General features: G+C 38.0%; 1 protein-coding gene across 1 annotated transcript; it reads right to left on the bottom strand.

Annotated features, from left to right (window-relative positions):
- Positions 1-26757: 26757 nt before the first annotated feature.
- Positions 26758-69976, bottom strand: LOC139745367 (E3 ubiquitin-protein ligase MIB2-like). The gene is made up of 21 exons (XM_071655761.1): positions 69837-69976; positions 60199-60432; positions 57945-58116; positions 56597-56703; positions 56173-56364; positions 50122-50231; positions 49285-49392; positions 48214-48318; positions 40891-41044; positions 38287-38453; positions 37441-37589; positions 36600-36756; positions 35960-36114; positions 33962-34088; positions 32634-32843; positions 32090-32268; positions 31351-31478; positions 30667-30856; positions 29640-29754; positions 28983-29102; positions 26758-27168 (listed from the first exon to the last, which is right to left on the bottom strand). The coding sequence occupies exons 2-21, from the start codon at positions 60425-60427 to the stop codon at positions 26758-26760; spliced, it is 3285 nt and encodes a 1094-aa protein (XP_071511862.1). The 5' UTR covers positions 60428-60432; positions 69837-69976.
- Between the last annotated feature and the right edge of the window lie 2113 nt (positions 69977-72089).

Genomic DNA, 72089 nt, shown 5'->3' with positions numbered 1-72089 from the left:
GGACTTCCAAATGTTAAATTTTGGAGACAGAATTCCGTTGAAACTTTTGCATTTTTATGTATAAATGTGTTCGCTTATTCTCGCCTGATATCATTGATGATTATTTTTCTTTTCATGCCAGAAAACATTCTTTCAATAATAGAAATAAACAATGTTATATTTTACCATTTCATCGTCTGAAAATAGTCAGTCCAACTCAATAAAGTACAAAAGGACTAAACTGTGGAATTTGTTAATCACGAAACTGAAAATCGTGAACACATGGAATATTCTTATGACTGAATATAAGCAGCTTATTCTTGTGAAAAAGAAACGGAGAACGGATGGAAGATAAGACCAGGCGATTTAATGGCAGCAAATAAGAAAAGCGGGGTATGCCTATGTGATTTAGAAAAAAAAAAACTATCGAGCTATGATCGAGCTATCTTTGGTTTCCGGAGTAGAATATCTGATCAAAACAAAGATAAAACGGTTCTCTCTTCATCTCTTTTTCAGTATATGGATATATTTTTATGCGTAGCTATGCATGCCTCTCGTCATAATTTCTTGCAAATAAACAAAAAGTTTGAATACACTTACTTTGACGAAATATCAGTACAATGTATAAATAATCCAGAAAAATAACGTGAACAGAGATTCAGCAAGCGTTATGACTCGAATGACAAATAAAGTGTCAAAACTGTTTGAAATGGAGGAAACAGCTAAAATAGAAAGGTTGTAGTTTACAGTTCCTCATAAAAACAAAGTTATGCAAGCAAAACAAATGAAGGATATCACAAACGATTACGTCACCAGACTATTATTCAAACTCAAAATCTATGTGCACAACTATGTAACAAAAACAACCGGAAAGCTCGTAAAGGATATCACAAACGATTACACAACTATGTGTAGCCTTCAGTAACTTTGTGTGCACATTAAATTTGGAATAAAATCGGAAACCTTGTCGTATTGGCAAAACAGCTGCTGATAAATGCCAACTAGACAAACTTTAGATTATTAATTTGTTATACGTTTGAAGATTTAGACCCATTTTATTGTAACTGATGACCAACATATAAACTGAAACTCGAAGTCATGGCAAGCAAACCACTCGATGGATATCACAAACAATTTTAGCACGTCTCAATTAATATTCAAACTATTCAAAGTCAATGTGCGCAACTTTGAACAAAACAAAAAAAACGGAAAGGTGGTGAAGGGCATCACACAAAATATTACACCATGCCTCAACCAATGTTCAAACTATTTAAAATCTGTGCACAACTTTCGAACAAAAACAACCGGAAAGTTCATGATAGATATCACAGACAACTATGTCCTAACTTTGGAACAAAAACCGGAAAGCTTGTTTGACCTTGTATTGGCAAAACAATTGATGAATGCAACCTGGATAACATGCGTTTTCAACCACAGCTCTAAAAAGGTGCAAGTTGCAAAGGTGCCTGGAAAGAACACGGTGTCCCAAAGTGTGAAACACAATGGGAGACACAGTGTGAACATGTTGTGAACACAGTTCATGTGAAATATCTGTGAAATGTGAAATCATTGTGAACACATTGTGAAACGTTAACCAGTGTGAAACAGAACATGCATGTGAACATTCAGTGAAAAACACAGCATAAGTGTGATATCATCCCCACTCTGTTAAATTCGAGCATTTTTACGTAACCGACTATGTGAACACATTTTTGACATGCTGTGCGACAATGCATTTATCTCCAGTAGGGAGTTAAAATAATTCCACATTCCTCTCATCGTAAGCACTAGTTACTTTGAATGCATTCCTGAATAATCTCTTTTATTGATGACCTGAAAAGATTCATCCATAGTACTGCCTCACATTAATGACACACAAAAAATGCAGGTGTAAAAGCCTGTTTGCACGTCTAATCATTATCTTAACATTACTGCACATTGGATTAAAGAAACACAACATTAATCTTGAGAAGAACTTTGAAAAGTGCAAACTTATTATGATTTTTTTTTTTTTTTTTGGCTGTTGATATTACTACAGCTAATTTCTATCAACTGAGACATGTTATAAGTTATATGAGGCACAGTGGATTCCTTTGATACAACTTGACTACTGCAATCAATGGTGTGTTCTTTGAAAGTTTGCAAGATCATGTAAATGAGTTGAGGTTTGCGGTAACACCTTACATAACATAGTCGTGATATTGAAAGGACTAGTTGTAATTGCATAGCTGCTGACGCGAATTGAAATGCGAGCATTCATGTTTTATTACTGTACAATTATGGACTTTCCAAACATTCGACAGCGATTATATCTCAAAATGACTATTGCATGGGTTACCACTATATTGCACTGGACCCATCAATTGTAAAACCATAGGTATCTAGACTTTGTAATGAATACAGGTATATGTGAATATAGGTTTATTTGTATATTTGTCAAATGAGAAATACATCAATAATGTGCCAAATGAAACTAAACTTGGAATTTGTCAACACTGACAAATTAGGTGGTCCGATCTATTCGGAAATCAATAATTTGAGTCCTGATCCCAATAGGCATGACCATACCGGTTTCATTTGTGTTGAGGGGACATTGGCCGTGTGATGTTTGGATTCTCATTTAGAAAAGGGAGTCAGACATGCCATCTTTGGTACCTAACTCCGCATTCACTAACGAAAATACAGAATGAAATATATTTGACCTTAGACCTCACTTTGCACACCCAAGATGGCATCTAAGCAATAAGTGGTTATTTTGCGAAATGATTCTCGTAACATGGTCTTTGCGTGTGGAAAATATGGGAAAGATAAGACGTGTAATCACCAAGATACAAGATAAAACATTTATGACCTGTGACTTAATTTATATACCCAAGATGGTGTCTGATCAAGTAGTTGTTATTTTATGAAATAATGTACGTGACATGAACTAAACATGTGCAAAATATGGGGGTGATAGGAGCTGTCTTTCTTGAGTTATTGCAAAGAAAGTTGCAGAAAGAAAGAAATATCTCAATACATCGTAGATAAGCTTTAATTTCAACCAAGTTTTTCGACGTGATCCCGACGTCGTACGAAAAAATGGAGGGTTTACATTAACGATAGCCCAAAGTCTCAGCTACAATTTAACAAAATCTGGGAGAAATTCACCGAAGCATAAGTGAGCCAGTGCTCGATAAAGATAGTCATGTCAATTTTCATTTCGAGAAAAACTGCACTCCCATAGAGATAACACGTAAACTGGTCAACTTTGACAAGATTACTTTCAATCCATTTTTACGAGGTGATGCCGTCATTCAATCAAAAATTGTTAAAGACCATTTAATAAGCTACAACATACTGAAATCTGGGTGAAAATCGACAAAGGATAAGTGAGATACGCTCGAGTGAACTTAAATTTAATGACGTAATTTTGAAAATTTACTTTTTTATTTTATCAAGAAATTTGTTATCTTTTAATCATTTTTCAGCATTGCCAACCCATGAAATGACATGTACAACTCATGAGCTTTCAGAATATGTAGAGAAAATGGGAGGTCACTGACCATCCTGATGAGTAAAATCGGATTTAAAATTGGCGGTTTTTTGGCATAGTTGCACTGTACATTGCCATTGACGCGCGCGCATAATTTCAACTTTGACGGGCCCGTATAACGTCATATTGAGTCGGATTGACTTAAAACTTGGTAGAAATATTCCTTGACATTTCAGAAATTCGATCCATGTGGAAAAACGGAGAATTGCTGTTGCATATGAGTTGTACGTGCGTATATGCGCGCGCACATACGCGTCCGTCCAATTTTTCCAATTTTTCAAAAAATGCTCCAAATGGTCTGAAAAGTGTGCAAAAAAATTTGAACTCGATTTGAGAATACAAATATTTCAATGCGCGCGTACGCGCACGTTTCAAGGGTAGAGATAAAATTTGAGAATGTGAGTAGAAAGAGCTTGACTTGCACTATATGAGACGTAAATTTCATTGAAAAAATCTTATTCCATTCCATTAATGAGATATGAATAAAATTGTGTTTTCATATAATGACGTCATAGTGACGTCACGGTCAACTAATCACAATGATTCTATTAGATCTGTCGTCTTTGGGACATGATACATATATGGTATAAGTTTGAAAGTGATAGGCGACGGACTTTTTGAGTTAACGTCTGCACAACTTTTGAGTAGAAATAAAGAAAGAAATAAAGAAGAACAAAGAATCCGTACAGATACAGAAGGTGATCCGAGAGGATACTCAAAGTACCTAAACAGCCTGAATGCGACTTCCCAAAATGAAGCGGAGTTTAAACTGCCTATACAACGTAGGTAAAATCTTGAAGTATATATTGACGTCAACAATTAAATGAAGTACTATCAATCTAAGATGTGAACTCAAAGATGGATTTTTTTTACTTAATATTTCTTTTAATTCATTATGTCTTAATTCGATAGATAAATGAAGAAAGAACGAAACCCCAATTATAAAAATTTTGTCAGCATAACAACCCAAACTTATACTTTCCGTTTCATCCGCCCAAAAGAGGCAGTCTCTATCTTCTTTGTTACCTGTGTTGCTAGCCGAGTCATTTTCTACGTGGACTATCTCAGAGGTAGAAGCTGTCTGTTTTTTTTTTTCGGTGGTGCCTTTGTCCCTCCCCCTGCCTCCTCCAGATAGCCGTAGCTCCTTTTCTCCCTCTGGTTCCTTTTTTTTTCTGTATCAACATACTTTCGTCACTTTTATTAGGTGATCCATGAACGCTCACGGCACCTTCGTTCTGTTTTTGTAGGAAATCTTTATCCCTTGTTTCTTTTTTCTGAACAAATGTTATGCATTGTTTATTTGTTGAAGCTATGGTTCTTAACTCTTACAACTTACAGCGATTATGTCCCATAATCTCAGAATGCTACAACTATTTCTTCTTTGTGATCGCTCAACCGTCACGTCATTATGACGTCATTTTCCAAAATGTAATTATTGTTTCTATCTTCATTTCTAGATGTTATTTTGCAGTGGAATTAACATGAACATATTTCATGTAGTGTATATGTACATAACATTGTTGCCAGGACGCGCATGTACGTGAGCGTCAAAACTTTAGATATGTTTCAGTGCAGTCAGATGATAATAATATTTAGTTTTTCATTTACATGTATTCATTTATCCATTTCCAGCAGATACCTATAGATATTCTGCAGAAGATGAATGTACAAAATTATATTACTATGTGTACAAAAGGAAATGAAATCGGAAATGCTGGAAATGGAGAGGGATGGTAAAAAAAGAATTAAAAGTCCCACCACACCTAGGAAATCGCATGATTCATATACCGTTATCGAATACCTAAAAACCGGAATTACGAAACAAACTAAGGCTTTGAAACATAACTATTATTTGAAACCAACAAAAAAAAAACCCTAGACATATCCTTACAGAGAGAGGGAGAGAGAGGGAGAGAGAGCGAAAGAGAAACAATTACATGGTATGAATATAAAATGGAAGAGACTAAAAAACAGGACGAGAATTAACGGATGGTTGGAGCCAAGTAGCAACTGCTTGATATTCAAAAGATTAACAGTTTGATGTTACGTGGTTTTTTTTGCAACAATTAAAAAATCAGCGAAATTTTACGATTTTATCATGTTAATATGTTGAAAGTTAACTTTGGTGATGAGACACTGATTAATGCAACATGCACCATTACTAAATGATAAGTTGAAAATTAAGATTTCCACAATATACTCATTTACATTCTTTGAAATAACATTTTCAATACCATCTTGTTTTGTAGTAGTACTTCTTTATTTTTTTTTAAATTCATAATGCCATCTCTTAGCTTAAATACTTCAATTCCACAGATAATTTTTCTCATCTGTCACTCAGCGGAAGCAAAGTGTGTTGCTTTCGGCCACCAATCGAACTGTATCGGATCGCAGTCTTATTAATCCGATTATTGTTGGTCGACTTTTAGGTCAGTTTCAAATAATGTCACGAGTGGTCCTCATCGGACTATCTTGCCTCATCGGATCGCGCCTGACATGTTTGACCCTGACATAATAGTCGTCCAACACTAGTCAGATTTATCAGATTGCGATCCGATACACTGCGGTGGGTAGCCGAAAGCAAAAACTTTGCTTCCGACAAGTGACCAATGCGGGGAAAAACAAAAATCTCTGTGGAATGGCTATATTATTACAGCTAATAACCGGGTTAAAAGGAAATATAATTTTATTAGAATCGGATGATTAAATCAATCCGTGATATTTCTTTTGAGAAGGAGAAGTATTTTTGTCGAGATCTTGTCAAATCATTGAAAAATAATGAATCGCCTATTAATACAGAGTCTGTTATTTCTACATCAAATTTATCTTTTGTTATACGGGATTTATCATTATCTTTACTAATGACACTGTTTATCATTTTCCAATTCATATTCACGCCATGTTTACTAAGAAATATATGATCCGCGTAAAACTTTTCTTTTCCATGAGAAAGTATTCTAGTGAGATGATTTTTACACTATGATATTATAGCATGTTTATGATGGGATTGTTATGTACCTTTACTCAAGTCGGCTAGATATAACTTTGTTTTTCTATTTATTGATCAATGCAAGGGATTTTGTTACCTAGGGAAGTCTAGGATTGTTTTTTTTTTGTAAAATCAGAGCTAAACTTCAAACCACATTAACTTATCTATCTAAATGGGAATTCAAAATTGTCAATATATAAAAAAAACTCAAAATGTAAATCAAACGAGAAATCAGTACTGTGAGTATTAGTAGTGAGCTTACCATGGTCGCTTCATTCCCCTTCCGGAGATGATATTGCACATTGCCCATCTTAATCAGACTGATTCCGATCCAACTTTTTACCTTGTGTACAGCGAAAGAGACACAACAGCAAACTGACAAGCCCGCGATCAAAGTTGTGATATTTATTAGTTTCCACCCACCATGCCCACTGCTACAAAAGCATATTCAACGTACTTCCGCCTTTACTGCAGAGGGAACGACATTAAACAGACGGGTCACGGACGGGGCGCGGCGCTGCTAGCTTGGGCAAACTTATATTACCCCCAAAGAGCTGTATGGTATTTTCAAGGGGACACATTGAAAAAGAGTCCATATCACAGGATGAAAACCGATCAAAATATAGAAAGAGAAGTAAAGGAGGTTATAACACGTAACATAACAAAATTAGAAGGGAAGATGATTGAATAACGCAAAGAAAAATAATGATTGACAGAGAGAGAATAGTTCCAAGGATTCGAAAGACGGAAGTGGAGGTGAAAGAAAATATGGAAAAACAGAACCATATCAAGGGGGAAAGGTGGGGAAATATGACAGGATAGAATACAAATAAAGAAAGACCGAGAGACATAAATAAAAAGATTAAAATTAACAATGGCATAATGTACTCTATAAAGACGTTCCGTTTATCTCACTTTGCTCTTACATCTGGTAACAAAATAAAAATCTTCTCAATAAGATTAACTTATGGGTATTTATCTGGCATTTTGAATAATTCTGTAAAAAAAAGGTATCACTGATGACTCTAAACACTCCGAAAAGAAATTCTTAAATCTCCCAACTAGCCCCATCGAACTGAAATCAGAATCAAAATGAGATAAGAATGACGAAGAAATGATGGACGGGTCAAAATTAACAGCAAGGAAAGAAAAAGGAAACATCCATTACAGTTTGTACGATATACTCGCACTAAGATAAATACAGTGAAGGGTTTTTGTTTACAATGATTTATTGTTAGACATTAAAACTCTTATTCAATAGAGAAAAATAGAAAGAATTCCATTTAAACAGTTTATAGCCCAAGGGCAAGAGAGACATTACGGTAATTTACTGTTGGTGATTTTGCAAAACTTAAATTTACCAAATTGCACTCGTACATCGACTGAACTGCATGTATAAAAATGTTGCGTTCAATGGCAAAAGAAATATTGCAATTGCCACAAAATTATAGTGACTCGAAATGCACTAAGACACTATGTTGAAAACAAACATACGAAAAAAAAAACAGAATGGTAAAAGATTTAAAAAGATAAGAATGGGGGAAAATAAAGATTACGAATAGATTTAAGGAACCTTCTGTTGTTATCTAGTTTTTGTCTCGCCCACCGGAGGTGAAGGCGAGACTAAGGGATCCAAATGGCGTCCGTCCGTCGTCCGTCCGTCGTCCGTCACAAATGTTAAAGTTTACCTGCAAGACTCTCTTATGATGCATAATTTGGCAACTGTTACAGCAATGGCAGCCACACTTGGGTGATAGAAGCACTAGGGGTATCTTCATGTTATGGTGTTGTCAAAGGTCATGTGATGATGTCAAAGGTCATTTGAGGTCATATATTAAAGAGTATGTGCAATACTCTCTTTTCTTTGTTAAAGTTTACCTGCAAGACTCTCTTTTGACAAATAACTTCACATAAGTTGCTTGGATTACAACCTAACTTGGGTCATAGATGCACTGGGGGTACCTTCATGTTATGGTGCCGTTGGAGGTCACAGGATAAGGTCAAAGGTCATTTGAGGTCATACGTTATTTTAAAGCTTACTTGCAAGACCCCCTTATCACACGTAACTCAGCACATGTTGCTACAATTGCAATCAAACTTGGGTGATGGTAAATGTCTCTTGGGAAGTTGAAGGTAACCACAAGGTCAAAGGTTACAGACAGGGTCAACGAACTTTTAGGGCCCAATGTTAAGTTTTTAGGGCGCATTTCGTTTATGGCTCATAACTTTTGATCCCTTTGTCCGTTTGTGACCAAACTTGGATGGAAGATGTCCCTTGGGGAGGTGAAGGTCGTTACAAGGTCACAGACAGGGGTCAACAAACTTTTAGGGCCCAATGTTATGTTTTTAGGGCACGTTTTGATTGTGGCTCATAACTTTTGATCCCTATGTCCGTTTGTGACCAAACTTGGACGGTAGATGTCCCTTGGGGAGTTAAAGGTCATCAGAAGGTCAAAGGTCACAGAAAGGGGTCAACAAGTTTTTAGGGCCCAATGTTAAGTTTTTATGGCGCGTTTCGATTATGGCTCATTACTTCTGATCCCTTTGTCTGTTTGAGACCAAACTTGGATGGTAAATGTCCCTTAGGGTGTTGAAGGTCACCACAAGGTCAAAGGTCATAAGAAGGTCAATTAACTTCTGGGAGGTTTAAAAAATATTAATTCCTTGTACGCGAATGGGCGAGACACAATTTGGCGATTGCCTTGGTTTTTTTTTTTGTCTTTTTTGAAGGGGGTTCTTGTAATGGGGAATCAATTACACCAACATGTTAAGACAAGGTGCAAGTGATGTATGACATGCAAATGGTGTAATGATATCATGACAAAATGGATGTTACTTTCCATAGCCGAAAGGCTATGCAGTACCAATTTGGGATATTTCCCCGTTTCCATTCCCACGCCGGACTTTTGCGTTGAATGTTGATTAGAATGACTGTATTCACACAAAAAATGGAGGTTTTTAGGGGTAACTGGCTCTGTCTGTATTATGTTTATTCGTCTGTCTCATGTTCACAACAATCTTGTGAAGGGAAAACCGAATATCCTTTTGAGTAGTTAAAGAATGATTTGTGTTTTGATAGATGATTTCCCCTCTATTTTTCTTCCTTGAAGGGAGTTAGATAAAATATAGTATCATGATGTTTGAATATTAGTGTAAGGTCTGATCTTCCATTTAGTTGGGACAGTTCAGTAGGCCTACATAGCTCACGTTCTATACCCACTTACATGTATCAGACCTTTATTACTGATCTGCATATTTATATGCGCACAACTCCTGTGCACTTTATGCCAACGTGACGTACTTTTCTGCACAGCCGTTCTTCACACGTTCCGGGCAAACATGGACACTGACATCCTTCCTTACACTTGCAGCCATGCCTACATCAGACACACACACACACACACACACACACACACACACACACACAATCATGCTCATGCGAAGTCCTTGTGGAGCCGAGATTTGTAAAAACACCACCAAGTGTAAAAACGTCTCGCCGGGAACTAACGTTCAAATTTGTCGGGAGCTGTAAAAATTACGTACTTCACCGGTGTTACGTATATACCGATAGTGTTATAGATGAACTCGATGTCTAACTAAACTACTTACTCATGATCAGGGCACTCTTAAATCCGCATAATCAAACACGAAGTATAAGTAGTTAATGTCTTCAAAGTACCAACTTAGCTCCACCTTTTTTCAGTTCGAAAGAAGAAGATGAAAAATTCCAGTGTTTTGGGACTCGGAGGCTTCAATTATACCCAACCCCTTCGGCGGTGTGGGAAGATGAGTCTCATTAAAAAAAAAAAAAGGTATATATATATATATATATATATATATATAAAGATGTCATAATTATGTCAAGTTTGGTGAAAATTCGTCATGGATTTTTCCAGAAGATGCAGAAAATGCGCAAAAATTCCCCTCTGCTCTCCGATCAGGGCATCCACATTTTAGTCGTGTAGATAATAGCCAAGATGACCAGCCCACAAGCCTGGCAGATAGAACTTCAGTTTTTGAGGCACAAGGTTCCTAGGATGCCCCATCTCAGTCACTTTGGAAGAAGTGGCACTAGTGATTAAGAAACCTAAAATTTTAAAAGCATGTGGAAAAGATTTCATAAGAAATGAGTTTTTTAAAGAATTGTCCCATAGAGATGCTTCACGTGTTTGTAAAGTGTTTTTTTTTTTAATGTGGTACTGGACAGTGGTATTGTACCAACTGAATGGTGCATGGGGATTATCATTCCTATTTTTCAGAATAAGGGTATAGACACAAATCCTGATAATCATAGAGGAATCCCCCTTTTCAGTTGTCTGGGAAAACTTTTTACTTCCATTTGAATAATCGAATCTCAGAGTTTTTCGAAGCTGCTAATAATTTTGTAAGGTGAAGAACAGGCTGGCTTTTGTTTTAATTATTCTACAATTGATAATATTTTTTCAAGACTATAATTGATGTTTATCTGCAAAATAAAAAAGTGTATATACTGTGCATTTATTGGTTATAAGAAAGCATTTGATCTATTGATAGATCATGGTACAAAATGTTGAAGATGGAACTTAGGGGTAAACTGTTTACTGTTATAAAGAACATTTATGAGAGTGCTAAATCATGTATGGCGGTCAGGAGGGAGTTGCCAGAGTTTTGGGGGGTTTTTTTACTTGTAACACTGGTGTACGACAGGGCGAAAACTTATCCCCACTTTTATTTACCATTTATCTAAATGATTTTCAAGAATAAATTAGAAAATCATATGGTGGTCCGAAATATTAGGAAAGTCAGATTTCTATCCACCTGGATTCCGATAATGTCAAAAAGCTTTAAATATTTCTGGTTTACTTTATGCAGATGATACAATAATTTTAGCAGAAACTCCGGAAGAGTTGCAAAAAGCTCTTGATGTTGTGGATAATTTTCTCAGACACTGCACTTGACTGTTAATGGTAACAAGACTAAAATTTTCTCCCGTGGGAAGATTAGAAGAATTCCTGAATTTGTTTATGGTGGTGATCCACTTGAGGTTGTAAATGACTTCTTGTATACCTTAGAATAAAATTTCATTATAATGGTAGTTTTAAAAAGGCAATTTCTAAACAAGTCGCACAAGTTAGAAAAGCTCTTTGTAGCATGTTGGTCGAGGCTAAAAAGTTACAGGTCTCTGTGGACACACAGTGCCATTATTTTATTTGATCATCTTGTTTTACCTGTTTTACTCTGTAGTCTGAAGCTTGGGGTTATGAGAGCATAGACCAAATTGAAGTTTTCCATAGAAAATTCTTAAGAAAAATACTGCTTGTGAACAAATGTACTCCTGATTGTATGGTGTATATGGTGAAACTGGGCGTGGGGTAATTTTGAACCATATTAAATGTCGAATGATTGGATTCTGGTTATGATTAGTTAAGGGAAAAGATACCAACCATTCATGTATACAATTTTCAAATTTCTTTTGCATTTACAAGGAGACATACACTCACCGTCAAAATCACAATGGTTATTACTCATTGCAAATTCTTTTGATTATGCAGGGCTAGGGAATATGTGGTTAGCACAAGGGGGTGGATACAGTGCTACATGAATGTCTCACACTTCAAAAAGTTAGACTTTTTGATATGTTTACTCCAGAGCGGAGAGCAGCCACATGGTAAAATAGAATAGAACTTTTTGAATGTTTTGAGGATAATTTTATGTTGTAGAAGTATCTACTGGTCATGTGTAAGAAAGTCGTCTTTGTTCCTTAACTTATTGATGTATATTTGATGGAAATTGCGTCCTATTCATTGTTTGTAAGGGAATCGGCCTTGATAGGCTTCATACGGCCTTTACTGATCCCTCACGTGCTATGTTGTATACTTTTTTCTCTTCTGTTTTATTGTGAACGTGATGTTTTCTTTCTAGCTTGTGAAATAAATTTGAATTTGTATTTTAATTTGAATTATTAGGTGATACGCTATCAGCGTATCACCTATTGTGATTGTCAAAATCTCTCTTTATTTTTTTTTATTCTTCTTTCTTTCTGGACAATTTTGTGTCGTCAATATCTCAAGAATGACATTACGAAATAACATGACATTTTCAGTCAACATGTCTCATGACAAAATCTAGCCACAATAAGGTTTTCATGACAGTAACATATCTATGACGTCATCTAGGCGCCATTTTGTGATTTTCGGACCTTGTCACATGATCGATCATAACTTCATAACTAGATGTCATTTCTGTATCATTTTCGGTGGACATGAAGTTCAGGTCACGCTCTATCTTACTTTTTAACGCTAGTTACACAGGTCATCATTACGCGCGCGTAAGCGCGCGTCAAAATTTTAAAAGGCTCAAAACGACTTCCCAATGGGAAATCTCGAAGTTTCAGACAATTTTAAGCGTTTCAAACATTTTCTCGCGTGCGCGTCCGTCCGCGCAATTTCGCGCGCAGAGCACGTAAGCAACATGAAAATGCAATTTTTTTGACTGATTTGGATTCCTGATACTTTGAGTAACAATATCCATTGATTTCCGATCGATTTCGACCTATAACAAAGGAATGCACTGGCGTCAAAGTTGAAATTCCACGTGCGCGTCTTTCTGCAAATATAGTGAAAAAACATGTCTTTGTTTATTTCGCCATAGCTCTTTAAATCGTCCGTTGACCCTATATTTCTATTGCATATTACAAAAGTATATGAATTGTAAATAACATTCCTGGTATCAATATTGCCAGGAAAACGCGATGACATCATCATATCGTCATTTTAGATAAAAAAAGTGGAATTGTTTTTTTTGAGGTACTGTTTCTGACATTCATTTGCTCGTATCTCTGTTGTTTAAGCTCAATATTATCCCAAATTCAGATATGTTGCAGTTTGAACATTTGCCTTTTAAGTCCATGTGATGGTTTTGAAATATGATGACGTCATCACACTAGAAATTGTGATTAAAGGTAAAGACTCAAAATCAGAAAAGTTTACGTGTTATGTCTATGGGAGGTGATTTTTTTTAAAACCATGCATTGACTTGACAACGTTTAAGCACCTTTACCTCATCTGATTTTGCTCCATTTCCTCTGAAACATAAATATGTTGTAGCTGAGACAATAAGCTTTAGTAATCATGCATTTTATGTTTTCAAATCTCCTCATCAGGTTGACAATTTTGCAATTTAAAATTGAAAATGAGAATGCAATCTGTACGGAACGATTCCCAATTTTTCTTTGCAATTGTATATTGATCGAATCCACGCTGCCACTTGTGAGAAGTTGAATAGCGCCATCACAAGTCGACACTGTCACAATAGTATTTAGATTTAAGTTTCGCACTCGATCTTCAGGACAGCCATGTGGCATAATCGGTTAGCGCGCTGGTTGTTCATAACGCCATACCGGAAGGCGAGAGGTTCGACTCCCGCAGGACTTTTATCCGTTCTTTCTTTTTTTCTCTTTTTTTTCGGCAGTTCAGCTTTACTCCGATGTCATTTATCGTATTATTTTATCAAGTGTACGTAACCCGTGAACACGGCTGCTCTATTTCCCTTGCTTTGTATTGGAGTTTGGAGATTGGGTTTGCTTCATTAATTTTGTCACACTTAATGTTGTAAATTGCCCCTTGTTACAGTGTCCCGCTTGCCACCATTCGTTTTCTCTTTTCTTTTCTCTTCATTTGTTCTTGTTATACTGTAGCAGGATATTTAGGAACGTGTACGTGTACATAACTAACAGGAATGGGAACTGAATTAATTAACTCTAGTCCAGGTGCATGGCGTCTCGCTTATCTCTTTGGAATTCCAGGTTATTGTTTGACGGAGTTAAAGACAGGCAGGGAAGGAAGTGACTTGATATTGCTTCATAATGAGGAATTTCGGTCAACACCTTTCCAAGTGTAGTGATTATGACGGGGTTCTCTGTCGTTTATTTTCGTTATGGCTGTTTCACTAGTTAGCCATAGGTGATATATGTTGCTGGCATCTGGGAGAATAGAACAGATCAGTACCAAACTGGAATAGCCCTATAAGCAATGTGGTAAGCGTTCAATTTTTTGCATCATCTTCTTCTTTAAAGTCAATCACTACTGATCGAAATACGCAATATAATATGACACGTTCCACTGGTAGTTTAGGAAAAGGGAGTTAATGCATGATGCAATGATAAATGTGCTACCATTGATTTTAGAGACGTCATTGTGGTGTGGTACTGGTGATGGTAAGGGAACCATAGATTGCTTTTAAAGTAATGAGACAATCATTGGACCTTTGCATCAAGACCGTATTCCCATCTAGAATATAATGCATGTTCGTGCGGCGTTTTTTTTTTTTTTTTAATCCTGACGTGGACATTTTCTTTTTCTTGTTTTTAATTTAAGAATGTTATATCTAAATTTGTTTCTTTCCCCTAACATTCGTTTTTTGTTGAATATAAAGTTAGACGTTCCGTGATCGAGTAGAAGAGCAGCGATTTAGTTACAGTTTCAATGCATCTTGTTTACCATCTTCTCTGACATTAAATTGATGGTTTTTATATTTGACATTGTCTGTCTATTTGCCAGTTTATGCTCATAAACCACTGCTATAACAACTAATACATTTGCTTCACCTGTCACACGCAATGACATGGATTGCAGTTGTGCATGCAGTTTTCCTTTTGCCACCTCTCGTTTTTCTCTCCCCTTTTCCCTCACTTTGGTTTTGTTATACTGCAGATGGGAATGATTACAATAGCATAACCCAACTTGAAGTAGGAATGAGAACTGAATAAATTAACTCTAGGCCAGGTGTATATAGCGTCTCGCTCATCTCTTTGAAATTTCAGGTTGTCATTGTTCGACCAACGGAGTTGAAGACAGGCTTTATGTTGCTATAGAGGTATCTCGCGCCACATGAATGGAATGCATACGCTGTTTAGTATTAGTAATAAACTTTTTCATGCCCATCCCTGCCAATAGAAGTGTGTTTGACGGGGTTTTGTGTCATTCTGCCTACGAGAAAGCAAAGTTTTATTTTCGCCATGGCTGTTTCTCTATGCGTAGCCGTGGGTGATGGGTGTTGTTGGCATCTGGGCAGTAAAGAACCGTGTATCATGCTATAATACCCCCCCCCCCTTAGGCTCTAAGCGTTCAATACGGTGATATATCTTTCTTCTTTATTATATCAATCACTGCTGATGGAATTACAGAATTATGTTATGACACGTTTCACTCAAAGCTTAAAAAACAAAGTTTATGCACGATACAAGTAATGGTGCATGAGTCCTATAGGCCATTGATTTTAGATGAGAAATTATGATATGCCTATAGTAGTGGTGTCATTGATTAGGAATTAATGACACGATTAAGCACTCCTTCCACTTCTAACTGTCCCCTTTGAATGTGTGTCGATCACGTGAGATCGTCATAAATTATCATTCACGTATAAGCTTACGTTCAAAGTGTACTCTTAGTTGGAGGAGACCTATAGTTACATGGTTAAAGGTGATGTCTCTTTCGCTAGAGCCGTACGTTTGGCCCGTTTTTCTTTTGCCCTTTTCTCTTTAATTGAGGTATCACTTTCGTCCAGGATAAATCACATTCTCATGTAAACAGACTCACTTGCTCTATATCCCCTGTTTTGTATCGGAGGCTTCATTGGTTCTACTGCTGGTAAATCTCACAGGCTTGTATATAGCTGTAAGAGCTCTCTGAACTGATCATTGTGATAGCAAGATTAGAGGGAGTCATATTGGTTATGTAAATAATGGTCAAAGGTCATGTTTTAAAAGGCCACTGTTAAAGCCAGGATGGTTATAAACACTTAATTGTCATGTTTTATTTGTACGTGCCGAGGATCACTTGGACCCCGTTTACAGTGCGAGGCTCGGCCGCGTTCGGTGTAAACGCGCAAAAGGCCAAATGCGGGGCCAAAATTGGCCTCGCATTAGGCCACGCTCTGTAGGTGGTCTCGGCCGCGGCCGAGCCGCGGTCGCGCCCGGCCTTTTTCTCAGTGTAAGCGCAAACTGGGCTAAATGCGCGGCCAATTTTAGTCTGGCTTCCAAACCCTCGCCTGTACTATTTCGCTATTCAGGATATTAACCACTTCAACGTCGAAAACTAGTATAGTTTAAGGTGGTTTTGTCCTGCAAAGGATTTTCTCCTTCGACAAAGGCCTTTGCCCGAACGGCGACTTCGTCGCCACGGAATTCAGTTGGCAAAGGATCTGAAAACCAGACAATACCAAATTGCGTTTGTTTAAAAGGGTAGAGCGCCACTACGACAAAATATTGAAAGGTTCGAATCAAAAGCGCGGCCGAGCCCGGCAGTGTAAACGGAATAAATTGCGGGGCTCGGCCTCGCAATTGAGGTTGTCCTTGATTGCAGCTCGGCCGCGGCTCGGCCCAGCCCCGCACCGTAAACGGGGTCTAAGTTTATGCACTGTAAGTACTCAAAAAGTCCGTAAATCGACTTAGTCGCACACGCACAGAATTTCCACTTAGTTTGTGTGACAGAAAAACAAATGTGATCTGAATAATGTAGGCCCAAAAAAGTTCAACTAAGTATCTCATTAGAACTTCAAGGTGCTGTATTACATTCTTTTCTTTGTCGATCACGGATGACCGACATCTGATGACCCCAAGCGTATCACCTAACTCGTCTTCAGTGTGACGAGTTTCATATCTCGTTCATATATTACTTTAAGTAAATTCAGATGTCGATCTAATGGATAACCCGTTCATAAGGGCAGGTTAGATGCAAGCCTGACAGATGAATTGCATTGCACTCTAATGTTCATCTGCAGATATAGGGGGTGAATTTCATATATTTGTTTGTCCCTTTTTCCACAGAGAGAGAGACTATTGTATTTACTGACGGCCAGTAGACCGAGTGCATTACATATGACCAAGCTATTCAATTCAGCTAATGCTTGCCATTTGAAAAAAAAAAAAACTAGCCAAATTTGTCAGAATAATTATGTTTCATTTTTCTTCAAAATCAAAGAAGAGAGACAGTAGTTTTGTAGAAAGTGAAGACGGTGTGAATGTGTACACGCAGTGGTAGAGTAGTTAAACGTCCTCTAAGCCTTGTTTTGTAAACATGTCTGTTATTTTTCATACGTAAATGTGCCTTATCATTCACATTTTTGTATTCATATATTGTAGATATGTTTGTACTCTCATGCCCCGAGAGGGGGTCGATAGAGTCAATACAATTTTACAAATCTGGCAAATCTTACAAATCTTACCTGCTTATTTTCCGGAGTTTGTGATCTCATTCAATGTTTTTACGTGCTTTATTCCGCAATGAATAGATTTTGCATTTTGGGAATGCTGTAAATCAATCAAGTGAAGCAGCTTTTATGCTTGCAATGGTAAGACTACATTGCTGAAACCAAACGGGTGGTTGCCAGGCGCGTTCGATGGATGTCCATCATGACTTGCATTGCGGTCATCAAAGTATGACTTTTCACATTGATTTTCGTGATCAACATCATTGAATAATTGTAATTCACGTGGATTAATTTATTGCTCTTTTTAAGGCAACTTTTTTTTCTTTTTTTTAATACAAATTGTGACATTTATTGAAACGACATAGGGTCTGGTTTGCCCTAACTTTCAATAACCCGGATCTTCCACTTATGTACTTGTGCAGCATTATAGCATGTTGTTCATTGCATCGCACGCAGTCAATTTACGTAAGAATATACATGTACGTATTTATACACTGTAAAAACATCGGTGCTAGATTTAACACCATAGGTGTTAAATCTAACACCGATCAAGCTTCAATAGAGGACCACACCCACAGGTGTAGAAAATGTATTGTGACGGTGTTAAAAAGTGTTCACCTGGCACTTCGTGGTGTTAATTTGACACTGTGGCTGGTGATATTTTTGACACTGCGCTAGAGTTAATTCAATAATGACACCGCATGGTGTTGATTTGATATTGGTGGTGTTAATTTCAATGGTATAACACCCGTCCAGCTTCAACAGGAGACCACACCAACTGGTGTTACTGTGGTGTAAATGTTTTTGCACATTTTTTCAAAAATTAAGCACTCTATCGGAAAATTCTTTATCGTCTTGTTGAAGTTCAAAATCAATAAGTGCAGTAACTAAGAAACAATTCAAAAAACGATTTTATATTTTGAAATGACACCCGGAGGTGTTAATCTAACACCATGAATGAGCACCGGAAATTTAACACCAGCTCGGTGTTTCATATTTAACACCGGACTTTTTGCATTGTACGCACAGTACACATGCAAAATCGCATATTTTTTGCCTACAAGATGGTAGAACTGACTGGAGAAGCGAATTGCTAAAATACTCGTACATGTACCAAAGATCGTGCTAAGATCTTAGCTAGTACCTGCTACAGTGCTATATAGAGTGCTACATTTCTTAGACACGACGCGGTGGTGTAGCTATCCCCAGGTTTTGGTCATACCAGGGAGGTGATTAGGACTGTCATCTCCCTGGTTTTACGTTGTCACTGTGGGCTGATCCATGCCATGCCATCGACCGGGAGGCTACCAACCAGCCTATGCCTAGATCCACATGCTCACTGTTTATCAGATTATGTTGTAGTCTAGTTATAACAAAACTACAGAAGAGATATCGATCAGAAGACTGCCTTCATCAAATCAGCGACAAGGATAATGCAGGGTTTTTTTAAAGAGCTGTAGCCCTACTCTTTCTTTCTTTCTTTTTTGTCTCTGTGGCAGAAACAAATAAAAAACATTAGAAAAAATATGAAATGAATGAAACAAATGCCCACAAATTGTAAACGTATAGGCCTACCTAGTCCCATCTATTGTTCAACCTGTTGTGTTGATGGGTACTTGATTTACAAAATACACAATAGGTTGTGTTTGTTTATTCGAATGTAGGGCCTATAGGCCTACGTGTGTCTATTTCTATAAATCATATCTGTGGATGTATGTATGTATGGTATATTTGAGGTGGCTGGGCAATGTTCTTGGTTGCTAAACAAGAAACTAGTAGAATGTCCTGAAAGATTAATTGTGTTATCGTGACAGTTCGCTCTTCTGTCCCTCTCCCTCGCATCTCTTTCCCGAGACTGATGGTATCTGTCTTTCCACGGTGGGCTTCTTATCCGACGTTGGGACATGTATTGTCAGCTGACCATACATGTCCCAATGTCAAATAAGAAGGAAAAAATACATATTGAGAAAATGGTGTAAAAATAGTTAAGTTTGTGTGGAAAACACAAAATGATATACTGAAAGTAGTAGATCAGTTCATAATGTTTCAGCAATTTAGAAAAATAGTACAGTGCAAATGACAATGCGAAAATAAATTAAAAATACTTCATGAACAGGATCGTGCCAGAAAATAGCAAAAAAGATCTGGATAAAAGATAAAAGATATCTAGGGCCTATTTTCTATTTTTGGAAAAAATAGCCTGAAAATATACAATTTCTTATCTTTTCATTTGACAAAATACAGAAAAAATAGTGAGAATTTGGCAAAAATAGGAAGAAAATGGGCGTGAAACGGGATTTTTTTTTTTTTTTTCAAAACGAGCAGGGGCTTCCGAGGTGCTGCAAAGACTGGCAATGTCTTGTTCTCCTTCATTTGTCCTCATTGTAACTGCCTGATAGATCATTCTTGAATTGTTGCGACATGTCTTTCCTTTCCGCGATACCATACTTGTAAACATATAGGCGCCGGAAGTGGGGGGGGGGGGGGGGGGGGGCGGCCGCCCCCCCAATCCAAAAAGTGGGGGGGGTAAAACGCATTTTTGCCCCCCCCCCCAAAAAAAAAGCCCCCCCCCCCCCCAAAAAAAAAAATAAATAAATAAATAAATGATAATAATAATAATAAAAATAAATGAATAAGCAAAGAAAATAAAATAAACATGTATATATATGACTAAAAGGGAAAAAATATGGCTACAAACGGCAGCTTTTGGACTGTAAAATGTCAAAATTTTCAAGCTCGCTCGCTTCGCTCGCTCGCATCCAGCAGTTGAGCCCGGTGCGCCTCCCCCTTAATTTCTAAAGCGAAAAACATAGCTACGACGGCAGTTGTTGGACTCTAGAATGTCAAAATTTTCAAGCTCGCTCGCTTCGCTCGCTCGCATTGAATTGTTATGCCACTCTCCTAATGTTGCTGACAGTAATTGCCAGTAGTTGCGCCCGATGCCCCCACCCCTTAATTTCCAAAGCGAAAGATCATAGCTACAAACGGGAGTTTTGGGACTGTAAAATGTCAAAATTTTCAAGCTCGCTTGCTTCGCTCGCTCGCATTGAATCGTTATGCCACTCTCCTAATGTTGCTGCCAGTGATTGCCAGCAGTTGCGCCCGATGCCCCCCCCCCCTTAATTTCCAAAGCGAAAGGTATAGTTACAAACGGGAGTTTTTGGACTGTAACATGTCAAAATTTTCAAGCTCGCTCACTTCGCTCGCTCGCATTGAATCGTTATGCCATTCTCCTAATGTTGCTGCCAGTAACTGCCAGCAGTTGCGCCCGATGCGCCGCCCCATTAATTTCCAAAGTGAAAGATATAGCTACAAACCCCAGTTTTGGAACTGTAGAATATCAAAATTTTCAAGCTCGCTCGCTTCGCTCGCTCGCATTTTATTGTTATGCCATTCACCTTATGTTGCTGACAGTATATAATTTGTCGATCGTTTCACACCGTCATTCCATAATCCATAAAAGAAAAACTTACAATGTTCCTCAATGACTGCGTTGTTGAATGTATCACATTCCGTAATGTATTGTAGTCCCATTATTGCTCACGCACACACGCACAAGCATACAGATCGTCAAAATTACTTTATGGTTCCCTTCATGTTTCGACCCACCGTACGCCACTTTACATATATATATATATATATATATATATATATATATATATATATATATATAATAGATGTGTGTGCGTGTGTGTGTGTGTATATGTGTGTGTGTGTGTGTGTGTGTGTGCATGTGTATATTGTGTAACATATTCATGGTCTAATCTTGAGCCCCCTCCAATGTTTGCCCCCCCCCCCCCCCCCAATCCAAAACTGCTTCCGGCGCGCCTGCTTGTAATATCTTCTGAGGTCCCAAATGTATAGTTTTATTCAGGTCTCAATCGAGTTATTATACACTATAACTGTCAATATTGCTATCAGAACACCCGTCCATGTGTCTGTAAGCATGTGGTTTATTCGTGCACCTATGATTGTATTAGAGAAGATATTGCTACTCATGTGCTTGTGCGTGTATATCCATTTATTATGACATCTTACATATTTCAAATGCAAAATGCAAGCAAACTGTTTCAGAAAATGTACTATACTATCGAAGGCGTGAGCACCTAATTTATAGCGTGTTATAATTGCGCGTATGTTTATTTCAAAGATGCTGAGGGGGAAATTGCTCTCTGTACAAAAGTACCTTTTGGAATAAGCAAAATGGAAAAGTGGTGGGTACTCTTCATTCCCAAGTTGAAAGAAAAATAATGCATTCCATGCTCAACTTCACATTTGATGCCAAGGCCATAAAGGTAAATCAGATAAAGAGAACTTTCAAAATTTTATTGAGAAAATTTCGGAAATCGAAATGTTACCTGTTTTCACAAAGCAGCATTGGCTATGTATATGCACAATCACACGATATAAAGCAAAATGAGGTGGTAACCTAATAATCTGCCCTCCCCCCCCCCTCCAAAAAAAGGAATACAGTGTAGTTGTAAAGAAAGAGAATTTAGAAGCAAAATTTCTAGTAATTCTCCGGTTTGAAATGATTTCTGTAAGTGATGAAAATTGTCGCCTTTTGACTATAAAACACATGTATCCAATATACCCAATATACGATTTTTCTTGACCGACACCCCTGATTTGAACAAACCATGCAAAACTTTTAACATTCATGAGATCCGTGGTTCTTCTTTTTTTTTGGGGGGGGGGGGGCTGTAACATACGCCACACTGTTCGGCTAGTTTAACTTAATCTTCACAAATACTACTAAACTGATATCTCCTATAATAATCTGGTTGAAAAAATACAATTGTTGAAAGAATTCCCTTGAAAATATACAAAGGCACTCAAAAAGAAAAAAGAATTTGCCGTCCTTGCCTTTTCCTTTGCTTCTCAAAATCTCTCTCATGTAACGTGTCATAATCATAACACAGATTGGCATTGTGTTGTCTTGCATTATTTGTCGTTTAATTCCACCATTTACACTTCCTCATAATTATGATGCTTTCTTTAAAACTACCAACAAACATTCATAAAGGGCAGATGAAGCATATTCCCACATCATACATATTGATATGTGGAAGAGATTTGAATGTGCAATAATTGCTGAAAAGCAGCAACAAAGAGACAATGATGCATGTAATCCTATTTACAGCGTAATAGAGATTTGCATGCATGCATGCATGCCAGCATCATGAAGAAATACACAGCAGATTATTTTTACTTTAATAACCCAACATAACACGCACATTAATACCGAACTTTGGTGCAAACATATACGGCGTTGTCATTACCCTGTGTTAAAAATGAAAATTGTTGGACATTGTGAACTAATTACTGTATAAAAAAAAGTACAATCCTGTAATTTTCACGTGAAGAACGGCATTTGTAGCTCCCTGCGAACACACACGGGGAACATACATGTGACCAACAGTGTTGTCCTTTGATAATGAACTTTGTACGAAGTGACTACTCGCAATGAAGAAAAGTTGCACAAAATGGCGGAGAGATGGCGTAATAAATGAACTTATAACACTTGCCATCAGGAGTTAAGGCATATCATTCCTTACTATCGCATTTTATAGGTCAAAGACAAATTACGGAATAGTAGGTGCCTATTCACAAGTATTTGCCAGAAATGGCAAGCCATAATCAAATGTGAACATCTAACAATACCAAATAGACGATACGAGAGGATATACGGTTTATTAACTTAAAAAAGAAGGCAGACAAAAAAAAAAGGAACTGACTTTTTACATAAATGCTAGATCTGTCATCTTTCCTAATAAAGCATCAAATGCTGTATATGGATCGTATAAAAGCTAATCGATCTTTCTACATGATCAACCTGAATGCTCACACAGTCTTAGTAGAGAACAAATCAAACGCGTCACTCTTAAATCATGGAATTACGGCTGGGAAACAAATGGTAAAAATGCACAGACAATCATGCAAATATATTTTTGTAATTGAATGAGAGAATCATTTGATAACACCATTCACTCCAATAGTACTGTAGATACCACTGCAAAACACGCGGTGCGGCTGTACGGTATGTTCCCGTTTGATAGTGATTGTCACGACTTTGGTCTCATAGACAACAAGACCAAGCTGAAGGCCACATTATGCATCTTTAATACTTCACATACATTTTTTTTTCTTTAATGCTCATTAGGGTATTAATGCTGAACCTGAAATTGCACAGATCAAAGGATGATAGTGTATATCGCCACAGAAGACAACGTCATAAACTCTGAAATATTTGAACCGGTCTGGTATCATACGCGGATTAAAAGAAGTCACTAATGTTATAAACTTGAGCGTCTGATAACGACCACGGTGATTTTCATGCCAAGCTTTCCGACTGCGTCGTAGCGCTCAAAGAGCTTTCGTTTCGAAATCCATCTCTTTACTTTTGTGTTATGAAAACAAATGCGCTCCCTGCAATAGTGAACAACATCCATCTCAGGGAATTAATATCTAGTTACATGTTAAATTAGTTAATGTTTAACAAGAATTACGACAATGCTCAACTTGAGCACTCAAATCCACATAGGAAAGATTCGGCAGAAGCACGGGTTCGAGACATGCATGGTTCCTTAAGTTGTAACTGAGAATCTGCTAGAAAATTTGCATCGTATTGGTGACGCTTTGGGGTTTCAATAATGCGTAGAAACATTCCAACTACATATTCCAATATGTCATCTATTTCACTGACTGCAAGTTGAAATGTTAGAGTTTGAGTATCATTAGTTACAATGACACCATATGTTTTAGAGATGTGTCGGTAGCAAGTATCACTGTCAGCCTGTTGAGTTTTTTTGTGCAATGGACTAAACAACATTATGCTGAAGAGAGAATAATAATCAGGTTATTTGTATTTTTATCCATTTCTATAAGCCTCGAACATTACCATTTATATAACCATTGCATTATCTTCATAGCTCTAACAATTATTACAAATTCCACGCCGCAACGAACCACGTTGACAATGAGATAATCTGGCGGGTCTAGGGCAATACTTACCCCCTGGGCAATTACCCCGGACCCTTCCCCTGACCCTAACCCTAATCCTAATCCTGAATCTTATCCTGACCCTAACCAACCCTAAACCTAACCATAACCCTAATCTTTACTCTAACCTTATCACTAACCAGTAATTAGCGGGAGGGGCAATTGCCCTCGAAGGGTAATTGTCGTGATACGAATCTGACCCACATTTTAATCTTTGAGCAAAGAAATTCGTCTACTTTCAATGACCTTGCCTGACGTGTACTTTTGGCTAAAAACATCCACGCTACAGAAGTACATGCATTTATGTACATACATACATGAATAATACATAACATTCAATTCAGTACTGTGGGAGTCAGTCATAATTTCGTGAAGGTAAAACAGAGCAGGCACATACACTGCATTGCCTATATGTATACACTATCAACACAGGTGAGTACCGCGTCTCAAGGAAGTATATATAAGATGATTATTACACCAAATTTGATCTTGCCAACGAATATCACCTCCATTTTAGTACAGCCAACTAATTTCATCCCAGAACAAATAATTAAAACAAAATGTATGGAGACTGTCACAAGTACTGACATATAAAGTACCGACTACTGGTAAAGTGTAAACAGGATCCTCAAATCTCGGAACCATCAAGAATGAAATAACTCTATATAGATTCATTTTAACCAACTACCCACTGCGTTGATGGGAACAGAAACGGAATGAATCAACTTATGGCATATTGATAACAAAGTTTACAAACGTATATCTAGTAAAACAGTTTATACAGATAATACCGCTATAACATCATAGCAAATAGTGGATACATTGCTTTGAAAAGCAAAAATTCATTAATTTACTGCACATCAAGAAAAATAATTATGTACATTAACCTTCCTGACAATCGAGATTGGTACATGATTAACGCAGTTTGTAGGAAAAAGATTTGACACCAGGAGATCATGACCCGGAGAGTATCGTACTTCCAGAATGTTAATCCTTGCAGTGGCGGATCCAGAGGGGGGCGGGGCCCCTCTGTATTATCGGTTAAAACATAAAGAATAAACAGAAACAATTGGGGTGCGTGAGCCCCCTTTCATCTTGCAAAGGCACCTCCCCTTTACGGAATTCCTGGATCCGCCCCTGTCTGTTTATATCTGCAGTTTCTTGTATACTCCAGAAAGAAAGTTTCCCGTAAGACTGTTTTGCTGCATAAATGTATTGATCACTGGATGATATTTTGTAATCAAATAGTAGACCTTACTAACGGTCTTTTATGACAGTTGCAACAATGTCATACAAATTATACTTTAAGAGGCTTATCAAATACCCCATTTATACACTAATTTGGGCATAGGAGTTTTCCTAACGCACTTTGTCTTAAATGCCCCTTTGAGTTTGTTCATACAAAGAGTCACCGCCTACCGACAGCACACACAAGCAGAATGTGAAAAAGGCGTAACTATCCTGGTAACATTTGGGAGGGTGAGAACTTCCGAGCATGCATAATTATGCAGTGCTCACCGCACACCACTTCCGGAGAGCTCATAACGCACGTAACAGGTTTGTGCATTGTGTATACACAGTTCAGAATGCTTCATAGCGAGCAATCCTAAACCTAGCCTCGAGAAGGTGTTTACATGAGAGCGCTTTAGCATTGTTCGGAGCCAATTCGTCTGCTCGACAGAATTAAAAGCGCTCTAAATATCTTGTTCAAATGGGGCATTACATCATTCTAATGCCCCAAAATGAGACAGCTATACCCTGACTTACACTGAATTACCTATCAGCGTTGGAGCAGAATCGAATTTACGGGGAGTTATGTATACGTGGAAATTCTGCCATTTGTTTTGATGTTTATGTAAACCATTGCAGGAATTAGGTGGTGCACAACAATGTAATGATAATGTTTGATAACTTTTCTTTTCCTCTCACATACGCGCCATCCATCTTATGTGCGATGATAGTGATGTCTTGAAGGAAATGAACAATGTTCACAAAAGTCTGGTGGGCATAACAAATTTGAAGTAGTAGCTTACCAGGGCTACCTGACAAAGCGGCATTCATCTGGTTAACCTAATCCACTAAACCCCTGCATCATTATGTCGACAGTGGGTCTTTCGGTTGGGTCTTTCTTGAAGCATGGTGAGATGATAGCCTTAACTCGATCGTCCAGATTTTTGCCTTTGACTTCTGACGGGGTTACGTCATCACTCATGAATTTAAAAATAAGGCCCATGGGAGTCATATCGGGCCACAGAGGTTTACTAGTGAACAGCTCCAGAAGGGTACAAGCTAGAGACCACACATCACTGGCCGATGTCACTTTCATGTTCCCTCTCTCATCCGTGATGATTGCTTCCGGAGGCATGTAGCTACGCGTTCCGCGCGCCCCGATGACCGTAGAGGACATAGCGGAGCGTGTCTTGATGTGAGCTAGACCAAGGTCACACAAGTAAGGCCTGGAGGTCGCAGTTTCGAGCTAGAGAGAGGAAATATTAAGATTTCGGATAATGAAGCAAAGTTACAAAGAAAGGCAAAAGGGAAGATGCCTTTGCAAGGTGTATGGCTGAAGGCTATTGATCCCATAGAAACAAATAAGCCTATCGCTTTCTATGTAGTATAGGCAGTGATAGGGAAGCCCTTAATAGAATTTCCGTATAGGTCTACCATAGGAACCAATATAGCAACTTATGTTGGACATAATTATCATGTTGAGAAATCCTAGTGAACCAATAAAACAAGTGATGAAAATTTAGAAACTCGCACACAAATCAGTGTACAAATTACCATCAATAAATATATCATAACTTAGAGGAAAAATAGTACTGTAATGAAAATTGCCAGTACAACCAAAATCCTTGACTTCTACCTGACATTTATAAACCTCTGCGCAGTGGCTGCACATTGTCTTCATGGTTAGAAAATCATTAGCATTTCCTCAATATGGATAAGATTAAATTGTAGAATCGTACTTTGAAAGATTCCCGTCCACAAGTTTTTTTTTTTTTTGCAGCATCTTATGAGGAAACAAAACATGCTGCTTCGCCATCTTTGTAAAACTTGTAATGATTATGAGACTCTACACAAACATGGAAATTGCTTTCTATAGAATGTAGGAATCCAATTAAAAAGGAAGGAAAAGAGCGTCCTCTTATAGGTTTATTCAGTGAAAGGACTTCAATAGAAAGCGCCACCGCCATCAAAAGAATGCAGTTGGACAGTGGTGTGTTCAAGGATGCCGTTGTAAAAAAAAAAAAAAAAAAAAAAAAAAATGAAATCTTCAAGAATATTCAAGTTGGTTGGTTTCTATGTAGGAATCCTATAAGAACCAAAAGGATCAATAGGACCAATTATGATCCTCTATTGGTCCTATTGGTGTTGTGGGAGAATTTCAATAGAAACTCCAGTGGAAACCAAAAGGACAGTTATCAGGTTCTGCAGCTGAAATAGTCTGTTGTTTTTCTGTTGGTGCTTGTGGGCAATGGTGGGAGCACATAATTACCATGTTTACTAATGTTCCATTAGGATCTACTAGTTCCAATAGGAAACCTGCATATACGGTTTCGGATCCAGAGGGGGGCGCAACCGGCGCACGCCCCCCCCCCTTTATTTTTCGTAAAAAACAATGAAATGAAACCCGGAAGTGGGACCAGAAATATTAGTCACGCCCCCCCCCCTTTACAGAATTCCTGGATCCGCCCCTGATATAGGCCTATCAATAAAAAGAAATTACAGAAGACAACACGATCATGTCTTACTGGTTTTCCAAAGCAGTCGTATTGGATTTTGAATACTGCGACTGAATATTTCTCTATAGGTTAGCTTTTGTTGGTTCCAATAGGCAACTAGTAGAAATCAATTGGACCAATAGACATGATAGAGCATACTTTTGCCTCCGACACTGCATGGGTTCCCTGAAACCAACAAAAAACCAATAAACCAAATTGACCAATAGGACCAATAAGACCTATTGGACATCCTGTTGATTTGAAGTCTATGGGTTTTCTATTGGATTATTAATGGTGTTTACATAAGCAAGTTGGCCTACCTGCTGCAGGCGTACTTCTGGGTGGAGTATCCATTGCTTCCAATTGAAAGACCAGTTTAATAGAACCAACAAAACCAACAGAAACAAATAGAAACCAATAAGAGCTTCTCATCGAATTTCTATGGAACTCTGTGAGATTTTAGACCTGAGTGACTTTCACTCAGGCAGTCGAGAATATTGTGGCAGTATGCTCATCTTGGAGACGAATTTTTATAGATCTGTCAAGGTGAAAAGAATGCACTCACAATGACATTGCCTGGCTTTATGTCGAGATGAAGTATTTTGCAGTGGTGGAGATACGTCACAGCGGACAAGAGTTCACTGGACACTCGGACCCTCTGCTCGAATGAGAGCGGGTTGCCATCCTGCGAGGAGGAGCGTGCCATGTGGGTACCACCGTGATGTCGACATGGAATGATCAGAAAATAAATAAAATTATATATCTAACTCTATATGTTGTAAGAGCAGGCCTAGAAAGAATTATGCTATTGACTTTAGCTTCATCTCTTGAGTTGCTTTGTTGGCGAGAAAAGCTAGGATCATTTCCTTTCCGCTGTGTTGAAGAAGTAAGGTTTAACCAAGGTAAGCAGCATATTATATCTTCATTCGTCCCTTTGTTTCATTCATTTGAAAGTGTTTCTGAAAGAATCTAGAAAGGAAAAAAAAAATCTTTATTATCCATTGCCTTGTCTGATGTAATGTGTATCATGGATTATTAGGTTTTCTATGAATATATATATATTTTTTTATGGTTGTCACACGTTTAGATCAGTGTAAAAAATCAAAGAGCAGTAAAAAAATTGCATTGTAGATAATGAAAATAAACTTGACTTGGATGCCTATAGAAGAAACTGAGTGCTCATGTGACGGCCTTACCATACAAATGGCTCTTGCGCACTTACTTCAAATATGACTTCCATGAGGTTCTTCCCACGGATCAGCTGCATCACGAGAACAGCCTGGTTTAGTTTGTGACCGACCGCCATCAACTGGACAATGTTGGGATGAATGGCCCGTCTGGAACAGAAAACACAGATATTTGCACATTTTTTTTTCTAATTTCACTTCTAAAGAATGTATATGAAATTTGCAACAGTGAAAATCGTATATTTCATAGAAACTTATTTTGTTTCATTAAAAAAGTAGAAATCAAAATAAAATTAAGGGCTACTAAGAGCGAACTTGCATGATACAATCCCCTCACCGTTCATTATTACTACGTATACATAAAGGCATTGCAATGTAAGTAAAATGTCAATAATGTATAAAAAGATAGAGATATAAATGAAGGGAAACATAGTTCAAGAGGGCGTTGTTGCATATGGTCGAAATAATGTCAATCTCAACGTCGTCGTCTATGTGAACATAATACATGCATATGAGCGAATTGTCACTGACTCTTGTACCCGCAAAAAGACAGTGTTTGCTATATGCGCCAGCGATCGACTTTGATTGCCAATCTAAAAAGCTTTAAATTCATTGTTGATCTTCGCCGTGAAGATGGCTGCGATCATCATGCCCCAAACAGCGTCCTCTTGAGTCCGTGGTCCGTGTGGCTTTAAACAACATTTTTCCTGCTCTGACCTCGTTAAGCTGCGTTTACACCAAATCACGGATCACTGAACGGGGTTTTTGCCATGTCTGGTTTTGTTACAATATCACTTCCCCGCTAATAATTTTGTTACAAAATTAACCTTCTTCTGCTGATTTTGCTGGTCTTAACTGTGACATACGAATAATATTTTGGGTTATTTTGTATCGAATTCATTCTTTTTAACGGAACCAGACATGGTTTCTTCTGGCGTACCATAGCAAACCACTGCCCGTACCGCGTGCTCGATGTAAACGCGCCATTACTCTGTTGAGTATTCTGGTGAGTACAAGCACGTTCTTGTTTTGTGTAAACTTTTGTTTTTCACCCAAACTCACTTGTGAATGGACACTTCAGACTCTACGACATCCTGGCGACTTCCCTCCGAACACATGATCTTGATGGCCACTTCCGTACCTCTCCACCGTCCCTTGCGCACCTCTCCAAAGCCTCCCCTGCCTATCACCTCTCCCTGCTCCAAATCCTTGTCCGGATCTTCAATCTTGTGGACGCCTGTAAACGACTCGCCTTTGGACGACCAAAGGTAACACAGTAGAATTGAGTATGTACAGAATTCCAGGGCATAACTTGGGATTGTGATGACAGGTTTATAATCTAAGAATTAATGCATGAAATAGCGTATGCACTGTCAATGGATGCTTCCAGACAATCAAGTGTAAGTAGTCTTCTCCGTACTAGCGGCAATATTCGTAGCAATAGGTATCGTTGTGGATAGCGTTACTGAGACTAAATGCAACTAGTTTTATGTATATAGCAAATCTCCCGAAAGGCTTAGTGTTGTTCATTTCACTTTTTACGTAGTTTTTTGTTTTTCTCTTCACAATGATCAAGAAAAACTGAACTTGCAAATGAATTCTTGTAAAACACGAACCTATTCTTGTATAAAATAAACACTCTGAGGGCTTTGAAAATATTTATCATGTTAAGAGACATTTGCTTAGTAAATGTCTTTGTCATTGCTAGAATTTCTGCAGATTCATTGGATATTAAGCCAGGTTTACCATGCGAGGGTTGTACTGGTGACTGCGGCAAGCCCTCCCCTGTTTGGTTGCCAAATTGGTCATCTCCTCCTCCTCCGGCTCCTGCAGCCTTTCCCACTTCTAACATGGAACTGTCGCCTGATTCGGGTCTTCAGAGAGAGAGAATGAAACACAATTCAGAAATATTTCATATTCTTCTGAACAGCAATGCCGTTTCTTTCGATTCAGTGATCGGAAAGAATAATATTATTCACCCTTCCCTGCAGATCTAATGTTGTAGACTTGCTAATGCCGTTGGCTGAACGGATATTGATAACTATATTCAGAAATGGGCGACCGAATTTGGAAGCACGGGAGAAACGATGTTTGTTTGAAACGTAAAGAATAATATGGTCCTTGTATTGACACCACTATTGAAGCAAATGTAATTTGTATATGCAGCAATTACTACAAAATATGAAAACTATGTATTCTACGCCACCGCATTTACCCAATGCAGGCAGACGAATTGAAATAACAGTCAGTGGCGGATCCAGAGGGGGGCGCAACCGGCGCACGCCCCCCCCCCTTATTTTTCGTTTAAAAAAAGAAATAAAAAGAAAAAATGAAATGAAACCACAAAGTGGCACCAGAAATATTAGTCACGCCCCCCTCCCTTTACAGAGTTCATGGATCTGCCCCTGACAGTGTATAACAATGGAAAACTGATAAGACAACGTAAACAAATGCGCAAGCAAAAAAAAAAAAAAATCAACATTACCTTTCCCTTTTACGAGCGATGTGTTCCAAAACTTTTCGAATTGCTACTTCTTTGAGATAGGAGAGAGGGGTTCGCTTCTTCAAGTTCGTTTTCTCGACATCGGCGCCCTGCTGCACTAGGTAACACATCAAAGCAGTCAGTGGCGTTGTGATCCCATTGTCCCTATACTTGTGACGAAACTACAGTTGAAAAAAAAAATCCATAAACCAAAATCAGCACAGAATTGATTATATCTTTCTTGAATATAGAGTAGCGGAATCTCATCCATTTGATATGTTTATGTCTATATTGGTTCCTAAAATGAAAACATCTCATGGGATACGGGAACTAAGAGCCCTATGGTCAATGGGGCTAATCTCCTCTCCGTTCGACTGGAAAAAAAAAGATAAACCCAAGGGAATTTATGAGTAAAGCCTACTATACATAGTATTCTTCCTTCTTTTTTCTTTTTTTGTTTTGTCTTTTTTCGGTTTTTTTTTGTTTTTGCCGCCCCCTCCCATCGGTTCCATGGCCCCAGCATTGGGATTACACTGGTGGCACTCACCTTCCTCAGAGCCTGCGTATCAGGTACCCCCTGGCCTTGCCGATGTTTCATTATAGCCAGGTGCAAACACGTGTCGCCATCGCCATCACAGGTGTTGACATCAGCGCCGTGGTCGACGAGGTCTTCTACGACGAGGGGGTGGCCATGGAGAATAGCGAGCACTAGAGCAGTCTGGTGCTCGTCATTGTACAAGTCGATGGCACATTGCCCCTGCGTTAGAAAAAGAATCATCCTCGCAGCTTCCACTTGAATTGAAACGAACAATAAACCTTTAAAAATCATTTTATTCAGACAAAAGATATACCCAAGCACACACACACACACACACACACACACACACACACACACTCACACATCACATTTCATCGTCCTTCTGACAAGATGGCTGGATAATAGCTACACCATAGCTGGTCTTAAATTTGAAGTTGTTGAAACTACGTCCCCCCCCCCAAAAAAAAAAAATGATTGTGATTATAGTTGCTTTGGCAGATAGGGCAACGTAATAATGATGTCAAATTAGTTCAGAAGTATTCCTCTCGCATGCGCACTTCTCTCTCTGTTCTGCCATGGACGTCACTGCCCGTTGGCGATCACTGATGCAGTGATCCTCTCTCGCCAGCTCCATCTATCGTCGCACGAATGCAGCAATGTCTATCCTCTCTCGCCAGCTAATACAGCCATTGCGGAAAGGAAAGGAAAGTGAGTCGCTGTCGCATGCGCACTTATATTCCCTAAATTACCATTTTAAGCACAATTCAAAAGGAAAAAAATCACAGTTTGCATTAAAAGCTATAGTCACGGGCTGTGATTACTAAGCACAATATTCACTGGTAGATGACAACTGTGTCCTCTTATTCATTCAAGCCCCCTATGACATGCATGCCGACATCGACATTCACCTTTTTGGGCATTGCATACACACACGTATATATATATATATATATATATATATAGAGAGAGAGAGAGAGAGAGAGAGAGAGAGAGTCAGCACATCTTGTCCACTGCATCATTATCTCTAAATTGAAGTTATAATATTCATTTCAATTTAATTCGATTTAATTCGATTTAATATCTTATTTCAAATATCAAGTCTCTTTCAGATACAACAATTACAACAAATCAGAGTAATAAAAAAGTGTTTCATACCCGTAGGCCTTATAGAAATATACTTCAAAGTTATTATTTAAATTTTTGAAAAGAGAGACCCAAGTACAAGACAAGCTTGTAGAAAATTATGTGCCACTCGAATAGATTGGGTATTGGTAATGGTCTTTACAAGCAGACAGGATGTTCTATATCATAGCGTAAGAACTGTTGCTAAATCTAACCTCTGTAACGAGTATCTGGACGATGTTGCGATGGTCGTTTAAAGCCGCGAGGTGAAGTGCTGAGTATCCATCTTCTTTCCGGATATCAACCAGGGAGCGCTTCTTAGCAAGAATCTTCCTCGTCGCGCTGAAAACATGAGAGCGAATCCCGATCAAGTTACTTTCCCGTCACATTGAAAATTAAACATAGACCTACTAGGTTTTGCAAAGACTCAGAAGGTTGAACATTTTGATATAAGGTGGTTTCACACTGGGTTTTAAGTAGAGTTGCGTAGTGGAATTCCGTCGTCTTGCGTGCGGTAGGGAGTTTCAACGGGAAGACCAAGAATACGCGGAAGCAATCAGCCGTGACAGTCCCCGTACTCAGACTCCCGTCCCCATATCTAAGCAGTTTCGCTCTCCTGTCCAGGACGGAGGCGTGGGGACAGGATCGCTGACTGGCTGGCTGGCTGGCTGGCTGGCTGGCTCACTCGTGCCCAGCATCGGGACCGAACGCTATTTTGACCGTGCACCGTACTCGTTTTCCCCATGACGGGACGCTTCTCGGATTTGATCATGCGCAGAAGCAAATTTTGCACACGGCACGCTCAACTCCCGGCCGCGTCGTGCTTGCGAAAACTCCCTAATGACTACGCAACACTACGCAACTATACGCTGTGAGTACACGACTCTACGTAATAGTACGTCGAGGGGCGCAAATTAGGTACGCGAGATGTACGCAAAAGAAAAATAAATAAATGAATAAATAAACGTGTTTATTTTCTTTCATTTATTTTTTGCGTAGGCCTACATCTCGCGTACCTATTTTGAGTCCCACTGTGGAATGTTGCGTAGATTTGCGTATTCACAGCGTATAGTTGCGTAGTGTTGCGTAGTCACTGCAGGCAACACTACGCAACACTATGCAACTTTACGCAAAGCCCGGTGTATGGATGTTTTCACACATGCAATTATACGCTGTGAGTATGCAATTTTACGTAACAGTACGCGGTGGGACGCAATATAGGTACGCGAGATGTACGCAAAATGAATAAAAATTTCAATATCTAATTTTCTTTATTTTGGGGGAAAATGTCGAGTAGGCTACCCATTTTGTGTTCCTCGACGAACTGTTACGTAGAGTTGCGTACTAACAGCGTATAGTTGCGTAGTCACTGTACGCAACACTACGCAATTCTACGCAAAGCCCGGTATGAATGTGCAAAAATATACATAATATAAGAAAAATAACACAAGATTTCAGGGAAAGGATATTATCCTTTCCGATTGTTTCCTCAGAAAGGATATCAAAGACATAAGTCCAAATCGGCCATCATGGCTTACAATGCATAATTTGAAATATGTCATTCATTTCCTTTTTGTATTTTGGTATCTATTTTACTTGTTGCAATTTTGACAGTTGGATTAGTAGGAACGTACACTACATAAACAATGATAATAATAATAACAATAATAATGATAGATGATTTCGCTGTAAAATACTCTTTCTAACATGTAGATTGGAACATTTTTAAATTTTCTTTGAATATTCGTACTATCAAAAAAAAGTATCATGCATACATCACGAGCGCATCCAGGAATTCTGTGATATTTCTGGTGCCAAATCCGGGTTTGATTTCATTTTTTGTTTCTTTTTGTTTCTTTTGTTTTTACCGAAAAATAAAGGGGAAGTGGCGTGCGCCGGTTGCACCCCCCCCCCCCCCCTGGATCCGCCACTGTATATGCACTTTCACTACAAACGTTTCGATTAGAAATTCAATCACCTTTCTCAGTGAAGCATTTGCTGTGTAAAATCGGACTAGAAAAAAAGGAAATAATCTAGTACACATTTGTACTATATACTTGGGATGAGGCAGTGCAAGTGCACACCGATGTATTAAGCAATTAAGAAGTTTAACCACAAGGGGTCGGCATCATTCACCAGTTATCTTGTGTGGGTGTAGTGTGCCAGGCTATCATAGCACCCTAATACTCGTTGCGAGGAAATGACGAACTTACAAGGCGTTATCCAGGCGTGCAGCGAAGTGGAGGGGATTGAACCCCTTCTTGTTCGTGACAGTGAGGTCGCCTTTCTTGGCACTGATAAGAAGCTCGATTATATCGTTTGCTTTCTTTCGAATGGCGTCATGCAGGGCGGTGTCACCTACTTTGTCCTGTATGCATTACATAAAAACAGGTGAAATTCACATATTAATTATTCAGCGGTAAGTTTCTGTCACCTTCCTTTTATTACCTATTACGCTTAAGCAAAGTTCAAAGAGAAGTTGTGTAACAAAAATTCAAAGATATTCTAACACATTGATAATAATAATGATATCAATTAAAATCTTTACCGTGCTTAATACAAAATTTCAAAGCGCCCTATCAAACATATCATATTGTTTCATAATTCTACTAAAACATTATCCTTCATTATTCAACATAACTACAAATTTTGGAGATTATGTACTAAATATTGATATCATAATAAGAAATTATATAATACACTGGCGTAACATACTTTATCAAAAAGAATGTTATATTGAAACACAGATTTATTCTTTTGAATAATCATGAAAGTCTTCGCGCATGAATGTATTACCATATTCATGGTAATTATTATAAACAACCAAAATATAAGAAAGAAGAAGAGTTTAACCTTCAAGTTTGGGTTACAGCCGTACTGGAGAAGTAGTTTGACGCAGTCAGTGCCGTTCTTGGCCACAGCAATGTGTAGTGCACTTCTCATACTGTTGTTGGCAATGTTCGAGTTTGCTCCCTTCTTTAATAAGTATTCGACTATTTTGGTCTCATTCCTGTGACGCAAACCGAAAAAAGGGGGAAACACGTCAAAATGTGCAAATCAAATCATAATTATTGACTATTTGACGATTCCGGAACGCAAATTAATCTTCAAAGCAAAGAATCGCAGCAAATCAAAACCGGGTAAATACTAACAAAGCGTCTTAAAGGAGACCTCCGGATGATTTTCAGATTTTTATATTTGAACAGGTATAAATTAGTGATACTGAGAACAGAGTTTCAGAATTTGTGATAATTGGGATGAAGAATAAGAATATTTTCAAAATTTAGAACAAATTGCAATGAACAAGGATGATGACATGGCAGAGTCACCATTAGAATGCATGAGTTGGGCAGCGGGGCTCAAGGAAGCAGAACAAAAGAAGAATGCATGCATAGATTATACACAGGTGAACTCGCGAGCAAGCGGTATTGTAATGGACTTACACTGCTACATCTCTGAAATATGTGAGCCTCCTATGTCATCATCCTTGTTCAATGTAATCTGTTTAAGGTTTTTCAAACTATTGTTTCTCTGCTCAAGAACCACAATAAATTCCACAAATCTATAAATGGAGTTGACGATCTATGTACTACATGATGTGAAATTATGAAAATCGTCTGGAATATCCCTTTAATTCAAGAAAAGAGTTGTCAATGGATAAATAGTAAAAGTTAGACAAAGAAAATAAACTCACTGATAGACCGCGTTACAAAGCGCTGTGTCCCCGTCTTTGTCCTTCACATCAAGTTTGGCGCCATTTCTTACCAAGAGATCGACGACCGCAAGATGACCTTTATAGCTCGCCACATCAAGAGGTCTGTTACCCTGGACTTCAACGTTCACCTGGCGAACAAAACAAAAAAAAATAAATGAATATACACTGCAAAACCTCTGACGTGACTATTACACAGTAGCTGGAAATGAATTTGTTTAAAAAAAAAGAATTCCGGATAATGTTCAGACTGCGGATAATGTATTAACTGCCAACTCAGTTTATTTTACGGCAAAATTCGGTCAAGCTTTTTTTCTCACCCTAAAATTTCATGGCCAAATTTCATCTATTCAATAGTTGGTGCCAGTATGATTATTATCCTGATGATTGTTTCATAAACATGTGTCACCGATAATCATATTAATTGTCATAATTCAATATTGAATGTATTTAGATTTGAAGTCTTTTAATATAACCCGCCTTTTTTCAGGAGATTATTATTATAGTTTGTAACCATTTAAAGGTTTTATCGAAGATTTTATCAAATCGGTTATTCTTTTTTAAGAAGTTTCATTTTTACAGTATACGACATGTTTGAAGCACTTTGTTGTGCCTCCAATTTTCGCATAATCATCATGGTTTGCCATGTTTTTTATCACGGTTGATTGAATTATTTTTTAATCATGTTCTTCTTGATCTATCTGGACACAAACTTCATTGTCGGGGGAATTTTTAAAAAATGAATATTTTGGCGTTCTGATCGGATTCACGTATCGACAATATTATTATGACACTACAATGTAATGAAAAAGGCAACGCATGCTGTACCAAAGACTTGTCCCGAGTGATTAGCTCCCTCACTTCTCCAACATCTCCCTTTGCGGCGGCTTCGAAAATCATCTTTGATAGTGCTGCTGTTGTCACACCACGGAATACTTCACTATCAACAAGTCCCAATGGGTCAAGGAGTTGCTTTAGGAGCTGAACAACCGCCTCTGAAAGACAAAATATTGAATTACAAAAATCAACATCGGTTAATATAGCTAAACTTTTCATCAAAGATCCATACGATGAAATATTAACTAAAATAATATCGTGAAACAAAAGAAAATACAATTTTCAAATAGTTGATAAGCATATCCTGTCAAACAACAAAGGTTGTCTGATATTATACTTTATAATCATTTGGTGGGATAAGACTGTCATCTTAACAAATAATGGACTATTGTTTTTATTTTACATTTTAATCATTATACCATAAATGCTTTTATAGTATGCCTGATAATATGAATAGACAACTGAAATACTAGTCAACTACAATACCCTCTTAAAGCTGCATCCTCCCCTCTCCCTATCAGCTCCCATTTCAAGCAGCTATTCTTTGTTACAGGTGGGGAAACTGTATGATATTGGTCTACTGCCATGTCTGAAAAATACAAGGAAAAGTAGAAATTACGCGGTGCGTAATATATGTCCCCGCCGGAAGTAGCATTTAGTAGCAATATGCACAATATAGGTAAAAAGATGAAGGTCAAAGGTCAAAGAAGTCAAAGGTCAAAATTCTATGTAGAAGTTTTGAAGCCCTCACCTAGTGCCATCACATAAAGCAAACGGAATCAAAATCGGGTTAGAAATGGCGAAGGAGTAGCATTTTGTAGGCAATGTGCAATATAGGTCAAAAATCAAGGTCAAAGGTCAAAGAAGTCAAAGGTCAAAATTCTGTGTCGAAGTTTTGAAGCCCTCACCTAGTGCCATCACTTAAAGCAAACGGAATTGAAATCGGGTTACAAATGGCAAAGGAGTAGCATTTTGTAGCAAAATGTACAATATAGGTCAAAAATCAAGGTCAAAGGTCAAAGAAGTCAAAGGTCAAAATTCTGTGTAGAAGTTTTGAAGCCCTCACCTAGTGCCATCACATAAAGCAAACGGAATCAAAATCGGGTTAGAAATGGCGAAGGAGTAGCATTTTGTAGGCAATGTGCAATATAGGTCAAAAATCAAGGTCAAAGGTCAAAGAAGTCAAAGGTCAAAATTCTGTGTAGAAGTTTTGAAGCCCTCACCTAGTGCCATCACTTAAAGCAAACGGAATTGAAATCGGGTTACAAATGGCAAAGGAGTAGCATTTTGTAGCAAAATGTACAATATAGGTCAAAAATCAAGGTCAAAGGTCAAAGAAGTCAAAGGTCAAAATTCTGTGTAGAAGTTTTGAAGCCCTCACCTAGTGCCATCACATAAAGCAAACGGAATCAAAATCGGGTTAGAAATGGCGAAGGAGTAGCATTTTGTAGGCAATGTGCAATATAGGTCAAAAATCAAGGTCAAAGGTCAAAGAAGTCAAAGGTCAAAATTCTGTGTAGAAGTTTTGAAGCCCTCACCTAGTGCCATCACTTAAAGCAAACGGAATTGAAATCGGGTTACAAATGGCGAAGGAGTAGCATTTTGTAGCAAAATGTACAATATAGGTCAAAAATCAAGGTCAAAGGTCAAAGAAGTCAAAGGTCAAAATTCTGTGTAGAAGTTTTGAAGCCCTCACCTAGTGCCATCATATAAAGCAAACGGAATCAAAATCGGGTTAGAAATGGCGAAGGAGTAGCATTTTGAAGCAAAATGTACAATATAGGTCAAAGGTCAAGGTCAAAGGTCACAATTGAAATTCTGTATAGAAGTTTCAAAGCTCCCATGTAGTGCTATCATATAAAGCAAACAGAATCAAAATTGGGTTAGAAATGGCGAAGGAGTAGCATTTTGAACGTTTTGATCACACACGGACGCACACACGGACGGACACACGGACGGACGGACGGACGGACGGACACACGGACACACGGACACACGGACACACACACGTACGGAGCCCGTTTCATAGTCCCCTGCTCGAACTCGTTCGGCGGGGACAAAAAGTAAAACGTACATTGAGTCTTACAAAGCAAGACTGAGGTATATTTCGTTTGATTTGATTTGATTTGATTTCATATGATTGATTCTCTTCTCTGTAAACCATTTTTTTCTTCAAATACACTTGTACATCAATTTTCTGCAATTTCATGAACCTTGTACACCAAGTAGTGTAAATATTTTCAACAATACTTATCATAATTTTTATCAATTATACAATACATCTGTCATATGATAACATGAGTTACATCTTAATTTGCATACAGAAAGTCAATAAGCATCTCCGGAGCATACGAGTAACATGCTGGTCGAAATTTTGTAAACACTTTCTCACAACCCTTCGTCTTACACAATTTTGCTTGGAGGTTAAACACTTATTTCAACTTTTATTTATATCAAACGGGTATGCTCCTATATGGTCCACCATAATCATGACATCCCTGTCATGCATCCCTTTCCATGTAAATTTTCGGGTAATTCATAATAACTCCTTTCTTTTTTATAACTTGGTAATGATTATTGTTATTATTGACGTACCGTCACCACTCTGTTCAAATAACCCATCAACTCCATGTTCTTGTTCAGCAGGAATTAAGCAGTCAGGGTTAAAGGTCCAGAAGGTGCCCCCAACGTTCACTTTCACGTCACCATCGGCATCCAAGAAAAGAACTCGCCCTTCCTTTCCAATAGCCTGTGCATAAAGAAGAGGATCAGACCGGGCAGTCGTTTCATTATAAATGCCTCTTTGCTTCTGTAACTTCTCCGTCACTACTGTAGATGGTAACAGCAATTTCATTTATCCCCCCCCCCCCCCAAGATCAAAGAAACTCCGATAGGAGTACAACAGATCAGACAGGACAGAAACAAAATTGAAGCACCCAGAATAACAATATAGGCCTAAGGGAAGCAATAATCATCTGTTTGGCTTTTCAGCGGTCACATTTCGCAATGGTTGACACAAGGAGCACAGGCTTGATTGCAGATTCTGCCCTACTTTGGCAAAAGGAAGTGAGATTTTTATGGATATTGATTTTTTTTTTCTTAATTGACTTGGCATATTTGAAGCATGCTCTATTTAACTGAAAAATCCAAAAGTTACAATTTTGGCCCATTTCTGAGCTATTCGGGTGGCAAAAGGAAGCAAGTAACATACTCACACTGTAAAAAATGCGACATGCGACATGTTTATGAACTAAACACAGTGTTAAAAATCTAAACACTTTGTTTAACATCTAAACACCCGGTGTGTATAGCACGTGTAAAGTATTGAGAGTTAAAGTGTTTAGCTTGGAGTGTTTAGTTGGAGTGTTTATTCTGGTCACGTTATGTTAATCTCAATATGTCCATATGGAGAAGTGTTGGAAATGGTGTGTAAATTGCAATTTCTAGTTTCCTTTTATCACGAGAAAGTGGAAACTGTTACGACATCAAGATGCACTATGAAATAATTCATGTTTTAGGCCTTTCATGGAAATGCCTAATCAATAAGGAAAAAGGATAACCTAAAAATATGTAATACAACCTGACAACTGTAATAAATTTATATTTTGGTTTCGCATGTACAGTCCTATATCTTAACTGCTAGAAAAAAATGGGAGTTGCCTTTGTTAATGATTTCGTTCATGGTTTAGGGCATTACCCAAATGTTTGTTGGTTAGGCCTAAACACTTCTACTGTCAGGATAAACAGGCGCGTTTACATTTAGAACGCCTCGTAAACACGTTCTAAACACCGCACATGTTTAACATAAACACTGTGATACTCGTACTCAAGTCAGCAGCGCATGTGACATGACGGCCGCGGCCACAACGCACGCAGTGGTGACCTGTGCGTACGCTTCTAGCGCACACTCGTGCTATGCATGATTATGACCATAATCAATGCACATTATTGGCGGGAAAGGAGATGTGCGCGCGCGTACGTACCTGTACGGATGGATCTGTCTGATTGGCTGGCTGCTGGTGCTGCGATTGCATGCCCCTGGCCAGCAGCGTGATGTGCGTAGGCAGGCCTACAGTACGTGCGCGCATTCGTTCTAGGCTTGTCGTCCACTACACACTGCACTTACGACTCGATCGACTGCACTGCTGATAGCTAGTGGATAGCTGACTGCATGTGATGCACTGCATAAAGGAGCGGATCTAGCTAAGATGGCGTCGAAGGGATAACGTTCTAGCCTGGCCGGCCTGCATGAAAGCGGTGAGTCTACAAAGTCTGCTAAGTCGGTGAATAACAAGATTTATTGCAAAATCGTCCTCGTTTAATGTAAAACTGTAGTAGGCGTGGAAATAAGCTACGCCCTTAAAGATTTTGCTCGTTTGTTTTAGTTTTCTATTTCTAAATCTAACGACTAAGTTACATTAGAACGGGGAACGCTCTAGCGTTAAGTCTAACTGTAACGTGTTAGTGTTGTTAACGTTACAATATCTAGGCCTACACTCTGCAAATTACCGGTACCGTAGTTATGGGTAAACTCGGCCTAGCGGGTCAACTCACTGTATCTTTAATTTTACGAAGTTATGAAGTATCTTTCATGTGAATGACGATGGGTTAGTGACTATATTTTGAGTGAAATTCAGTTTTATTCCCTGTAAATTCTTCACTCAACAGGTGGTGAAAATTGAATGTAAAGCCCGTTAGGATGTCTTGGAAGGGGATGGCTATGGCACCAAAGTGGATGACGATGATGTCCTGACGTGTACTGTATAAATCCTGCAAGACATTACCTCTGCTGGCAGAGAACGAGGCATGCAGTCAGCAGAGTAAATCGACTGGGGATAGTACATCACTGTATACTACCCATGTGGAAAGTGGAAATCAAGTAAGTACTCAAAATTGCAGAGCCAAATCAATGAATATTATGTACTTGAGTTAAAGGGCATGTAAATGAGTTTCTAAAAAATGCAGATTTTAGATGCTTTAAGTTCTTCTGTGTGTGTGTGTGTGTGTGTTTGTTTGTTTGTTTTTTGTGGGGGGGGGGGGGGGATTACCGACTCCCGAATTCAATCCATTAGCTAAAATAAATATGGAAAATTGATTTATTGCAAATATTGTTGAAAGTGTAAATTACAGATGTGAAAATCTTCACCCAAGAGACAAAGGATACAGTATGGTCATAACTCTGCTTGATAATGATGATGAATAAAAAAGAAGAAACAACAAAAAAGACTTGAATTATTTCCAGAAAATTCAGCAAAGTAAGTAAAAACCGACGCAAGACACTATGTGCTAATGTGATGAAGGGATTCTGTCATTCCTTTTAATTTGAACTTGCTTATGGATTCAGTCAACTTCTTTGCTATCCATTCATTTTCAGAATCTATGGGAGCAGTTAAGTCCATTGTATTGCAAAGCCAACTGATTTGTTTTCCTTGTGTAATCATTTCTTTTTACCAGCACCAGTACGTCATGGAAGAATTGATCAGGGATCACGCCAAACCTGTCTGGATTAGAATGAAAGATGCATGCGCTTACTTCTATACAACCCGTCTAAAAGTGCAAACATCTGAGGATTACAAGGACATCGCAAGATATACTGATATACAGTATATCTATAGGCCTACATGCCATATGAAGGAAATGAACCATGGATAATGATTTTGAATGTTAATAATCTTTTTCCCGCTAGCCATGTGATGTCTCACATCGTCATGATGCACTACAGACCTATTAGGAGGCATCCCATCTGTTAGAGCAACCTTTCTATTGTTTTTTTTTTTTCTTCACTGACAGTGTGCATCTAAACCTGTATACTAGAATAAAGCAAATCATATGGGGGTTGAAAGGGTTTTGTATGCGCTGGGGCTTCAGTTCTCCGTGTGCATGTATGCGTGTATTACATAATGACGAACCTCTAAAGAAATATGAAGGTTGGGGGCCTATATAATTCGAAGAGGAATTCAATGCTTATTTGATAAAAATTGGTTTTGAAATGGCAGGGATATCCAAAACAAAGCGATTCTATTGTCCTCTGTGCTTACGATAATGGTCACCTGTATTCTTATTGCTCATAGATATGTGTAATTGTCTTTTTTTAACAGCTGGTACGTAAAATTGTAATGTTATCTATTATGTAAAGACACTTGCTCGAAATCGTTTTGCACTACTAAGAAAAACGGTTTCATTCACTTCATTTTATTCATCAACCAATATCCTTGTAATTCACTGTTAAGATATTACTCAAGAACTTTGTTCGATTGGCTTTCTGTTATATTCTTGTGCAAAAAGGAATATAGAAATCAAAACAAATCAAATCAAAATATCAGCCATTTCATTTTTTTTTTCCTCAGGTGCTTCAAATACAATTAGCAGATATTGGACGCAAATAAGAGGCCAGTAGTTGCATTTGTTTGGAATTCTTTGCAATTTTCTTGTAGACCTGATAGGAAATGCAGCATTCGGTAGTTAATATTTTCTTTCTGAGATATTCTTGAAATCGGTCACATGGAGAGAGGTATCAGAAATGTAGTACAACATGCATGGAGAATAGGGAGGAGTCTTGCAACTGACTGACAAATTGACAAGGGAGGAGTCTTGCTGATCACATCGCGTGTTCATGACAGCCTTGCATACCCTCCCGCCTCCAGTTGCAATGCATTATTTTTTCTTTGTTCATATCCTCTTGTCTTTACCAAAAATTCTGCTGTGTCGAGATTGAAAGTAGCCCTCCATACCATGATTATGTGGAGTATGATTAGACTGATTAGACTCTAATAGACTATTCATGTATACCCATTGAGTTTGACTTCTTTCTCCAAGGTTCTGGCAAGGTAGAAGTTTTTTTCTCACTCACCTTTTGAAATCCACTAACATTCTAAGATTTCTCTCGAAATAGCAAAAGTGAAAAATCAGTACAGTACTGTTAGCCTACATGTACTTTCAGTGAATGTCGCAGTGAAAAGAACAATATCATGTATGTATTTAAGTTCCATTATTGGTACTGATCAGGGAGTGCAGATGTTCACCACAGGCTAAATACAGTGAAAACATTTTTTTTTTTTTTTTTTTTTTGGGGGGGGGGGGGGGGTGGGGTGGGGTCTCTTTATGATGAGTGCATCATCTACACTCCCTGATCAGTACCAATACGACCATAGTGTTGTGCATGGTATAATTTGCCGTGAGCCTAATTTGGTTCGGGTACACCCCAAAGCACTTTGCCAATAATTGATGCAATCTTCAAGGTCGGCATCGATTTGTTCACAGACTGCAGTTATGTTCCTGGAGGTGTTACATACATGTCAAGCTTCCGAAGCGTTGAGTTGCAATTCACAATCGACAAGTTTATTCGTTTGTTTTATAATACTAAGAATTAGTTCTGAATACAGTAGAAAGACGGCAATTCTTGAAAGTAGGCTAAGAATTACATGTGACTGAAAAGTAATTGTTAAATGCAATATTTTTTTTCTCCAAAATGAGTTATGTGTCATTTCCTGCAAATACAAACTTTACTGTGTGTATAGGAGAGAATTCCATTTACGTCTTCGTGTACAGGCCAGTGACTCCCAGGTATCTTGCATTTAACTCAGTATGGTGTCGTATAGCAATAACATGGCAATATTTAAAGGGGAAATCCAGTCCAAATACAAGTAAGTCTGATAAGAAAGAACAAAATATTAAGAGTTCATTGGTAAAATTTTGATCGAAATCGGATGTAAAATAAGGAAGTTATGACGTTTTGAAGTTTCGCTAATTTTTGAGGAAACAGTTCTTGAATGGTTGATATGAATATGCAAATGGCAACGTGGGCATGTCATTCCCTCACAACTTACTTAATTTCAAGTTTTTCATTCAAACGCAATTATTCCCGAGGCTCAAGTCCTGATATATCTAACTGATCACTTTTCTGAAGTTATTCAACCAGCAATACCATAATGTTTCACATTTCATTAACATAAACATTGAATTTCATCATTTTTTTTTGGGTACACGATCAGTGGAAAATTGTGAGATTATGGCATGGTCAACTCACTCATTTGCATATTCATATCCACTTTTAACTGCTTTGCAGAAATTAGCAAATCTTCACAATTTGATAACTTCCTTATTTTTCATCCGATTTCATTCAAATTTTTACTGTTAAACTGGTAAGGTTTTACTCTTTTTTATCAGACTTACTTATTGGACTCGATTTCCCCTTTAAAGGATTTTAACTTATTATTCATCAGATATTGCCCAAGCTTTGACTGATGTTTTGATAACTTGCATTCAGAGAATTGCCTTAAACTCTTGTAGCCAAAATGTTTGTGAAAGCTAACGCAGGTCTTCCCTGGTATTATGCGATGTAAGTGTGCTGATGATTTGGTACATACTGGGTAAATTCTATATAATGTTATGCGTTTATCTTTTTTCATGCAAAAAAGTGGAAACAATCCACTTTACATTAATAAATACATGGGAATTAACATGCATGATGATATGTCTCATATAAACACGTGGAAATTACCATGTATGATGTGTAAACATGCGTATCTCATATAAACACTCAGCATGTATAAGGTGTAAACATGTATCATATAAACACTGAGAAATTGCGATGTTTAATATGTAAACATGTCACATGTTTAGTGTAAATGCAATTTTGTGATCGATCTAAAAATCAGACATGTGTTCTGAGAATAAACACTAAAATGGCAAATAAACATGTCGCAGTGTTTTTAATCTGTCACAGCGAATAAACATGTCGCAGTGTTTACAACGTAAACAGTGCGTCATGTTTATTTTTTGGTTCAGTGTTTAGATCTTAAACATTGTGGGTGATTATGTGAATGTGCGGTGTTTAGTATTTAAACACTGTGAGTGATTACGGTGTAAACGTTTGGTGTTTAGGCTATAAACACAGCAGGTGTTTAGTTTTTAAACAGCAGAACCGTTTAAAACATAAACATGTGTGTGTGATACACACCTAGGGTGTGCTGAAAATAAACACAGCATGTGTTTAGTTCATAAACATGTTTAATATATAAACACGTCGCAGTGTTTTTAAACTGTCACAGAAAAGTGTTTAGTTAGGTGTTTAGAAACTAAACAAATTTTTTACAGTGCATGATATGATTGTCACGTGCTTCATTTTGCCCATTTTTTTTTCTGTTTGCTAAAAATCTAAAACTATTTGGCAAAAGGAAGCAAGTTACAACCTCATGATATAATTTGTCACTTGCTTCCTTTTGCCAAATCATTCATACTTGCACACAATCTATAATACTTCGGCATAAGGAAGCAGGAGACACCCTTATGATATGATTGTCACTTGCTTCCTTTTGCCATTTTTTTATGTATGCTATAAATCTATAATACTTGGGCAAAAGGAAACATGTTACATAATAATGAGTTTCTACGGGAATATCAAACTTCTTCCAATTGTCATAAATGCATGACCATATGACTTGCACGAATACCGACATTATTTCTTATCACAAATTTCCATGTTGAAGGGCCTATACCCAAAAACATATTTTCTTCATTTGTAGCATTTGTACTCGATGTCACTTGCTTCCTTTTGCCAAAGTAGGGCAGTGTTGTCATCGAGCTATCCTAATCAACCAGAAACTGATAGATGTCACCCTGACCTTAACTGCCGTCAAATACATAAAGAATCCAAAGTTATTTCCAAGTTTCTATAGTATACTGTATAAACGGATTGCAATGTATTCAACAAACATGCATGAAAAAAACAGAAGAGGCAGAATAGACAAAATTTCATCACTCTATTCCAGCCTTTATGCTTTTCTCTACGCCCCAGATTAATCCACTAAACTTTGTCACAGGGAAGCTTGGCGAATCATGAGAAATAATATCAGAGTTTTCTAAAAACGGATTTTTTTTTTTCATCACCATTCAACATTCTGATTGAAGTGTTCTCACCCTAGACATTCCTTCCGCCCAACCTCCGTGGAAAACCTGTAGCGCTTTGACCTTTGATTGATCCGACAAGATGCGAACCTTGTCCCCAGCTTTGAAGGTTTGTAGCTATAGGAAGAAACACACACAAAAATAACAAAAAATATTATTCATGATATATAATCCTTTTCCGTTGACAGTTGATATTTGACGTTTATAACACTGTGATGTGATAATATAAATCAAGCTTGTTTAAATTATGTATGATCCAAATAGTATCAATACACCTTAAGTAAAGATAATGTGAAAATACCGTGAAAAGATCAAATTTTGAGTAATAGTTAGCGTAGTGATTGAGTTGCAAATTATGATGTTTGAAAGAAATTAGCGATCAGCCAGAGTTGAAATGGGAAAGTAGCACGCCCTGGGGATAAGATTTTGAACGAGTAAAACTTTTAGGGGTAAAGGCATTAATATAGGCAGTGGTGGTACAGTTTACTGTGTGGTATATTCTCAAAATTAAATACGGAATGAAACCCCGAAGGCTTGAGCAAAACGTCCTACATATATGCTTCATTCCTTTTTTCCTTCGGGTATTCCACTCCGACATTGTGCATTGAAACTCTTTTTTTTTTTTCAATTAGGCCTTCTAGAAAAATCTCTATATCACCACTATGGTTATAAACATCAAAGGTACGGAAACAGTTTCTTTTCAGGTAAGTCGTCATCGTGCGATTTGCTGCTTGAAGATAAAACACGTGTTTTTAATTGTTCAGTAACATCAATTGCCTGCAGTACTCTGTTCAAAGCAAGAATTGTAAAAATTAATACAATGTATACACATAAATATTTTTTTCATCACAAAAACTCTTTGAGTCCATTGTGCTAGCCACCTATCAATTGTATAATATCAATAGTTCAACTCGCACCTGAACCTTCACCCCTTTGAATAATATCTTGCTTTCAAAGTTCCACAAAAAGTGAGAGGAAAGCAACAAATGAAGTCGTCAGGACATTATGATATATAATGAATAATAATAGTAAAAATCAATTTAAATTGTGCTGTATTTATAATGAATAATATAGTAAGAATACCTTCGTGACGCAGGTAGGAGAGAACGTCCATGTTTGGCTGTCGGAATACCTGATTTTTAGGTCTCCAGTAGGGTAGATGTGTGCCAATTTCCCAACTTTCCCGAGGTACTTAAAATTCACGGAAAGATGAAAATACATTGTTATCTATATAAATGCCAAGAAATTTACTTTATTATGTATTGTCTTTTATTTAATACAGATGAATGGTAAACTTAAAATGTAATTTCTATAATATCTATTTGCGAAGTTTAAAAACACATTAAACTGGATTGAACTTGTTAATATTGAAACACTTCGGAATCGGAATTCAAAGTAGGAATGAGTTTACTTCGAGTTTTATGAGAATTTGAGATACAGATTGAAAAAACAAAATACCACGAGCAACACGAAATTTAAAGGAATTGAACATGTACACAATCGCTTAATACTGATAATATTATTGTATATAATCCATGTGCGTGCATGTGTGTATTGAATAAAGTATAACTAGGCATTACATCATTAGTACATGTTACATTATAATGCATATCATAAATATCTAAAATGATGTAATAATGTTATGATATAAACACGTATTTCAAGGAGACAAACAAAAATGTGCCATTGCCGCACATACTGCATGATACGTGGTCTTAATCATAATATGCTTTACTACAGATCTACAAGAAAAAAGCTATATCAGTGAATTTGTATCCTTATTTAGTAATGTATGTAAATGTAGATTCTACCAACGTTTTTTTTCTCCGATTTACCGTATTCCCAAAAAATGATATTTGACATGTGTGTGTAGATGGGTATTGTATGGTATATAAGGATACTGCTATCTGCTATACCAACCTTCTCCATTTTTGAGACCCATCCTCCGTGATTCTCCTGCAACTGTTGAACGATCCCTTTGTCGAGATTCACAACAACTCTGTCTCCCTCTTCCAGGGTATTCTCCTCTCCTGCCATTTGAAAGGGTGTAGAGATTATTTATAAAGGTGTATCCACATTGGTACAAGTTTTCTCTGTTTTCATGAATACAACATTGTATCAAAATCAGTACATCCTCCTCTTATTCTCGTATCGAGACATTTCTGTATATAGGCCTACTTAAAAAAAAAGATTAGGCATTCAAAAACATGTTTCAATACTTGGACTGAATTATTCTAATAAGTGTAAATATTTTTGTGGCGTAATGGAGGACAATAAAGGCACGTGCAGAGGCCTGTTTTGTAAAATGTAATTAAAGCGTTAGGTGAGAATATTTACCTACTGACATCTACACAGTATATGATGCACGATTCTTCTCGTTAGACCAGGCGTCCACTAGGGCGCGGACAAGACCCGGACAAGACATGGAATGCAAATTTGGTATTCCGCATTCCTTCGGCAACCTGTCCGCACGTTCCTGAACGTGTCCGCTCACTGTCCGGGCGTTTCCGCACCTTCGACCAGGCGTCCACTAGGGCGCGGACAAGTCGCGGACAAGCCCCGGAATGCAAATTTGGTATTCCGCACTCCTTCGGGAACCTGTCCGCACGTTCCTGAACGTGTCCGCTCACTGTCCTAAACATGTCCGGGCGTTTCCGCGCCTTCGGGAGAGAGAAAAATTTCCGCGTCCAAATTTTGATCGAGACCAAAATCTGGACGCGGAAATGAACTTCCTGACACCTTCGGCGACTTGTCCTGACGATGTCCTGACGATGTCCCGCTTGTCCGGAACCCTTCCGCTCCTTCCGCATACGCTCCGGAAAGAATTCCGCGGTGTGGGGAAGCTTCGCGAATGAAAGCGGAAGACACCAGGAATGTTTCAGGACAACGCGGAGCCGATGCGGATCTATATATGCCAGTGTCCGGAACCGATGCGGAAATTTTGTGATCCAGACACGAAAATGTCGACACTTTCCGCGAGCGTCATGCCAATGAAACGCAAAATGAGCTAGAAGGGAGGCGAGGCCCCCATGCAAATATCCCCATCACAGGCACACCTTTCGTCTAGTGATGAAGAACAGGTAAATCTAAGGAATTTCCGGTCTCAGAAGGCAAAGAAGAAGGAAGTAGAGACTGTGCCAAAAGCAACCAGAAAGAAGTGAAATCAGCCCCCTAACTTCCTAGTAAGTTTATGTTGATTAAATCTTTTCAGAAATTATTTTTCATCTGAGTGACTTTCCTGGTTCCTATTACTTACTATGGTACATTTTCCTTTATGTTGTTTTCGTATTTTATTTGCAAACAAACTAGGTTGTCCCATGGAACAGCCCAGCTGAAAAATCACAAAAGTAGGTGGAAGTACACTCAGAAAAAAAAAAGCATAGAATTTTTGGCTAAATGTTAATGTATGATATAAACATGAATAAGTTGTTATTCATACGTAAATGCTTTCTAATGATACAACATATTAGAACAAAAGACGAATTCATCACACTAAAAAGCATGAATTCAATTGCAAAGATATACCTGTGGTCTCATTACAATGCAATATCTTTGAAGCCCAAAATAACAATGAAAGCTAAAGATAATGGAGGAAAATGAAGAATTTTCTGTCAAACCAAAATTCAAGTGAAATGAGAGAAAAAGCAATAAATCATGAACTCGAAAAAGTATTAGATTTCTGTCTGTCTTTCTTTTTTTTTTGCTGAGTGTATATATTTAAGTACACATTAAGAATCAAAAATCCTTTCAGAAATATTCTTTACCTAAATGATTTTCGAAGTTGTTATTACCTAATAATTTTATCTTCTCTTTTTGTTTTAGTTGCAAATAAACTCGATTGTCCAATTTGACAGCCCAGCTGAACCCCCCCCCCCCCAAAAAAAAAAACACACTTTATTGACAATAGGCTAGTAAGCTCTAAGCATGAAAAAAAAAACACTTCTTGGACTTGAATCATTGCAAAATGTTCAAAAGTGATCAAAATAAGAGAGATTTAGAGATGCACAAGGGTACAAATGAGAGAAAGAAAAAAAATAAATGATTGGGATCATTTTGGCATGCTCTGCAGAAGTATCAAACAAACCATGTATATACTTCACGATGGATAAAGCACATGTGTAAATATATATATATATATATATATATATATATATATAAGTAACAAAACTGCAACAAAGTTCATGCTGTATTCACCAACGGTTTTTTATTTCTTGTGAAGAAATAAACCGTTGGTGGTGAATACAGCATGAACTTTGTTGCAGTTTTGTTACTTATCTTTTTATCTTGCCAACACGTGGACTACCTTATCAACATATATATATATATATATATATATATATATGTATATAAATTTACATTTTTATGTATATTATAATATACATATATATATATACATATATATGTATGTAAATTTACATTTTATGTACATAATAATATACATATATATATATAAATATACATATATATATATATATATATATATATATGTGTGTGTGTGTGTGTGTGTATGGTTCAAAAATTTTGCGAATATCATCCATGTGACTGTAGGCAGAGACAAGATTGTTCTCCCTGATGAGACAAATAAAAAAAAAAAATGAGTCGTCAGCCGACATGCAGACAATCCTATTCTTCGACTTTTGGTGATCACATTTATAAAATGATATTGACATATCATATCAATATAATATCAGCAGCTACTGCGGAAGCACAACAAGGAGCATCAATGACGGCTAGAAGTCAAATGAGGAAAAGTCAAGATCAGTGCCAAATTTATACCTTTCCATTTTCCTGGTATTGTCCGCAGTTTGTCCGCATGCCTAACTGACATTGTCCGGAAGGCATCCTGATTGTCCGCGTTCATTCCTGGTGTAATCCTAGATGTTTCCGCGCTGCCCGGCTACGATTAGCATATTCCGAGGTATTTCGTGCTCTTCCGGAGTGATTCCTAGGAATGTCCGCAGTCAGTCCGCGGACAGTCCGCGGACAGTCCGCGGACAGTCCTAGGAATGTCCCAGGACAAGCCGATTCACAAAGTTATTCCTCGTCTGTCGCGGACAGGATGCCGAAATGACAAAATTTGCTTCCGCAACCCTTCCGGGGCTTGTCCGCGCCCAAGTGGACGTCCGCCCTTCGGGAGAGAGAAAAATTTCCGCGTCCAAATTTTGATCGAGACCAAAATTTGGACGCGGAAATGAACTTCCTGACACCTTCGGTGACTTGTCCTGACGATGTCCTGAGAATGTCCCGCTTGTCCGGAACCCTTCCGCTCCTTCCGCACACGCTCCGGAAAGAATCCCGCGGTGTGGGGAAGTTTCGCGAATGAAGGCGGAAGACACCAGGAATGTTTTAGGACAGCGCGGAGCCGATGCGGATCTCCACATGCAAGTGTCCGGAACCGATGCGGAAATTTTGTGATCCAGACACGAAAGTGTCGACACTTTCCACGAGCGTCGTGCCAATGAAACGCAAAAAGAGCAAGAAGGGAGGCGAGGCCCCCATGCAAATATCCCCATCACAGGCACACCTTTCGTCTAGTGATGAAGAACAGGTAAATCTAAGGAGTTCCCGGTCCCAGAAGGCAAAGAAGAAGGCAGTAGAGACTGTGCCAATAGCAACCAGAAAGAAGTGAAATTAGCCCCCTAACCTCCTAGTAAGTTTATGTCGATTTGATCTTTTCAGAAATTATTTTTCATCTGAGTGACTTTCATGGCTCCCATTGCTTACGATGGTACATTTTCCTTTATGTTGTTTTCTTATTTTATTTGTAAACAAACTAGGTTGTCCCATGTGACAGCCCAGCTGAAAAATCACAAAAGTAGGTGGAAATACACTCAGAAATAAACAGCATAGAATTTTTGGCTAAATGTTAATGTATCATATAAACATGAACAAGTTGTTATTCATACGTAAAAGCTTTCTAATGATACCATATATTACGACAAAAGACAAATTCATCACAATAAAAAGCATGAATTCAATTGCAAAAATATACCTGTGGTCTCATTATATTGTAACATCTTTGAAGCCCAAAATAACAATGAAAGCTAAAGATAATGGAGGAAAATGAAGAATTTTCTGTCAAATCAAAATTCAAGTGAAATGAGAGAAAAGCAATAAATTATGAACTCGAAAAAGTGTTTAATTTCTTTCTTTCTTTTTTGCTGAGTGTATATATTTAAGTACACTCTAAGCATCTCAAATAATTTCAGAAATATTCTTTACCTGAATGATTTTCGTAGCTGCTGTTACCTCATGATTTTATCTTCTCTTTTTTTTTTAGTTGCAAATAAACTCGATTGTCCAATTTGACAGCCCAGCCGAACCCCCCCCCCAAAAAAAAGTAAATTAAAGTAGGTTAAAATATTTCCCCATTTTTACACTTCATTGACAATAGGCTAGTAAACTCTCAGTATGAAAAAAAAAAAACTTCTCAGACTTGAATCATTGCAAAATGTTCACAAGTGATCAAAATAAGAGAGAGTTAGAGATGCACAAGGGTAAAAATGAGAGAAAGAAAAACAAATTTAATGATTAGGATCGTTTTGGCATGCTCTGCAGAAGTATCAGACAAAACATGTATATACTTCACGATGGATAAAGCACTGGTATAAAAACAAGGAATCAAAATATGTATATATATATAGATGTCGTTCAAAAAGTTTGCGAATATCATCCATGTGACTGTAGGCAGAGAAAAGATTGTTCTCCCAGATGAGACAAATTAAAAAAAAAAATGAGTCGTCAGCCGACATGCAGACAATCCTATTCTTCGACTTTAGGTGGTCACATTTGTAAAATAATACTCACCAATCATATCAATATAATATCAGCAGCTACTGCGGAATCACAACAAGGAGCATCAATAACGGCTAGCAGTCAAATGAGGAAAAGTCAAAGTCAGCGCCAAATTCATACCTTTCCATTTTCCTGGTATTGTCCGCACGCCTAACTTATGTTGTCCGGAAGGCATCCTGATTGTCCGCGTTCATTCCTGGTGTAATCCTAGATGTTTCCGCGCTGCCCGGCTACGATTAGCATATTCCGAGGTATTTCGCGTTCTTCCGGAGTGACTCCTAGGAATGTCCGCAGTCAGTCCGCGGACAGTCCGCGGACATTCCTAGGACTGTCCCAGGACAAGCCGATTCACACACTTATTCCGCGTCTGACGCGGACAGGATGCCGAAATGACAGAATTTACTTCCGCAACCCTTCCTGGGCTTGTCCGCGCCCAAGTGGACGTCCGCCCTTAGCCGCACGATAAACATGGTATAGTACCTGTACAAACAATCCTAAATTCTACGGCAAATCTGTATATTTTTCCTCAGCATATACCCTCTGTTGATGTACATGTTCCTCACTATTTGAACTATTTTATAAAATGTGCTGTGTTTCATGTAATATTATTTTCTTTACAGAGAACTCTTTCTTTTTTTTTCTTTCTAATAAACACGGTTATCACTATAACGTGTGAATACTGAGCCGTTTGTCTTTCCCTGAGATATGCATGTAATATTATGCAATTCTATCATGTTCAATGATGCAGTAACAAACTGAAGAAAATACAAAGAGTTGTTTATTGTTTAGACTTTTCCCACACTTAAATACTTTCCTTAAAGTAAAACATTTTCTGTCCCGACGCTCAATGCGTTACACTTAAATGAAGAAATAAACTAAACTAAACTAAACGTAAACTAAACATAGAGAGAAAGATATGACTGTGTGGGTTTTTATGTGAAGAGGGCTTCTCAAATCTTTATCGACTTCATTGCTCTCTAAATTCCTCAGCTTGCAAATCAATCTAGGAGATTGTGGTTAGGGACAAATCCGAAATTAGACTAGAAAATTTGATTGACTTCTAAATCTATCAGATTGAGATTTTCAATGTAATTTTGGATTTGTGCCTCTTAAGAAATGTAGATAGCATCGAACTTCATGATGAGAAAATAGTAAAAAAATCAAATTAAAATTCACCGAATTTCGGGAGGTGTTCCTTGTAGTACGGTCCCCCATCAGCTGCTTTCAGGCACTTCAAATCAACTTTCCCGTCGTGCCCAACACGGTACTCGTACGATCCACCTGCGTTCCATCGAACCACCAAGGCGCTGCGCCCAGAGTTCGCCCAGTTCCGTTGCTTCACTGCAAACCCAGTTTTGCCAAGTCCACCTGTTGCGTTTGTTGAGGGGCCAAAATTATCTGTTTCTTCAAAAATGCACACTCATACACACACACACACACACACACACACACACACATCCGTGAAGAATACACGCTGACATTTATTTTCCTATGTGTGCAAAATTGATATAATCATATTGAGATATAAGAATATAATTTTCTTAGTGCCATCATTTCATCCAAGGAACGTAAATTTATCAAGAAATCAATTTATCCCCACCGTCTTGCTCCGACCACTTCCAATCCAATCCTCTGCCCACCGTCGCTCCGGGAAACATCCCCCTGGCCCGAATTATCTTGCTGTTCGCCCTCGGAGGCATTAGGTGTCTGTTCAGAAAGATTTGAAGACATTCAAAGAAATCGAGGTTTAAAATATTCGTTTAATAGTTGCAAAGCGCAATATAAAAAAAAAACGCTCTACTATCAGTACCATAAGTATTTCTATTACGATTATAATTTTTTCTCTTTTTTTTGTTAATTATTATTTCAAACAAAAAGTAAAGCAACCTTCTTACGCATATGTTTTAGTACAAGATATTGGTATGTTAAAAAAACATTTATATGAAAAGCTGGTGAGATTATTATACAATTGCTCTTCATAAAAATGGAGGGAAAAAACTTTTTGTATCCTCTCATATCAGAGTTTGGGCTTTTGCAAAGATGGCTTTGGTATGATTGATGATCAAGAATGCAATTTGCATTGCAAGTATTTTATTTAAGAAAATTATATATCTGCTGGGTAGGGAACATCATATTGATATCTATTCAACAGAAAGGATTTGAAAGTTAAATGATTGAATGAGGGAAATTGATAAATTATGAACAATGAAAGCAAACAGTATGTATATTAAACAAGTATGTTGGCTTAGTACAGTAATTGATTGGTATTTAGTAATGGTAAAAAAAGGACCAGTACCGAAAACAGCTTTAAGGCAGTTGGAATAGAAGCATTGTATGCATTTTATACGTCTCTTTGAATGCATGTCAATAAAACGAAATGAATTGATTCAAATATCATATGAATATATAACAACCAAACAAAAGACAGTGGCGTTGTATACGTTCAACGATGCATGTGACTGAAAGGGTACATAGATTCAGAAATAAGCAAGAAAAAAAATAGTATGTAATATGCCACAATCTATAACGTATATTTGTGTATTAATAACACATGTAATTTGTAACTACAAAGTTTAGATTGACAAAATGGGAACATCACTACACCGGAAACCATACTGTTTTGTTAGGGAAGGGACAATGTGGGGTTTCCCCTCTTTGTGTGTATGTGCGTGTGTGTGCGTGTGTGTGTGTGTGTGTGTGTGTGTGTGTGTGTGTGTACTCTGTCTGGTTCTTCGGGTAGGTCCTATATTCATCCACAATGTCATTACCACATGCATGCGGTAGAGTGGATCAAGCCTTGACAGTGTACTTCTTTCTCTGCTTGGGGAGGGGGGGGGGGGTAACTTCAGAACAGTGTCATAACGCATAGCATATATTGTTCAAATCTCTGCTTGCACATTATTGTCACTGAGAAATGTACCATTACGAATAACAATCAGTGCACTGACCCGACAGACTTTGGAGCGATGACTCGAAGAAACTGATGTCTGACGTCATGTTTTCCAGCCATGTAACATTTGGTGCACAAGTCATAGTCGTTGCAAGTGCTGCACTTCCACCGTATCCCAGCAATATCGGCTTCTTTGCAGTCATCACAGATAACACCATTGTGTTTGACGCCTGTCACGGTCACAAGCAAGAAAACAGATGGAGAAATTGTTGAGAAACATTTGGTCGATATTGGTAATAGAATTCGAAGTGGGAGTCTATTTGACAGATATCATTTCAAATGATTATTCTGCATAATGTTTCTCGTCTGATAGTGCGATTATTTGACAGTTGTGTTGTACATATTACCATGATATTTGTGTTGTTACGTTCTCAGCTTTTTACCTTGCATTGAAAATACAAGGCAAGGACAGGTTCAGAGTGGCTTCATTTATACAAATCAGAATAAGGATTTGCTATGTCTCCCCACGACCGTCTGCAAGGATTTCTAGAAGCCATGAATATAGGGCTACATACTGAGTAGATTGGATGATGGATTCGTCTGATCCGGTCATTACTGAACCAGAAAAGTGGACCAATTCAAGTGCAATAACTCCCACAGAAAGTTCAAGTTGACTTAGATAGATAACATTAAATCAGATGAACCGAATGATAGAATTTTTATCTAATTTGGAAAATTCAATGACCATAAGGTCATGAATTCATTCGTTCTCACTGATGATAGCCACGTTGGTTGCAACAACGTGTGCAAATTAGCTAACGTGATGATTCCATGTTCAGTATAATCTCTGTTCCGCTTTGCAAATCGTGTTTGGATTCATGATGTAATAACAACATCCCCTTTCTCCTAAAAATCGTTATTACGGCAAGATATTATTCAATTCGATTCAATTCAAGTCAATTCAATTTAATTCGATTCAATTGATTTTATTTCCATATAAAGTAATAAAAAGTAATATACATAACGGCAGAGCAATACATATTGCGGCAGAGTAGAAATAGATACAAAACACGGCAGTCGTCCTTCTTTATTTCACTATGAAATATAGGGAATTTATTAAAGATTTTATACTGAGCCATGGGAGACTTCTGGAGCTGCAAAGACATCACATCATCGTACAATACTTGTATGTGTTTCTGTTCATAACCTTTGCTTTGTGAAAACATCAAACATGTAAGCTTACCCAAATAAAAGAATTAACAATATTGAGTTTGCTGGAATATTGAATCTTTGAAGTATATGCGGGTTTTTGTTTGTGTGTGTGTGTGTGTGTGTGTGTGTGTGGCTTTTTTTTTTGCGTGAGCTACTTCCGTATGTGTGTGTGTATGTATCCATATTTCTACTCCAAATTGTATTTGTTATATTTTCTTTGTATTTACGGCTCAACAAACACTGTCTCTGCTAACAATGACATTTTATTATACTGTACACTGTATTTCCCTTTTACTTCAGATCAAGTATTGTTGGTTTATACAATACACTGTCTACTGTATCAGTTACCAAAGGCTTGTTACATAGATAAATTTTGAATAAACATGTTATTTGCATTTTATCCAGTCACCTATGTCATATAGGTCCTACAACCTCCGCTTTTCAATATAGATCATCCTTTCCAATCGCTATTTACTTCTTTGCCTTCCTTGCAAACTATATACATTGTTTCTCTCATAATGCACTTATCCATTGGTACATTATACTTCACGACTTTACTTCAATCAGATTAGATTGTAAAGACAATGAATGCTTTGTTTTTTATATGTATTACCTTTGGTTGGATGGATAAAAAGTATAATTGGATTTAATTGAATTGAAATGAATTGAATTGCACTGAATTAAATTGAATAGAAAACTATGTGAGGAAATTGTACTGATCATCGCCTTTAGTTTCCTCGCCCGTGCTGTTTTTTTTTAATATCAATTCCAAAATGAGATCATTTTTACGAGGATTCCACCCTAAATTTCTGATTGATCCCAACTAAATTCATGATTATCAAAATATAGATTGTGTTTGAACCAGACCCATGCCAGTATATAGCAGTAAGACGGTTTTATTGGTCTTCATGGAATTTTGGTTTGAATGATAAAGATTCAGAAATTATTCGCAGATAAGTAGTTGATTTCTCAACTCTAAACCATATAAAGATCGATATTAGTACAAACGAGTATAAATCGCACAGTCGGTAACGGGTATTCGGCGGCAGAATATAAAAACACACTGTAAAGGATACATAGGCTCTATACTCCCTTCATACCTGTAGTAGCATTGTCGAAGATTAACAGGTCGTATTTGTTGTCGAATCCTGCTCGGTAGTCGGCTTTTCTCCCCATGTCCCAGAGGACGACAACGAGCTTGGGATGTGCAGGATTAGATATACCCTTGCCGACATTGACCACGGTACCGACGTGGCCCTCTCCCTCATCTTGATCGTCCCATTGCCAGTCTGGGCCACGGACCACTCGGGTCCCGACGGAAAGGGGCATGTCGTCTAATATTAAATACAGGAAACCGAAATGACAAGATAGTACAACACAGGTGTATCATACGACTTTTCCCAATTTGCCAATCCAACGGTGACCCCTTCAAATATTGTGAGAGGGTTTAGGGCAATTGCCCCCTGGGCAATTACCCCAGACGTTGTTTTGAAACCATGCAAAATAAAAAAAGAACAAATGTTAAATCTTGAATATTGAAACATGCTTTCGCTTGTATGGGCTAAATTGATATTTTTGTTCTGAATTTCATATATAACACACAAGAAAAATTGTGAGGGTATGACATCATCAACGTGCTCATTTGAGTATTCATAAGGACTGGCCTGGAAACGATTTCCGAAAAAAACAAATGAAATTTCAAAATGTCAGATCTTCCTTATTTCTTATCTGATCTTTGTCATGTTTGTATCATTCTGTAGGGAATATTTTTCTCTTTCTTCTGAAGTACATTTACTTTTGGGGTGAATTTCTTCTTTAACTTTCTTGTCCAAGACTGTGCTAGTTCTCCAGGCGAGATTCGAACTTGGGACCATGGTAGTCATGACAGCAGCCTTCTCTACTATTGTTGGCACGGTAATCTCATCATTTAAAGTGTATTGATAAAGTGTATCACATCTTTAAAGGGAAGATAAACCCCAAGAGCAATGTGGATTGAGTGAAAGCAGCAACATTAGTAGAACACATCAGTGAAAGTTTGAAGAAAATCGGACAATCGATGCAAAAGTTATGAATTTTTAAAGTTTTGGTGTTGGAACCGCTGGATGAGGAGACTACTAGAGGTTATGACGTATGAGTGGACAACAATACCAAGAAAATATAAAGAAAATACTACAAAAATCCATTTTTCATGAAAATTACAAATTCCATCAACTTGATATTGACATATGTTAAGGGTAGCAATTATTCCCCCTGCTTTCTGAAAGCGGTTGGTCCATTGCTCTTTCATAATTCTAGAAAAGTGAATTTTTGTTGAATTTCCTTTATATTTTCTTTGTATTGTTGTCCACTCATAAGTCATATCCTTTAGTAGTCTCCTCATCCAGCGGTTCCAACACCAAAACTTTAAAAATTCATAACTTTTGCATCGATTGTCCGATTTTCCTCAAACTTTTACTGATGTGTTCTACTAATGTTGCTGCTTTCACGCAATCCACATTGCTCTTGGGGTTTACCTTCCCTTTAACAAAATACCAATTCGTAGGGTTAACAGTAAAATGTGTTTGTATCGATAATCAAGAAATCGCTTATTTTTAATTCTCTCTCATATCCAACCCCCAACTCTTGTATTTTTATTTTTTAGCAGAAAGAGCGAGCCAATAAAATGCGGAGTGAGGTCTACAGCACCAACCCCCCCCCCCCCCATCCCCTTCCCCTCCGTAGAAGTGTAGGGTTGGCGATTCGGGGAGGAAACTTATCAGGCGAAGTGTCCCCCCCCCCCCCCCCCCCCCCAAAAAAATAATAAAATATATATATATATATATATATATATATATATATATATCATATTTTGGATTCATCTAAACAATAAAAAATTAAAAGTTTATAAGTGAAAGACTCGATATAACAACGCTTAAAGACGACCAGCTCAAGAGTCTCTAAAAAGTTCCACGGGAATAATTATCTATTGAAGTGTTGTTTGTGGTATAGCATCTCATGTGGTAGATAGCGGAAGTGCCGTTAGTTATTCGAGCTAGTATGGTGACACACGTGTTTTGGAACTGTGGTCGTTGTATAGCCTGGTATCAGTAAGCTAACCCCAGTTTCAGTGAAACAAGATGACTCCAGTACCAAGCGGACAAAACCAAATTTGCATTGAAGGGATGGGACTGAGGTTTCTAAAGGGCTTTTTACACTTGTGTTTCTTAACCCCGGACTTTCTCTGACCCAGGACTATCGTTAGTCCCGTACCAATTTTTTCAGCTTTTTACACTCGCCAATTAGTCCCGTACTATCTCTTGTCCGGGGCTAAGGAGAAAACTTACCTTTTTACACTCGTATTTCTTAGCCCCGGACTTTCCAAACCACATGAATATTCGTAATTACGCTGTGTACTGTACACGTACACGCACGCATCGGCAGCACTTGATTACCTCGTTTCTGATTGGTCAGTGAAGGTCGGACTTCGTCTCCGTCGCTTAGCCCAGGATTATTTTTTCGTTCTGTTTACACTCACTTGCTTGGCACCGCAATTGCGGTGCTAACCCCTGCTATTTTGCAGGGCCAGATAGTACCGTACTATCGGTGGGGCTAGCCCACTTTGGCAAAAACGAGTGTAAACAGAAAGTGGGCTAAGCAGGCCCGTAGCCAGGATTTTTCAAGGGGGGGTGCGGTCACTAAAAAAACGGACCTTCCGTACCAATACCAATGATGACACACACACACACACACACACACACTCACACACAATTATATATGTATATATATTCTTTGGACGACCGAACTACAAAAGTTGTATAAGAATTTGCGCGTGAAGCGCGCCGCAAATTGTGAATTTTGACTGTTTTAATGACGTTTTAAAGTCTCGAGGAAATTTGTATTTTTGTCTGTTGCATGCAATCGCGTTACGGTATTTCATCTAGGAAATAGTAAAAACTCATTTTGCCAGGAAGTTGCAAAGTTTAATTGTGTTCGAGACTCTGCGCGCGTAGCGCGCCGCAAAATTGAGAATAGTGATTTTCCTGGTGTTGTTTTAACTTTTATTTTTTCTATTGTATACCCGCGTTAGCAGGCCTGAAGCCAGGATTTTTAAAGGAAGGGGGGATTGCGTTAATTAACAAAACGGTCCTTTGATACTGTCCCGGGAGGGGTAGCGACAATTAAAAGGTGGACACCATGCTCATACATGGACTTTCAAAATGGCCCCTAAACGAGTAATGATCATATGACTTTTTTGGGCCTTAAAAACAAGTATTCCTTAAATGTTTCCTGCACCCTAAAGAAGTACTTCATCATGATTGAACAATATACCATTTTCCCAAATTTCGGCCTTTTTGATACCCTTTGATTTATACGCTCGTACATCACACTTTCCATCTAATCCGTGAGAAAAAAACGACCCCTATTACGCGTTTTCTTTAGCGAGTATGGTCACGGTGTCTACCTTTCAGTTGGAGTTTTCCATCCCATTGGATGCTGTTTGGAAGATGAAACATTCACTTTACTATACAGTATATCAGCCGCTGGTATGCGAGTTTGTCAAAAACGAAAATAAATAAGAAAACTTTTAAAACAAAATGAATTGTAAATGTGAACCATTTATATTTTGCCTCCTTGTGGTAGGATTTCCAGCATTTCCGAACTTTCAAATAATCATTTTAGATTTAATAATATTAAAGGTAGTAGATCCGATTCGCAAACATCTCCAATATCAGTCAAATGTCATATTAACCATCATGCTAAGAAGGTTTTCTTTGTGAAATTTGGAGGTCAGTGAAATTCAAAAATTAAACATCCGTTAGCCATTGGAAGAAATTGAGTGCAAATTCAGACCTCAGGCTTAGTGCTCAGATGTTTTCCTATTTGATTTGATCTGTCTTACTGTGAACACTAAGATACATACTGGAATGGTTATTTCGTATTTATTAAATTATAGTAGCATATTTGGTTACTAGCTGTCTCTAGGCATTTTCGAATTTGGGCTGCAAAGAGATCCACTACCTTTAAGTTAGAAGAGAGATAAGTAAATAATGATAAAATAAACAAACAAAAAAGAATGAGTTTCTTTTGTAATACTATCTGACAAACTTTTTACTTTACCATTTTACTTCATAGCTCAGAACTTTCCATTCTCTCTCATACCCTCTTACCCATTACATTTAAATGAAATACAACTAAAATGAGTTTGCGTGCCTGCATAATACTCTTTGGAAATTATAAGTGAGAATGTTCTTAGGTTTTGGCTCACTTTAGAATGAGAACCAATAGAACTGTCACAACATGAGAAAATGTATAAGTAATAATCAACAGTACATTTCCGAATTTGGCCTGCAAAGAAATCCGCTACCTGTAAGTTAGAAAAGAGATTAGTAAATAATGATAAAATAAACAACAAAAAAGAATGAGTTTCTACCGCCGTATCCAGAACAGAGCCTGAAACGGTGCAGGCTCAAGAAATCGTTTGTACTAATACGTCTTGAAGTACTGTGTGATACTGTTGACTCAGACTTCTACAAAGCTGTAAGTGAGAATTTTAACCCAATCCGGCTCATTACCTGTGTTTTTTATGAAAAATATGAATAAAGAATGTAAATTAAATAACGACGCGTCAGCAGTCTAACGCTCTCACAATGTTATCATACATAGGGTTTTTCCCTGACTGTTTTTACTCCGGAGCTCTTGCAATATTCAGGCTTTTGTAATACTATCTGACAAACTTTTTACTTTACCATTTTACTTCATAGCTCAGCATTCTCTCTCATACCCTCTTACCCATTACATTAAATTTAAATGAAATACAACTAAATTGAGTTTGCGTGCCTGCATAATACTCTTTGGAAATTATAAGTGAGAATGTTCTTGGTTTTGGCTCACTTCAAAATGAGAACCAATCGAACTGTCACAACATGAGAAAATGTATAACTAATAATCAACAATATATTGAGACAGGCAAGTAATCATAAAAAATAGAAAATGATGATTACATAGCAGGAGTTAGAGGGGAGCATTTGCCGGTCCTTTGAATGTGCACTTGTGCAGTGTGATCTTCGCTTAGTCTTTTTCTATATATATAGTCTTTAAGCATTGTTTGAAGTTCCAGTCTTCTGGGATGCTTTCTGGCGAACAATTTCACCACCCTCTCGTTATCAACGGCAAAGTTGTAATGGATATGCATGAGTGCCAAAGCAGACAGCCTGTCTTGTGTCATGCTGGCCCTCAGATAGGTGTGCAGTCTGCGTAAGGCACTGGCGCTTCTCTCGCATCCCGCAGCTGGTTGTGGGGATGGTGCAGCATATTTTTAGCAATGTAAAAACATTTGGAAACATGTCTGCATCACACTGTTTTATTGTTTCCGCTGCAGTAGACGGACGTTCATTAGGGGGTTTTGTTTGGTACTTGTGCTTCCATCGGAACAACTCCTGCGGAAACACTTCCGCTGATGGCATAATGTGTGTGTAGGCGACAGAAATCGGGTTAAATCTACAGTTGAAATGATATAGTCTAAGACCTTATCATTCCTTTTCAACATTTTCAGTTGATTACCTGTGTACAACACGTGTATATAAGCGCCCGATTGCAGACAGCAGGTGGCAAGGTGACCGTTGCAACTACTTACATTATTACCACCTCCGAAGGAAATGCACCAGTCCGACTATACAGCCATCATCGAAAAATGAGATGGAATGTGGAATGTATTTGGTCGTTTTTGCTCCCAAACTTAACAGTTATGTTGTCAATAAGGCTGCTACGTATCTAGATAATGTCTCACATACAACTGTATCTGGATATTGCGTTGAAAATGATATTGGGAGAGATACAAAAGCTTGAAATCACAGGAATTCACACTGCTGACAACGGCAGACAGTGAAGGTCAACGGCTCAAATTTTCGTTGGTAGTCTCGTCACGTGATAGTTCTGTATGGATTGTACACGTTCCCTATGACAGCAATTGTGAATGGGTAGTCTAGCTTTACTGCAAATTTGCGTCAGGACTGCTCAACCAATGGACAAGATTCTTATGTCACAAAAATGGGCAGAACCTCTACTTTCTGAAACCGTGCGCCCCAAGTTTGTGCGATCTTCCGTTCTCAAGATATCCCGTCTGGAAGAATTGCAAGACGGCAAAATATGCTCAAATTCGTCAAATTTGGACTGTTCGCCATAGACAATTATTCTACTCATAAGGTACTTTTCTGATCTAATTTGCGTCACTGCTACAAATGTTACAATAAAGATATATACACATAAATAATCCCTAAAGTGTCCACTTTCAGAATCCGGGCGCCCCAAGTTTGCTTCTTAAACAGTTTAAAAGTTATGGCAGATTTTGTGGAAAATGCGTCGATTTTTGACCCGTTTTACGTGTTAGCGTTCGCGCGGAAGCGCGGCTTCGCAGATGACCGAAAGTTTTCAATATGTAATAGCTCGCACAAATTGATACATAACATTTGTGTTTGTGTGCATGGGGACGATCCGATGGTTCATACAACAAAAGGGTTTCGTACAATTATTTTTAACATTGTTAAACGTACTCTTCCACATTTACGTAGCATATAATGTGTCTTTATATTTATTTGGATTGTTATCTTGAGAATTGCTAAAAACCGTTATTATGAAAAAGTGGACCTTTCAGAATTTGGGGGGGGGGTGCGTACGCACCCGACGCACCCCCCCCCCCCCCCCCTGGCTACGGGCCTGGGCTAAGGATAGTCCCGTACCAACGGTGGGGCTAAGGCCCCCCCTTAGCCCCACCGTTGGTCCGGGGCTAAGCAAAAATTTACAAGTGTAAAAAGCCCTTAATGGGCAATTCCACAATAACACCGTGACACTTTGGAGTTAAATTTCACTCATAAAACAATGTCAAATGTATAACAAACAAAATGTAATGCTTGAGACCAAATTTTTATTGTATATCTATGCCAATCACAAGAAGCAACTTTGAAAAGAAAAAGGAAAAAATAATATTTCATAAAACCTTGGCTACGGTAAATGAGGTATGCATAATTAATTACCACTGTAACACCGTACGTGACACAAAGTGGACATGGGTTTTCGTGCACTTCGTTTGCAGAGCAAACTCTGTGAAGTTACAACATTTTGAAAAGTGAATATGTTCGTTGGATGTATGTACAAGAGACTCAACGATAGTGAAAAAGTAAAATTTGATTAAAGAATCAATTTACAGGGAAATTATGACATAGATTATAAATAAATGCACCGTAACACCGAAACTGTCACACCTTGACTTTTGAAATATGTGTAGAAAACATATGTATAATCTTGTTGTCGTACTTTCAACTCATAATATTTCTCTTTAGGTGATATGTAGTGATCATTTACAATGGATGCTTGTCTTCAAATACACAACACTTCAAGAGAAAACAAAATATTATCATAATCATAACAGATTAATAAACAAAAATAATAAAGAGAAACTTTGCACCGTTACGCCGCGACATGTCATATATGTTTGTACACATTACAGTCAGGAACGCTGCTCTTTCATTGAAATATAAGTAGGTTTGGAGGCACAATTCCCTCTTTCCTCATTGAAAGCTTGTTAAATATTTGTCAGTGAACTTTTAGGGTTTGCAACTACTTTCTAGAATTACAATTTGTAAATATTGAAGGTGGCATACAAATCTGAAACTTTTATTGTACCTTCGATAATGCTTTTTACAAACAAATTGGACCAAATTCTGATGGTTACAGTGTACATTACAGTTACAGCACTGTGTATAGCCATGACTATCTGCCCCCTTTACATTGTCTGAGCTTTTAGCATATTTGCATATAATGCTAGAAAATGTAAAGTGGACACTGTGGCCATTATTGTGATTTTCAAAATAAAGAAAACAATGTGGAAAAATACAACTTTCTACTATTTGAGTCTACGAAAGTAGAATCAAACCATAAATTATGATAAATCAGTTTATTATGATAACATAAAATATGAAATAAAGGCTATGAACTCAACTGAAACGGTTGTCTTAACAAGTCAAAACCTTCAGAAATGTTTGCTCAAGTTTTAAATCTGGTAGGTGATGGCACGCTTTGAGTGGGTTGCTGCCATTAATCCTTCATGTGCTTTGAGCGTCAATATCAGCACAGCAAACCCTATAGCATTGTAGGCTACATGACAGCTCAAGATTTTTGGCATAGAAAGGGTTAAATCTGAATGATGCTGGCAAACAAGTACAATCGATGCTCTGTGTGGTCACAGCTTGGGCCTTTCATTTATGAACAATCCTTGAAACACCTCTTTTTCTTGAGTAAATGGGACAGAGAAATCAGATGGTCATTTCAACAGTAAGTCATTTGTAATCCGGTATGTATCCTGTGTTATTGCAATCACAATGCAAGTCACGGTGTTACAGTCACACATAGATATTTTTAATCAGTTTTAATTGATGAATGAAATGAGTAATCTTCATTTTAGTACTTGTATATGGTAGCTATATGTGTTTATGATTTGGACAATCAAAATGATTCTCAAAAAATTCTAAAAATGTCAGCTTTTACTGTAACACGGTGACATTGATAAGGGTGAATGACATGCCACTGAAGCATAGCACATAAGAAATCTTAAACTTTGATCAATTTGTAATGATGTTCAACCCTAAAACTCTGAAAACAATGGCAAAGTTTTTACCCTCTTTTTCATTTTATCATGCTACATTACATCCATTTAACTTCATTACAGTTTTCAGAAAAGTTTTCATTTATCTGAAATCTAATCATGCTAATTTTATGCGCTCATTAAGCAAAGTTAATTTTGTAGTGTTCAGACAAGATGGACGGATACGAAAAATTCAGTAGTTAAGCTTTAATTTAATTTGATACCAAAATGACTGGGATTAGACCATTTTGAAAATTTGATGGCCATGTCCACTTCATCGTGGAATTGCCCTAACGTCTTTTGACATGTTTGATGATGATTTTGTAAGATAATGAGACCTCTCATGAAATATAACATAGCATAAAATTCTAAAAGAATTTCAAAGTTTATTTGATGAAAAATCAGTTTTTGAAATGGCCGAGATACCCAAAACAAAGAGATCCTAATAAAAGGTGAGACCCAACGTTTACTAGGATCACTTTGCTTTACTTTGTTTTACTTTGTTTTTTGATGTCTCAGCCATTTCAAAACCGATTTCCATCAAAATAAACATTGAATTCCTCGAAGAATTGCATAATTTTAAACATTTCGTAAAGTAATTTTCAAGTATCTGGCAAAGTCAAAAGCCGAGTTCTCACCTCAACCAATATCATATTAGGGCCTAGCTCGTTTTAACGGGTAATGGGGTGTGAATATTCAAGGTCGAGTACTGGCAACGTATAATATGGGGGAGTGTTATTCCGCTGTTACCTGGGAACTAGCGGCCGAGCACTGCATTCTAATAATTGTCTCTTTAATAGACTGTTATTATGCATCACAGTCGTACTCAGTAGATGGGTCATTATTAACATGACAACACGAGATACAAATGTCTGTATATTTAAATCAGCTAGAAATTAATCAGGATCAGGACAATAAAGCACCTACGTGAAATGTGCACCTGCATGGAATTTTCATCCGTGCGAGTACTGTAGTATACAGCAAGTGTGATCGAAGTGTCGTGTATGTGAGACACTATTTAAACACGCCTACATACGATTCACAATACACGAGGCAGGGGGCTCTCTTTGACTATACCTGATGTGAAAATCCCGCGTGAAATAATAAATAATAGAAACATACCTGCTTTCGACAATGGTGTACTATTAGGTCGCCAAAACTGTCGATTAAAGTTCACTTTAGCGTGTATAGAGCCTCACCTCCAAACTACAAGCCGACAATGACGGCTACCAAACCATCACAGTCCTATAAATACAGCGTAAATATCATCCACGTAATGTGCAGGATATACACTGTACCACATAATATACCACGGGTTTATAATTACAGTGTATTTGCAAACTTCCTGCAACAACAAGAGAACTGGGGATTTTGATTTTGTGCGATGAGGAGCGGGGAATCCCGTACGCCTGCGCAGATCGAAAACCCCCCAGCTGATGAGGATTGGTCTTTCTACTGTTTGTCTGGTTTTGAATAGTCTTGTTTTCAGACATCTTTGGAACTGTTTCTTATTGAAGGAAATTGGCGTGGCTTTGTACATTCGTGCTCTCTTTGTTTTGTTGTGGTTTTTTTTTAATCTTTACATTATTAATGCCTAATATACGTGCCCGACTACAAGTTTAGGTTTAATTGATAACTATTCGCATATATAGGCTGGTGTTCATTCGCAGTTTCTTCTTCTTCTTTTTCTTCTTCCACATGCCAGTATAGACTCTAGGCCTACGGTATAGTCTTTTACACGGGAGATTACTGTACGAGCTGAAATTTTCGTGTACAGATATTTTCGCGAATTGCTACTTGGAGAGTATCCCGCCTACCTTGCCTATAGCAAGTGTATAGGGCCTAAGATAGCAAACTTGAGAAATCTGAGCTCACGTCATGTCTTTTGCGGGTTATTAATGATCCTCGTGCTTTATTATCTGATACGCTTTTTGAACATCAGCATCGACAGTCAAAAAAATAATAATGGGAGGTAGAAAGCTATAGATTTTAAAGCGAGAGTACACGAAGCTGGAGCATAGGAGAAATCCAAGCTCAAGTGGAGGATTTTGAAAAAAAAAATATATAGCCGGAGATGTCTAGACAAATAGGCATAAAGCGGGAGAGCTGGAATCTCTCCTGATGCTGTTTACCCTGCACGTTGGTAGAGTGATAATGAAATTTAAGTCTAGAACCTAGACTAGTTAACGAACTGTCATATATAGTGGATGCTATACAACGTTGTCGCGGGAGGGAAAAAAAAAAGAATATTACAGTAGTGAATTGTGCAGATGCCTGTTATATATAGCTGAGTGAATGAATAGATATAATGAACGAAATTGAAGATATTAAAGGGAATGAATGGAAAACAAGATAAAAGCAGAACTTTCGTGATTATCTGCCCTCTCTCTCTCTCTCTCCAACGTTAGTGAAACTTTTTGTGTTTGGCTCAAAGCGCTTCGGACAAGTTGAAAGTTGGTCTGAAAAGAAAGAGTGAAATTTGATCAATATCCGCACAGGTTCACAAAGAGGTTGTTTGAGGAAGGGGTTTCAGGAAGTTTGGAGGTGTCGAAGGAAGAGCTCGAGAGGCATCTGAAGGCCACATACTGTGATGAGAGGAGAGATGCATATGGATCAGTTCCTCACAGGTATCTCAGCTTTCATCCCTATTGGTGAGTGTGTGCCCACTTGACTGAAAGGCTACTCACCCGCCTCATCCGCTTTTTCGCATTGAGTCGTGCTGAATAAGAATCCATACTGGATTCTGAAAGGGCGGGTACTTTGACTCACGACAATGAACAAAGATCAAGAGGGTGTGTGTGCGGGATGCGGGAGGAGGTTCAAGGGGAAGAGAGGTGTGGCAGTTCACAGAGCAAGAACGAGCTGTGGAAGAGTGGCAGTAGGGCATGACTGCACCAGCAATGAGCTGGGTGAGACAGTGGGAGGTCCCAGTCAGGTTTCAGACCACAGAGCCGGAGACCCTCAGCATGCTCTACATGCTGTGTTTGAGCGGAAGGAGCCGATTGCATGGCCACCGGCGAGAAGTGAGAAGTGGGAGCTTTTTGACATCAAGCTTGCGGGAGTTTTGAAAGTGGAATTGGCTGGGAGTGTTGAAAAGAAGATGCGTATGTTTGAGGGGTTGTGTTATGGGGCTTGTGCAGAAGAGTTTGGGATAAAGCCTGTGGGTAGTGGAGGTGGGGGGAATGTGGAGGGGGATTTTGGAAAGTCAGGGTCGAGGAGACAGCGGTTGATGGCCCAATTGAGGGCGGAGAAGAAGAGCTTGCGGCGTAGGTGGAGGCAGGCAGACGGAGAAAGGGCTAGTCTGAAGGGTTTGTATGAGGACCTGAAGAAGAGGTATGCGGATGTTAGGAGGGCCGAATATCAGTGTAGGAAGAG

Source organism: Diadema antillarum, unplaced genomic scaffold (assembly GCF_040938485.1).
Source record: "Diadema antillarum isolate AM-2024a unplaced genomic scaffold, OU_Dant_1.0 seq00001259_RagTag, whole genome shotgun sequence".
NCBI classification, from domain to species: Eukaryota; Metazoa; Echinodermata; class Echinoidea; order Diadematoida; family Diadematidae; genus Diadema; species Diadema antillarum.
The sequence above is the reverse complement of the archived record's forward strand: the minus strand, read 5'-3'. Positions and strand labels throughout refer to the sequence as shown.

What these genes read in the sequence shown, in the direction of transcription:
- LOC139745367 (XM_071655761.1), bottom strand. Translation starts at nt 60,427, where the DNA reads ATGCCCCTTTCCGTCGGGACCCGAGTGGTCCGTGGCCCAGACTGGCAA. An exon ending in GGAACACCTCCCGAAATTCG is followed by an intron (nt 50,232 to 56,172) that starts GTGAATTTTAAT and finishes TTCAAATGGCAG; the next exon opens with GAGAGGAGAATACCCTGGAA. An exon ending in ATACGCAGGCTCTGAGGAAG is followed by an intron (nt 32,269 to 32,633) that starts GTGAGTGCCACC and finishes TTTCAACTGTAG; the next exon opens with TTTCGTCACAAGTATAGGGA.